Source organism: Cryptomeria japonica, chromosome 7 (assembly GCF_030272615.1).
Source record: "Cryptomeria japonica chromosome 7, Sugi_1.0, whole genome shotgun sequence".
Taxonomy (NCBI): Eukaryota; Viridiplantae; Streptophyta; class Pinopsida; order Cupressales; family Cupressaceae; genus Cryptomeria; species Cryptomeria japonica.
The window spans coordinates 596,401,136-596,473,224 of record NC_081411.1 but is presented as its reverse complement, the minus strand read 5'-3'; positions in this window follow the sequence as shown (position 1 = coordinate 596,473,224).

Genomic DNA, 72,089 nt, shown 5'->3' with positions numbered 1-72,089 from the left:
TGGTGCCTGTCAGTAAACCAGATCGCAGCATCAGAATATGTACAGATTTTAGAGACATTAATAAAGCTTGTCCAAAGGATGACTTCCCATTACCAAATATCAACTTGATTGTCAATCTCACAGCAGGTCATGAAATGTTATCATTAATGGATGGATTCTCTAGTTATAATCAAATAAGGATCAAGCTCGAGGATCAACACAAAACATCATTCACTTGTCCTTGGGGAATTTTCTACTGGAATGTCATGCCCTTCGGGCTAAAAAATGCAGGTGCTACATATCAAAGAGCCATGACTACTATCTTTCATGATCTCATGCATGTAACCATGGAAGATTATGTCAATGACCTCTTGGGAAAATCTATAGATAGAAATACACATTTGGACATACTTTCAGTTGTCTTTGATCGATTGGAAAAATACAAAGTAAGATTAAACCCCAAGAAATGTGTTTTTGGAGTAACCTCTGGGAAGCTCCTAGGATTCATTGTATCCAAAAGAGGAATCAAAGTTGATCCAGCAAAATTCAAAGCCATCTTGGAAATGCAACCACCAAGAAATATCAGTCAACTTCGGTCCTTACAAGGCAGACTCCAGTCCATATGAAGATTCATAGCACAACTTGTAGATAAGTGTAATCCTTTCCAACACTTGCTACATAAAAAAATCAAATTCAAATGGGATGATAACTGTCAACACGCTTTCCAAATGCTCAAAGATTATCTTCTAAATCCACCAGTTCTGATGCCACCAGTTCCAGATCAACCTCTGTTACTATACATATCAGCTACTTCAACAGCACTGGGGGCACTCTTAGCACAACAAATTGCTGAGGGCAAGGAAAAAGCAGTATACTATATCAGTCGCACATTTGTGGGATATGAACTAAACTACACACCAATTGAGTGTGCATGTCTCATCGTGGTCTTTGTTTTGCAGAAATTACAACATTACATGCTCACTCATAAGACTAAGTTGGTTGCAAGGATAGACCCATTGAAATACCTTCTCAATAAAGCAACACTTACTGGGCGCTGGCCAAATGGGTAATGATCCTGAGTGAATTTGACATCGAGTATGTGGATAGAAAAGCAATAAAAGGACAAGCCATTGCAGATCAATTAGCAGATGCTCCCACGATAGATGATGTTCCTCTAAGTTCAGAATTTCTAGATGAATCCATTTTAACAATGTCACATGTAAAATGATGGCAACTGTACTTCGACGGCTCATACACATAGCATGGGGCAGGAGCCAGCATCCTCTTTATAACTCCTCAAGGGGATTCTATACCAAAATCATACCGCTTATCATTTCCTTGCACTAACAATATAGCGGAATATGAGGCATTAATAACAGGATTACGAATTGCAGTTCAGTGGAAGATCTAGGAACTTCATGTTTTTGGGGACTCTCAACTTGTCATCCATCAAGCAACTAATGATTACCAAAAAAAAGATGAAAAATTAATGCCTTATAAACAAATGGTGGATGACCTAAAACAACACTTCACAAAGATAGACTTTGAGTAGATACCAAGAGAGTAGAATCGCGCCGTAGATGCCATGGCTACAATTACTTCACTGATTGATCTACCTCCAAACGAGGCCCGTTATGAGTTCTTGGTGGATAACCTTTTGGTTCCTTCATATGAGATCATGCCTACTGAGATGATATGTGTTGTCAGTCCTAAGTCCCAGTTATATGGTTCCATCTTTACATACCTTCGTGACAATACCCTACCTCCTGATCTATCAAATAACCAACGTCGCACTTTCATTCGCCAATCCTCTCGATATGTCATTTTAGCTAATATCCTATACTGGCGAGGTCTACATGGAACTCTTCTTAGATGTTTAGAAAGCGACAAAGCTCAAATTGCATTACTTGAAGTGCATGAAGGGATATGTGGTCTGCATGCTAGTGGTCCTACCTTGGCCAAGAAACTCATCAGGACAAGATATTACTGGCCCAACATGGAAAAAGACTCATATCAGTTTGTCAAGAAATGTAAGCAATGTCAAATTCATGGAGACCTCATACATGCGCTAGCACAAGAACTTCAACCAATTGCATCTCCTTGGCCCTTTTGTTAGTGGGGACTCGATCTCATAGGTAAGATTCACCCTCCTTCTTCCAATGGTCATAAATTCATTATCACTGCCACAGAGTATTTCTCAAAATGGATTGAAGTCGTGCCTCTCACACAAGTCATAGGAAAACAGATTGCTACATTCATCCTCAACTATATCATTTGCTGATACAGTATTCCTGTTTCCATTATCACTGATAATGGGCATCCCTTCAAAAATCAGGATGTTCGTGAACTCTATGACTGCTTCCATATTTATCATCGTTTCTCCACACCATATTATCCTGAAGATAATGGCCATGCTGAGGCATCTAATAAAACAATCCTTAAAATCATCAAAAAGACAGTCGATGACGCTGGCCGTAATTGGCATATCCAACTTAATCCGGCACTTTGGGCCTATCGCACAAGTGTTCGCACACCTACAGGAGCTACACCCTATTCACTTGTCTACGGTGCTGAAGCCATCTTGCCTATTGAGGTCGAGCTACCCTCTTTACGGGTCTCTTTGCAAAACATCATCAGTGATGAATACTATTGGGTCTCTCTCTTACAAGAGCTGGGACTACTAGATGAACGAAGACAAACTGCTTTTAATCATCTCAAGGCTTACCAACAATGAATGAGTCGCAACTACAATCACAAGGTTAAGCCTCGCACATTTGAGGTAGGTGATTTGGTTCTCAGAGAAAACCCCAAAAATAAGCAAGATAGAGAGAAGAAGGGCAAGTTCGAACCAAATTGGCTTGGTCCTTACATCATTACAGCAGCATATGGATCTGGGGCATATCAGCTCTCAACTACAGAAGGTGAACCTTTGGAGGATCCTATCAACAGCATGCACCTTCGCAAGTTCTACACATAGCTCTTTGGAATATCCTAATTCAAAAAATACAAAAAAATCGAAAAATTTAAAAATACAAAAAAAATTATAAAACAAAAAAAAAATCGTTACTTGGTGAAAACCTGGCAAACAGGCGCCTTGTGACACAAAAAACATTGAAAAAATTGAAAATAGTAAAGAGAAATAATTTCATCCAATGGTGAAAACCACTTCAGTGGCGCCCTGGGCAAGTACTGTTAGGGTTTCAAGCAGATCCGAAGCAAATACGAACTAACAATTATATGCAGATTTAAATACAAAAGATAAAAAAATAAAACAGGACATAGATAACATAGAGATTTAACATGGTTCACCCAGAATGGGTTACGTCCACCATACACAGCCGTCCAATCTTTCTTATTATCCAGCAAAAATAGTACATCAACCTTCCAATGCCTTAAGCATCCCAGCCGCTTATAACATGCGTTTTTAGGGCAACAAACAAAGTCGGCCTTTTTTTAGGGTTTTATTACAATGTCGGTTTTCATCAACAAAAAACGGCAAAAAAAAAATTTCTCGGGGGCTGCCGCCTCCGAACCCCCGCTTTCTCGGGGGCTACCGCCCCCGAACCCCTGCCTGGGGCCCAGCCCGACCCCGAACCCCGGCGAGGATACGTGTTGAGTGTACAGTACTTTGCTGATCAGTCGCCACATTTCAACAATCTCCCACTTGGAGACTGATCAGGCTCCACACCGAACAATCTCACACTTGGAGACTGATCAGGCTCCACACCGAACAATCTCCCACTTGGAGACTGATACTACACGACACCACTGTACATGCAACATCCGCTGGATAAAACACTAGGACTTGACTAGTGTAAATTCCACAATTATCAATCAAGAAGACCAACAGAAACTGATGAAGAAATCAGCTTCTCCTGTGGAACTGCCTTTGTGAACATATCGGTAGGATTCTCACTTGTGTGAATCTTCTCAAGCCGTAACTGACCCTCCTCCAAAATAGTCCGGATGAAGTGGTACCTGAGCTGAATGTGCTTTGTCCTTGAATGAAAAGCAGAGTTCTTCGCAAAATGAATGGCACTCTGGCTATCAGTATATAATGGGCTATCCTCTTGTGTCTGACCCAATTCCTTCAGAAAACATTGCAACCAAATCATCTCTTTGTTGGCTTCTGTAGTAGCAACATACTCAGCTTCAGTGGTTGAAAGTGCAACAACCTTTTGTAGCCTAGAAATCCAACTGACTGCAGTTCCCCCTATAGTAAAAACATACCCTGTAGTACTCCTCCGTGAATCAATATCACCCGCCAGATCAGAGTCAACAAATCCACTTAGAGCAGCATTAGATCCTTTGAAACATAATGCCTTCGTAGTAGTTCCTTTCAAATACCGAAGAATCCATTTCACAGCATTCCAATGTTCCATACCCGGATTACTCATAAACCTGCTCACAACTCCCACTGCATGTGCAATATCTGGCCTTGTGCATACCATTGCATACATCAGACTGCCAACAGCTGATGAATACGGGATGTTAGACATTTTATTAACCTCTTCCTGTGCCTTTGGACACATCTCCTTAGTCAATTTGAAATGACTAGCCAAAGGTGTACTAACTGCTTTTACATCCTGCATGTTAAATATTTTCAACACCTTCTTTATATACTCACTTTGGGACAAATTCAAGGTTCTATTTTTCTTGTCTCGTGTAATCCTCATACCGAGAATTTGCTTAGCTGCACCCAAATCCTTCATAGCAAATGACCTGGCTAATTTCTGTTTAAGATTATTTATATGTTGCATGTTAAACCCAGCAACAAGCATGTCATCAACATAAAGCAACAGGATAATATAACTGCCATTATCAAATCTCTTAAAATATACACAATGATCAGAATGATATCTATGATAACCGTGTTCAGCCATGAAACTATTAAATTTTAAATACCATTGTCAGTGTGCTTGCTTTAGGCCATACAGACTTTTCTTCAACCTGCACACCAAGTTCTCCTTACCTTTGACCTCATATCCCTGTGGTTGCAACATGTAAATTTCTTCCTCCAAATCTCCATTGGAGAAAAGCTATTTTGACATCTAATTGTTCAAGATGTAAATCATCTGCAGCCACAAGACTAAGTACAGTTCTAATTGAAGTCATTTTTACAACTGGAGAAAATATTTCATCATAATCTATACCCTTTTTCTGTGCAAAACTTTTTACCACAAGTCAAGCTTTATATCTTTTCTGACCTCCTTCCTCCTCCTTCAGCCGATAAACCCATTTGTTAGGCAAGGCTCTTTTTTCTGCAGGTAAAGGGACTAAGTCCCAAGTCTTATTTTTCATCAAGGAGTCCATCTCCTCTTTCATGCCTAGTTGCCACTGTTGTTTGGCATCCACCTGCATTGCTTCTTCATATTCTTCTGGTTCACCAGAATCTGTTAATAAAATAGAATACAAAGAAGGAGAAAATCTTTCACGGGGTCTACTTGTCCTCGTAGAACGTCTAACACTTGCAGGAGTTTGTGGGACAATCTGTTGTTGCTGAGCATCAGGTACCCGTGGCATTTCATTTTCAGGAATCTCATCCAACACCACATATTCTTGTTTGTCCTGTTCATGCTTCTTTTCCTGCATTTGTTCTTTATACATAACCTTCTCATTGAATATAACATCTCTACTTCTAATTATTTTCTTATTTTCAAGATCCCATAACCGATAGCCATATTCATCTATCCCATATCCAATGAAGGTACATTTTTGAGATTTAGCATCAAGCTTGGTTCTGTTTTCTTTATCAACATGGACAAAAGCTTCGCAACCAAAAGTTTTTAGAAAAGAATAATTTACCTTTTCACCAGTCCATGCCTCCTCTAGAATACCACCATCCAAAGGGGTTGAAGGTCCTCTATTTATCAAATAGATAGCAATATGTACAGCATCTGCCCAAAAATGTAAGGGCAATCCAGCATGCAATCTCATGCTCCTCGCACGTTCCATGATGGTCCTATTCATTCTCTCTAACACACCATTTTCCTGTGGAGTTCCTGGAACTGTCTTCTGCTTTCGAATCTCATTTAAGGAACAGTAATCTTCAAATTCTTTGCTGCAATACTCACCTCCATTATCCGATCTGAGACACTTCAACCTTTTTCCTGTCTCATTCTCAACCAGAGCTTTCCATTTCTTAAAAGTTTCAAAAACATCTGATTTTTGTTTTAGGAAATATACCCATTTTTTTCTGGTTGATTCATCAATAAAAATAACATAATAACAAGAGCCACCAAGAGATGATACCTGAGCCGGTCCCCATACATCTGAATGTACAAGCTCTAACTTCTCACTCTTCTTCTCTTTCCCAACCTTGAGAAATCTGACTCTTTTCTGTTTACCATAAACATAGTTCTCACAGAACTCTAAATCAATCTTCTTTAGTCCTAGCAATAGATTTTTGGAGTGAAGGATTTTCATCCCTTTCTCACTCATGTGCCCAAGCCTATGGTGCCACATTATCGAATCTGTTCTTGCAACATTTATTGTTGTTGTCCCTGCAGTAACTTTATCTGTAGCAGCTAAGGTAGAGTAAGTGTTACTAATACACAGATATAATGTGCCTACCTTCACACCTTTAGCTACTACTAATGATCCTTTAGTGACCTTCCACATACTATCTGAGAAGGTAACTATGCAACCTTCACTACCTAGTTGCCCTGCAGAAATTAAATTTCTTCTTAAATTAGGAACATGTCTTACCTCCTGTAGAAACCAGTCATTACCATTCTGCAACTTGATCTTTATCTTTCCTTTTCCAACAATTTGACAAGGCTCATCATCACCCAAATATACCTATCCAAAATCACCTTGAACATGATCTAGAAAATATTTTCTATGTGGTGTAGCATGAAATGAAGCCCCAGAATCTATTACCCAGGAATCATTAACATTATCCAAACATAAGATTAAAGCATCTTGTAAAGTATTACTTGCAATATTAGCTTCCTTACTGTCATTTTCATTTTTGTCTCCTTCTTTGTTTTTCCGAGACCAACAGTCTTTCTTTAGATGACCAGGCTTTCCGCAGTACCAGCAATCTTTCTTTCCTCTAGATTGAGAGCGTCCTTTCTTTGACTTCCCTCGTGACTTCTTATTCCCAGGGCCTTTTCCTCTTTCCTTTAATCTTCCTCTGTTCTCCACATTCAAAACACTACCCGATGATGTTGGAGTCTCACCTATGCTTTTCCTTCGCATTTCCTCGCTTAGGATAACACCAATAATATCATCAAATACCAAAGTATTTTTACCAGAGACAAAGTTACTTATAGCCATAACCAAGCTATTCCAGCTTTCTGGCAAAGAACATAAAATCAAGAGAGCCCTAACCTCTTCTACAAAGGTAATTTTTACCGAAGACAATTGACTGGTAATTGTATTAAATTCATTTAAGTGCTCCGCTATAGATCCTCCCTCACTCATTTTCAAATTAAACAAACGCTTCATAAGAAATACCTTATTCGAAGCTGAGGGTTTCTCATACAACTTAGCCAATGTTGCCATCAAATCTACAGTCATTTTTGCTTCTGTTATATTGAATGCTACAGACGCCGCAAGGCACATTCAAATGGATCCCAGTGCCTTTCTATCTAAAATGTCCCACTCTTCATCTGATATTGTGGTCGGTTTCTTTGCCTTTCCTTCCAATGGCCGCCACAAATCCTTTTGATACAGGTAATCCTCCATCTGCATTTTCCATAACTGATAATTCTGGCCGTTAAACTTTTCAACCTTGAATTTGGAATCCTCCATTGCTCCCACTCAAATCTGAAAGTCCTGCCAATTTACAGAAAACCTCGCTCTGATACCAATTGTTAGGGTTTCAAGCAGATCCGAAGCAAATATGAACTAACAATTATATGCAGATTTAAATACAAAAGATAAAGAAATAAAACAGGACACAGATGACACAGAGATTTAACGTGGTTCACCCAGAATGGGTTACGTCCACCATACACAGCCGTCCAATCTTTCTTATTATCCAGCAAAAATAGTATATCAACCTTCCAATGCCTTGAGCATCCCAGCCGCTTATAACATGTGTTTTTAGGGCAACAAACAAAGTCGGCCTTTTTTTAGGGTTTTATTACAATGTCGGTTTTCATCAACAAAAAACAGCAAAAAAAAAATTTCTCGGGGGCTGCCGCCCCCGAACCCCCGCTTTCTCGGGGGCTACCGCCCCCAAACCCCTGCCCGAGGCCTAGCCCATCCCTAGACCCCGGCGAGGATACGTGCTGAGTGTACAGTACTTTGCTGATCAATCGCCACATTTCAACAAGTACCATGGTGAAAAATAGGTCACTAGCACCATGTGTAGAGACAATGCTCCTCCCTCCTTTAGTGATGCAGAGCTTTTACAGCTTTAGCTTGAATGAACCCAGTTTTTATTTCACGGTGGAATCCTAATTTTCTTTCAACAGTGAACTCTGTTCAATGTAATCACCTATTCAGAGAAAAAACTTTTCCTCCTTGCAAGAATTACAAACAACCGTTAGCAGATTACAAAGATATTTCGATTTACAAAATTAAATTCTAAATGTTCCTGTTCTCTTTTGCTTAGTAGAATTGATACTTCAGATTTCACTTCTCATAATTGGGTTTCTTGTGAATTCCAACAGTCTACAACAGTTTATTATATCTGTTTCCACAAATTGATTTGCCTTCCTCTGGTTTCGACTAGTTTGACTGATGAATTTAGATTTCTAACTCTTGATTCTTTGCATTCTTACCTTTTCAGGTAGAGGTTGCAGATTGGTTCATTTCTTTTAGTTTGCACATCAAAGTAAGAATTAAGATGTGTTCTGGCTTCCCTTTGATACCCAATGGGTTTGGTTTCAAACCCAGGTAACAAAAAAAAAATTCCAAGCCTCACCTATCTCCGGCGCTGTTAATCATCACAGAGATCATCGACCCAACTGATCAGATTGGAGTCGGTTCGTTCTGGCTATTCAACAGTGGGTTTGTTGGCGAGTCAAATTTGTTTGAACTCACAATTCATTGTATGCAATGCTTAACCAGTTAACATCTTTAATTTTTCCCGATTCCTCTGTTTGGCATGTAAACAATTTGTGGCATGACTAATACTCGATTAGAACTCCCCAAGATTCACGGCTCCACAAATTAGATATCGCTACTACAGTTACATTCACTCCAAATTTTATCTTTGTTATAGTCTTTACTTCCTATCTGTACTTTGGTTTTAGACCGAAACCATTTAAACTGTGATTAACCAATTTTCAACTATTTCTTGTACCCGTACACAGCTAGGGCACGTTTATTGGAATTGTAGTTTTCCTTGACGATGACAACAGAATAATTCTGACAGAGTTCGGAACACGGTTGTATTAAAAGACAAACTCGATTTTTACATTCACCGCCGGGCGTTTCGTTGTCACGACTATGTTAATACACCAGTCGAGGGCATCAGTTTTGTCTTTTGACAGTTTATTGATCTCATTGTTTGCTTCTCTCTGTTTTGGCATGTCCCTGGAAGCGCTGTCTTAAACTTGGCTAAAAATGCTGAGTAAAATTTAAACAATTATTTGATGCCCCAACCTGTCGTCCACCCATCGGTATTGGTAAAACCGTGGTGTGATTACAAGTTAGGGTCTGAATCCATTTAATCAGAAGTAAGATTGTTCAACAGAACCAGATGAAAAATTGCAGAAAATTTAGAACTAAGTTTGTTCGTGTTTATAGAGCGATGTTAACTGAATTCACAGAACAAGATTCAATGCATCGAAAAGAAGAAAGTTCAATAACTATTGAATTCTTAAACAAACTCAATGTGCCACAGTAAAGATCAACATACTCAGAATTTTGTTTCTTATTTCTTGAAATTGCGCTTCCCAGATCGATGTCCCAATTTGCCAATTGGGCAAAACAAATAAGAGCCAAGAGCCCAACGGTTCTGCAATTACCAAAGACAAATAACCGGGCCAAACCGAATAACAGCATATTGAAAATTAACAAAGCGGTAACAACCACAAACACAAACTAAGAAAACTTAACCAAAAGAAAACTTAAAATGCACTTAATCCTTGTGAACTAAGGGCCCTCAGTTTATAGACACACTGAGAGACACCCTGACCACACATAAGGAAACCACAATTAATGGTGGCATATTACAAATAAACAAAAATCAACAAAACTTAACAAAACTAGAACATTAACTGCCGTGGTTGCCCTGCACCACTTAGGATTCTCTTTCATCACTTCACTTTGCACACACTCACAACCTATTTGTTCATAATAAACTTACTCATTCCCATCATGGCTTGTTATTGATCTACCTAAGATTGGTTAGCCATTCCTAATAAACCTCCCTTTTCACCTCCCTTTCCATCCATAATAAATCAGATCCTATCTATGGCTAAGGCAAATCCTACGTCTAGTGGTGGGTGTGGAACTGAAAACATCACATGTTTCGAGGAGTACAGTTTCTTCCAGCTTCCTTCAGTCTATCCACGCACAATCCGCAATAAAGTAACATTTGCATCATAGATCCACAATAAAGTTTCATCTTCTCCACAATAAAGTATCAGTTTCATGGATTCAGTCAGTTTCAGATGAGACACAGTAACAACAATGGGCTTCAACAAAATCAAATCTTTCAATAGACTAAGACAACATATGGTTCAGTGCTATCTATCCATTTTGTGAAAGTAAACATTGTGACCACAATCAAATAAGACTTATACAAGTGATAAGAGACACTAAACTTGAGGACTACAATGGATGTTGGTGTCGAGTCTTGGTTTTCTTTTGATTTTATCTTTTGGTGACATGTCTTTTAGCTTTTCTAGGATGTCTCTGACTAGAGATTCTATCTCCAGGATGTCTTTGACTAGAAAGGCGAGGATGTGGTATCGTCACCTATTTTTCTTTGTTGTCTGTGGATTGTCTCTTAGTAATGCTATGACTTGTCCAAGGATATGAGGACACTGTGAGTCTAGTATGAACTAGGGCATTCCTTGTTTGTGACTGTCTTATCTCCATGCAAATAGGTACAATGACTTTCGGGGTCGAACATATGCCTCGATTGTCATAACCTACTTGCCATACTAAAGCTCAATGATGATAACGCACAAGAAGCTCTTTCGCTTTCATATCTTCTATCTTTCATCCCCCTTTCTTGATTGACTTCCATCGTCCTTCTCGAGTTCACGTAGCCTTCTATCACATGACTGAGTATAATGACACACCAAAAACATTTGCATTTCATGTAGTTGCACCTGCATTACCACATATTAGCATTTCATACATACATATAGATATCACAACTACATCACATCCTGCACACAACACCTGTTAGCACAATAATCATATTCATCTACATTACATACATTCACATTTGCATCATGCATACACATATAAAACATAAAAGAACAAATATTGCATTTCATCATGTACATATTTGCATCCATATCATAACCATCACATAGAAACATACATCACATAAGAACATCTCATCACATAGGTACATATATATATATATATATATATATAACGTGTCATGATACAATGATGTCAAAAAATCATATGGCTACAAAGCACCCGCAGGTGTCTACATCATTATACAAAAATGGTACAATACTAATACATAGGGAGCCCTCTACGGCTATGATGAACTCCCTCCCTCGGAGCCACCTAGCCTCGATGGAATCTGAGTATATATATATATATATATATATATATATATATATATATATATATATATATATATATATATATATATATATATATATATATATATATATATATATATATATATATAACGTGTCATGATACAATGATGTCAAAAAATCATATGGCTACAAAGCACCCGCAGGTGTCTACATCATTATACAAAAATGGTACAATACTGATACATAGGGAGCCCTCTACGGCTATGATGAACTCCCTCCCTCGGAGCCACCTGGCCTCGATGGAATCTGAGCCCCTGAAAGACCCGCCCCAAGATCATCCCTCCTGTCCCCTCTATCTGGTGGTGGTGGAGGACCCATAACCCCACCACCCGATGCCTGTCTCCTCCGACTCCCTCCCGTAGCTGTCGCTGTATGCGATGGTCTATGGAAGCTCCTTGTCTGATGATCCGCTGGCACTGCACCATAATAGAGATCCCGCCAGTAGGCAATCTCCTCCCCTGCCCGTAGGACATAGGCATATTTGGCCCCTGTGTCCTCTGCTGCCTGTCTCCCAACCCTCAGTGTTGTCTCAGCCTCTGTGTAACGCTGAATGGCTTGGTATCACTCCCGCTCAGTATCTCAGAGCCACCTCATGAGCCTATCCCTCTCCCTCTCCAACTCCTGGATCTCATTTGTCTGTCCCTAGCAGATCTCTCTCAGCTCCATCAGCTCATCCTCCTCTGCATCAGCCCCCTGTGGCTCTGCTTGTGGCTCCCCTTGTACAGGTGCCTGCCCCTCTGCCTATGCCTGTACAGGTACCTGTACTGGTGCTTGTACTAGTACCTATCCCTGTATCTATCCCTATCCCTGTACCTGCACCTGTCTAGGACCCTGTGCTGCTGGTACCTGTAGCGGCAATCCACCGCGACCCCTCACCACCTGAGCCTGCCTATCCGCGGTGCCACCCTCCCTCCGCACTGCCACCCTCCTCTCTCCAACTGCTCCCCTCCTCCTCCGTCAGCCTCTGCCCCCATCAGCTCCACCATCATCATCATCCCCACCACCATATCCATCTAATGGCTCTCCCGGATCCATCAGGCGTGGGAATGGATGCTCTGCCCAGTATGCTGTGTACTCAGCATCCATGTCGGCATCCTCAATCTCTGGCCACATGTCCCAGGGAAGGGGCATCATCTCTACCAGCTGTGTAACAGCCTGATCATATGATAACAGGGGTCGAAACTACGCCTGATCTCTCACAGTCCATGCATACATGCCTAAACCCCGTGGCATCCGCTGAATCCTGCCAAATTGCTTACCAACCCTGTCCACTAGCTGCCTCTCTAGCACATAGGGTGCCCGCCCAATCAGGTACCTACTCCGGAAGGTGTATGGAAGCTCACCTGTATCATCCTCCCACTGCTCGCATCCCAAGTATGGCCTCCATATGACCATGTCAATGTCATCTATCACTCGCCGCTAGTGTTCTAACCTGCCAATCCGTGGCTGCGATGTGATCATGTCATTTAGGTGCACAAAACTGCATCCATGACCTTTTCCCCTAAACTGTATCGGCCTCATCACTGGCAGATACTCATAAGCCCACACCTGTAACAATGTCACCCCGCAGCCCAATCCCACTGATCCATGGTATACAAACTGATGTAGCTCATAGTAGAGGTGTGCCAGCACACATGGTTCCCAGGCGTATCTGGTGTGCTGTGTCACCAGTGTCTCCAGTGCTCCTCCCCAGCCCACAACCAACCCCCGTGTCGCTCTATCCAGACACAGGAACCCACTGATTGCTCCTCCTACCACTACCGGCAGCGCTAGCCCTATAGCAGTCATCGTATCCCAAGCCACATGTCCAGCCCTCATCTCCAGTCCTGGGTCCTAGAACACTCATCTCAGGGCCTCCTTGTCTCCATCTCAATCATATGGGATCAACTCCCCATCGATCGGTATCCTCAAGATCCTATATACATCCTTGAGGGTGACTGTCATCTCCCCCATCGGCAAATGAAAAGTACATGTCTCGGAGTGCCATCTCTCCGCCAGCACAGTCAACAATCCCATGTTCGCCTGAAACTCAGGCACATACAGAACATGTCTCAGACCCATAGCCTCAATAGCCACTCGGTCCTCGAAGGTCAGCTCAGGTCGCAATCTTTGTGTCAATGGGAATCTCTCCCGTGACTCTAGCATAGGCAAATACTTCTGCAGTCAAGCAAATCAATCATGTCAGTCATAGTGGCATTCACTATTCATCACAAAATGCTACTTTTTATCTGAATGCATATGGCTATCTATCCTAGTGACACTCACTGTTCATCACAAAGTGTTTCTTCTATCCTAGTAGTACTCCTTGTTCATCACAAAGTACTACGTGTGTGGCACTCCTTGTTCATCACAAAGTGCTTCTCACATTTGCACTCACTATTCATCACAAAGTGCTGCTCACATTTGCACTCATTGTTCATCACAAAGTGCTGCTCCTATTTTAGTACTCCATGTTCATCACAAAGTACTCTACCTTGGTACTCTCTGTTCATCACAAAGTGCCTTGATCTATCCTAGTCTTCCCTAGAGGACCTGTTTGAGTGTATCCTCTCAGCAACTTATCCAATCGACAGCGTATGTTCATCACAGAACTATCGATTTGACCTAGAAGACACAAATTCACATTTTTTTGGACACAAACGCACTTACCTGACATAAACATGCTTAAAGACTGCACAGACGCGCCTGAAAAACACAGATGTGCCTGACCCACACAGACGTGCCTATGCTCTGCACAAACGCGCCTGGGCGACACAGACGTGCCTTTTTGGCATAGACGCACCTACACAGCATAGACGCGGCCGCATTCGGCACAGACGTGTTTTCCATCACAGACGGGCCTGGATGTTTTTGACATTTTTGGACCCTAACCTAGAGCGCATTTATTACCCCATCTAGCATGCATTAATGACAATAATAAATGCAACAAAGTACGAGGCGGTTTTGTGGTACTTACTGGCTCTCCTGCCTCTGCTGGCCTCTGGAATCGGCGAACGTGGTCGAATCTGTGAACAAAGGCCATCGCTGCTGACTGTTGCTGCTCTATTCTCACTCTACACTCTAATCTCTTGGAGGTGTAGATGACAATGAGGATGTATTTCCCTCGTGGTCTATCTTATAGACTGCCCTAGCCCTCGTTTCCCAAGTCAGTCTTCATTATCCTGTGACTTTGTCACTTTATCTGGTCAGTCCATTCTAGCCTCTCTTTCTTATCGAGAGATTGTCTGCAATCTTTTTAGACATTTTCATCCAATCTCTCAAGGGGGCATATCATTCCCATCTTGGGGCAACTCTGTATCAGTTCATCTTATCTTCTTTGAAACAACGCGACAAGCGGCATTGTCTCAAAGAGGGGCAAAATGTAGACACCTAAAATTGTCATGTCTAATTAAATAAATCTTTTATTTATTTAATTATCTAAGCTTAATTCTTCTATTAATTAAATAAATCTTTATTTATTTAATTAATTCATTTATCCTCTTCTAGCCTTATTTCTCATTTAAATAAATACATTTATTTATTTAAATTATCTTTTTCCTAAATTAATTAAATATCTTATTTATTTAATTGATCTCACTTACTCTATTAATTAAATAAATCTTTATTTATTTAATTAATTCATTAACCTTTTCTACCCATGACACATGTCACTCATCTCTTAATTCATACACTACCTACCCCTTTCATTATTTTATTATTTCTTTTACCTACCCTCTAATCATAGCCGACCTCCTTTTACACCTCTCAATCTTATCCCTCTGTTCCTTATAGTGTCTTCTATATAAGGAGATGCTTCCTTCATTATCAAACCCTAATCAATCATTCTAATCAATCATTTTAATGACTTGACTACACTACGATCCTACTTGCAACCACATTCCGTTCTTTGTTGAGCTCTTGTGCACATAAAATCTGAGAGCAAATATATCAAGCAAGATCAATGGAGATAGGAAGAATGGAGATCCAAACCCTATTGGACATGTGATGGTATAATCTTTGTGATTTCGTTTGATTTGCATTGTCTTAGGTAATCTTCATATGTTATGGTGGATCTTTGTTGTTGTTGGGCTAGGGTTTTGTAGTTGAATTCATTTAGCCTTTCAATATCGTTATTATTGTATCCATTTTCACCATATACAAGTATATCTTATAATTTTTTTTGAGTTCAAAGTACTATTCTATTTTAACATGTTACAAAATTTATACCTTAAGCATCAAAGTTGTAGTTGCAATAACTGCGGGAGGAATATCAGATGGTGTATTAACACCCGTTGCTACATCCTGGAATGCATGTTGTTTGTATCAATTTAAATCGATCTATAAATGAAAATTCATTTGCAATTAAAAATTTTAAGTGACTGATAAATAAAATGTTATGAATTCAAATAAACACACCTGTTTCTGCAGCTGACTAGCAAACAACATGTCCATCAATTGATTCATCAACGCTATATCCTAAGTGATGTGGCTCTAACATATACTCCTACAAATCGTGCATAGATGGGACATTGAACCATTTGCACTAGCCTTGACATCCATCCCTATGCATATGCCTGAGCAAGTGGGACACATGTGCTCACTTGGCTGACCAATGCCAGCTACCTCATCTAATGGATCTTCATTCGGGCCAAGAGGGTGTGCTAACTATGTCCCATGTTGGATGATTGCATCAGTCAATGTTGTGGCCACCTGAAGAGTCTATATCTCCATTGACTCTTTCAGGTCTACTGGGACCGTTGCATGCACCTTGGGTTTGGGTGCTAGGGGGCGACGACTCTACGGGTCTAATACCCTATGAGCTCTAGGTCTATCTTGGGTAGAGTCGCCACCTCTACCATGGAACTCTCTCATATCAAAATAATTAGGCCGCTCATTGAGGACAAACTCACAATATACTTTCCTCAAAAAATATAATGAAACCTCAAAATTATTACAAGGTGGTTTCTCAAAGACCATCCACCACCTATTCCAAAAAAGATTCTTCATCTGCACATTAGTACACCAATGTATGGGAAACTTCTTTGCATTAAGAGGTAAAGACCCACCGATTCTAGGATCAACAAAAAGAGTACATATTTGTGCTTTACTTATGTTTTTTATTTTTCACTCCATCATATGATAACCCATCAGCATAAAAAGTGTGACACCTATCCCTATAATTTTCCCATTTTGTAATCTGACTTGAAACTACAGTGGAGCCACTAGCCAATGTTTCTAGGCTAGTGGCAAGGGATAAATGATGCTCAAGCTCAGATGTTTTCAATCTATTAATCAGTCTAGTCATTTTAGCAGTGTTTTTCCCCAACTGATTAAGGAATTCCTCATGTGTAGTTGTTGTACGGTCTAAAGGAGGAGGTGAAGGTGTTTGTTGTGGGTTTTGAGGTGCGTCTTGTTGTCATTCTAGATTTTCAAAATTTGATATTGGTAACACATTTTTTTTTAAACTAATCAAAATCAACGAATTTAAATTGAAAACATAAATAAAATTTATCAAATGTGCAAGAAAAAAAATCATAACTAACCTTTTTCCATAGCGATTAGGTGTGAAGAAATTGAGCCCGTGCGCGGTTTGTAGGGTAAAAACACGTCTAAACTCCTCGACCGCGAGGTAAAAAAAACATAGTCGATGGTTTAAAAAACCAATTTATTAGCAAGGACCACGTACGCGGTCCTTTAGGAATTTCAACTGTGTATGGGGTCATAGTTCCTAAAGGACCATGTACACGGTCTTATTTCTAAAAGGACCTCGTACGCAGTTTTGGCCCTTTAGGCTTGGCCACAATGAACCTAACTGCGTACGAGGTATTTTGAAATTTTAAAATTGCGAACGCGGTATCTATTTTTTCAAAAAAAAATTGGTGTGTGTCCACTTTTTTGCACACCATCTTGGTGCACACGCCCATAATATGTCAGGGTAAAATCTAAGTTCCTTAGATACCACAAACCAAACTCTTTTGTGCCTTTCAAATATCTGAAAATCCTCTTTACTACCACAACATGTGATTCTTTTAGTTCTTGTTGAAATTTGTTTGCCAAGCATACTGCATACATGATATCTAGCCTAGTAGCACTCAAATATAATAGTCATCCAATCATTGACCTATATTGACTTACGTCTTCCTTAGGGGATTTATCATCTTTGGTTAACTTGCATCTGGTGGTCATAGGTGTACTTACCGGTTTGGAGTTCTCCAACCCAAACTTCTTTAACAACTCTTTAATATAATTAAACTGAGAAATGAAAATTACTTTATTATTTTGATTGACTTGCAAACCAAGGAAGAAATTTAACTCACCAATCATGGATATCTCAAACTCCTTCTGCATCTCATTAGCAAATCTTCTATAGATACCCTCATTTCCTCCAAAGATTATATCATCAACATACACTACAACAACTAGGATTTTACCTGAATCAGTCTTGAAATATAAATTGTTATCAACCGAACCTTTTTGAAATCCTTGATCAATTAGGTACTTTTTCTAGCCTTCCATACCAAGATCTAGGGGCTTGTTTCAGTCCATACAAGGCCTTCTTCAATCTGCAAACAATATTTGGATCATCTTTCAACCTGAAACCTTCCGATTGTTCAATATAGACTTATTTCAATTCTCCATTCAAGAATGTAGATTTCACATCCATATGATAAACCTTGAAATCCTTAAATGTTGCAAATGCCAAGAACATCTTTATTGCTTCCATCTGAGCAACCGGGGCATAAGTTTCATCAAAAATGTCTTCAATATGAGTATAACCTTTGCAAACCAACCTTGCTTTGTTTCTTACAAACTTTCCATCTTCATCCAATTTGATCTGGAATACCCACTTAGTTCCAATCATATTCTTGTCTTCCGGTCTGTTAACTAATTCCCATGTTTGATCTTTCTCAATCTGATCCAACTCTTCTTTTATTTCCTTCATCCAATTCTGATCATTGCAAGCTTCTTCTACTAATTTTGGCTTAGTTTCATATAGTAAACATAACAAAGCTTGTTCTTGAACTACTTTTTTTCTTGTGATGATACCTTTACTCTTATCTCCAATAATCTAATCTTCTGAACATATCTTGGGGTTTTGGATGTAGATGTCAGAGCATCTTGAACATTCTTTTCTTCACTTCTGGTTTTCTCTTCCTTTTTTTTGTCACCAGACTCATTTGATTCTATCCTGCCAATAGCTCAGAGTCTTTTGAAGTACTTTCATCAACTTTCACATTTGCAATTTCAACAATCTTATTTATCCTCTTGTTGTAACACCGGTATGCCTTTTTCTTTATTGAATAGACTAAGAATATGTCTTCATCTTCTCTACTATTGAACTTTCCAAGATTATCCTCATCTCTTCGGATATAGAACTTGCTTGCAAATACTTTAAAATATTGCACTGTTAGAGTTCCACCACACCAAATTTCATAGGATGTCTTCCCAAATTTTTTGTAGTATAGAATTATGTTAAGATTGGACATTGCTATGTGAATTGCCTCTCTCCAATAGACTTCCATTAATTTTTCTCCTTTCAACATTGTTCTAGCTGCCTCTTGTATAGTTCGGTTCATTCTTTCTACTACACCATTCTGTTGTGGTGTTTGGGGGGCAAATAATTGTCTTTTAATGCCATGTTTCTCATAGAAATTGTTAAACTCATCAAAAATAAATTATCCTCCTCTATCAGACCTTAAAATTTTTATTTTCCTATCAACTTCATTCTCAACTTTTGCCTTGAATATCTTGAATTTCTCTAATGCCTCAGACTTCTCTCTTAAATATGCAACCCAAGTCATTTTATAATAATCATCAATTAGTAACACGAAATACATCTCACCTTACAAGCTCCTTATTCTAGTTGGACTACATAGATCTATGTGTATCAAATCCAATAATCTAGTGGATAAATACTCTTTTCCTCTGAATGTGCTCTTTGTCTACTTTCCTACTTGAAATTCCTTACAGATGTTGTTATCCGGTTTGGTCAATCTCGGTAAATCTCTCACTACACTTCTTGAATTGTGTAGAGTTGAAAATATCACCCTCATCACCTTTAGTGGCAATTGTGACATGTGTCACCTCCCCCATGTTTCTTGGAGGACAGGTCCACCAACTTGTCCTTTTGTGCACCAAAGAAGTCCATGTCAACTTCCCTAGAGGCGTTATCAATTCTACCAACCTGACAGGTTCGTGGATGCAGACACGACGTGGAGACATCTGCGTGATGCGCTACCATCCCGCCAACCTGCCAGCTAGCAGGTGGCTATTAGGACATTACGACCCATGCTAGGAAGGAATCGTAACACCTCCCTGCATGACCACCGACATCCAAATTTGTCCCTTAGCCTATATCTTGAATCTTGGGACATTTCCAAGGGATCTTTTTGACAAATTGAAGACTTTCTCTTGGAGACACAACCACCATTGTTGCAGCACCATCAAGCTACCAAGTTTACCAAGCATACCAACACTTGCCAAGCACTAGGGGAGTAATCTAACTCTATCTTGTATTTCCAACATCTGACTTATTTTCCAATTATCAAATAGCATAGCATTGTCTTTGTATTGGCTCTTACACTCTTCTTTATCATCTTCCTTTCTCGTGGCTTTTTGCATTGTCCGTGGAGGTGCAAGCACCAAAACGGGGGTCTAACATATGCAGGCTCCAAAACACAACTCCCAACATTTTCTCTCTTGCATGTGTAGGCATAGTTTCGTGAAGAGGAGATTGTCTTGCGGGAGGCTTCATAGCGTGGATCGACTGTGAGATTTTCCTCACTTTTTAGTATATTTCCCTTATTCTATTTCATAATCTATGTTTTTTTCATATTTCAATATTGTTTAGCTAATATGCAATTTTTTTCAACACGTACTAAGGTTTCTACTTGGACTCTGTACTTCATTCGTACAGGACGACAACATGTCGCATTGGCGTCATTGATCTACATGCTCATCCTATGGACAGAGGCTGTGTAGAGCCATCTAGAGACATCTCTCAGGCATCTGACATTCCTTGCATGATTATGTTATCCCCTGGCTCAATGTTGCACCTGTTCGAAGAGGTAATCGAAAGGACAATTTTTCCTTAAGGATTCATTGACATCCTTGAGGTGACAAATTCCCTCAATTACATTTTGGTGAACCTGATGTGAAGGGGGATTCGTGTGTGTTTTCTTTTTCTAGTATACCTTAGTTGCTTTATTTCTTTTCCTTTTCCAAACTTAGCATAGTTGTTTTACTTTTCATTGCACTCATTTAAAAACTCAAAAATCTAAAAATAATTTTAAAAAAAGAGTAAAAAAGTAAACACCTTTTTCGCTTTCACATTTTCATCAAAACAAGACAGTCCTACATCTTCTTCCAAAGACTTGCATAGGTGTCCTTGTTCCATGATTTGGTTGTCGATCAACTTATGAGCTTTATGACCCAGACTGCAACAGGAGTCATAGTTAGGAGGTCATCCAGGAGGAGCTTCCCTCTTGATCATTACAATCCTCCTCTACTCAGTACCATGCAGGGTGGACAGTCATCCGATCCCAATGAGTTCTTGACCTCTCACAGTCTAAAGTCTATTCTAATTGGAGGCCTTCTCCTTATAATTCATAGCCTAACTCTCCTAGGAGTTTTTCTTCTTCTTCCCCTCCTATTGGTTATGATTATGTCATCTCTATCAATTTTGAATAAATAAATTCTATACAGAAGAATTTGAGAGATTTTGAGGGATTCTTGAATTGAGAGAATGTCCTCCCCCAGGCCAAGAATGTCATTAGCACATTGAGAGATATGTTGATATTCGATCAAGAGAGGCCTAGAGATGCTGAGGGCCCTATCCATGATTTTTAAAATCCATGTGCCCCTAGCCAAGGTACCCCCTGTGGACACCCAGTTTTATCCATTTGGGTCCCAGGTCGGTGTTAGCAACCCAAGGATGGGATCCCACATGGTGGATTCCACCATCCTGAGTATCAGTGTCTCCTTTGTTCCTTTAGGTTACATGGGCATGGCTGGTGATTCAACTATTACAGTTGTCTCTACCAGTACCTCATCAATTGGTATATCATCTGGCAAAGGAGGTGGTGCAACTCCACCACCTCTTCCTCCACCCACAAACCTGATTCTGAATACTATACTGCAAAATATGGCCAGCTTCAGTTGCAACTCACTTCTCTGGATTCTTCTTCCGACCAATCATCTGCACCTGCGTACTATAGGAAGAGCCCTTTATAAATCACTATCCTAAATACCATCCTTCCAATGGTTGCCGAGTTGTTGAAGTTTGATACGTTCAATAGCAATGGTGACCCAAACACTCACATCGATTCATTTATGACCATGTGTAGTGACTATCATAATCTATACTTTGTTCTCCTTAAGTTGTTTGCTCATTCCCTCAAAGGGACTACGTTGGAGTGGTACAATTCTCTGCCTGACCACTCCATCTGCACCTTTGACCAGCTGATGGATCTCTTTTTCAAGAGGTTTCAGGCTAACATAGTCAGCAAGGTCACTACATCTGACCTTGTTCATTGTAAGCAGAAACCAAAAGAGAAGGTGACGGATTTTATCTCATGATATCAGGTGATCTCAACTAAGATCCCCTTTGCCCTATTCGATAATGACTTGCAGTGTATGTTCATAGGAAACTTGCAACTAACATTGAGGTAGAAGTTGTCCTTGAATCCTTATCATAACTTTGCCAACATGTGCTTTGCCTTGACCAATTATCAACACACTATGATGCAGTTTAGAGATTCTTCTTCGAACCCTCGTGGTGGGTCCTTTCATAGCATGTCCTCAGATGGGTCTCGGAGGAATAAGTTTGTGGCTAATGTAGAGACTACTTCTCCAATAGCTACCTCTCAATCTTTGCAAAACCAAGTCTTCACAAAATTGAATCTCTTATTTGAGTATCATGTAGCGGTTGTTGCGAGACAACCTGATCGCCTTACCTGAGCCTAAATCTCTATCAGATAGCCGACCCTACCCCCACTGGTTCAATGGGTCGAAGTATTGTCATTACCATTGTGTGCCTAGTCATGACACTGAGAGATGTTATCATCTTAGACACATTTTCCAAGACCACATCGACAGTGGGGCTATTAAAGTTGATGCAAGGAAACACAAGTCGAACAAATCTATGGATAAAACCAACAACAATTTGCAGATCTATACCAACCCATTTCCTTTGCACTCAACAAATGTGATTTATGCATCTGATCCAGCCTTGGATGGTGGTCCATATGTCAATATGGTGACCATCACCCCTATCGTCCCCCTTCCCAAAAGGGAAAGGTCTCTAACGTTCTTATCTCATTCACATGGCTCGATGCCCAATATTGCAGAGAACCTTCTCCTCTCTATATCCCTGCTCGATTGAATGGTCAAACTGTCAAAGGTGTGATGGTTGACCCCTCCAGGAGAGTCGATTTTATCATGGAGGAGACACTCTTCATGAATGGATGGCATAGGTTGGTTTATGACGAGTGTCTCACTACCTTGCAGCCCCACCATGGATTCTCTATCAACCCATTGGGCAACATCACCTTGATGGTCATGGTAGGTCCCAAAGCAGTGTCCTCAATTTTTACCATCATCCCTGAGTTCAATCTCTTCTAAGATAGACTCAGGATACCTTGGTTGATTGCCATGAAGGTGGTTCCTTCTGTAGTTCACAAGTGCTTAAAGTTTCCTTAGGAGGGCGCAATGCATGTCATCCAGGACACTGGCTATCGACCTTTGATTGCTCATGGGGACTTCTCTTTGGACTACTTTTGGCCTACTCTGGTGGGACTCATGCTCCCCCGTGGTGACCTTTTATACCATGCTTATTATAAATATAAGATGGGGGAGTCAGCTTCTACGTCTATGTACCCTGTCATACCTTTTTTGCCTCTTGCATAAACTTTTGTACCCGAGACCCCGATCTTGGAATGGGTTGTGCCACCCTTCCCTCCATCATAGGGGGCCAAGGCTAAACCTACTCTTGTAGCAAGACCTCCTTGTCCACCTAGGACCACGCAGAACCTAGTGGTGTCCTCTGTTCCTGCAACTACACCTAGTGCATCCAATGAAAATAAACCTTCACTACCAAAATCCATGGCCAGCCCAGCCTTTGAGCTTTCTATCATGGTTGATATTCCTAGGCCATCTCACTATGCGAAGGGGAATTGCTTGTCTCAATCTCCTTCATCTCCGCTTATACCTACATCATAGACCATGTCGACATCTCCTATCCCTCCACCTACTCCTAGAGCGAAGCAAGGTTGGACGCCCATCACTGAGAATGTGGAACCTGTTCAAGATGTCCCTCTTGTTTCATCAATTAGGCCTTCTCCTATCCATGAGCTAATCTCAGAGGCCTCTCTTATGGAACACGATGCTCCTGACTCCTCTATAGCTCTGGTTGGTGGTCCCAACCTCCATCAAAATCAACATAAATTTTTGCGATGGGCCTAAGCTCGAGAGTGTGATGTTGTCTTATAGTGCTCTAGTATCATTCCGACACCCTACACTTTTATTTCGGAGCCCGTCTCTTCGGTGGCTTCCCCTTCTGCATCAGTTTCAGTTTCACTTCCAGCTGCTTCTGGGACCTTTGATGAACCTCCCCCTAACCAGGTGCGGGTTTTCATTGTTCCCTCCTTGGAGCCACCTCTTATCACTTCTTTGTTGGACATACCTCCCTTATCTCAACCCCTTGACATGCAACATACGCAAGTGGTGCCTAGTATGACTTTGTCTACCCTGCTTGCTTTGCAACTGCTCCAACATCCCAATTTTCTCAGGGGCCTTCAGCCTGCTATGGTTGATAGTGGTTGATAGGAGACCTGACACTCCTATCCCATCTAAATGCAAGCTTGAGCAGGGCCCTGTCCCAAAATTTTGACAATGCAAATCTTTGCAGGTGTGTTCCTCCACCCTTCCTCTGCTTGCCTTAGTGCCTGTTGGTTTGCATGTTTTTTATTATATGATCAAGAAGGCTCTGCCTTCTCTTGATTTTGTCTCTACCCCTCTTCCAGAGGCTAGTAGTCATGTTCTTGTTTCATCTTCTCCAAGTGCATCATCTGCTTCCTCCTTTAAGGGATGCATGTTTGATTCATTGGAGGAGATCCTGACACTATCTATGATCTTCACAAGGTCGTTGACCCTCTCTTCCTCCGAGCTTGCAGACGCTATTCTTGATATGACTTCATCCCTTGATCTCGCTGTGAGTGAGGTGTCGGGCACTGCTCTGGCTATCGTTTCTCTCTGAGCTCTTCCCCCTTATTCTCCTTATGATCTAGATTGGGAGGAGGAGGCTCTCCTTGAGGATGATGATCTTCTATAGTACGATCGTTAGCACTTTTATTTTTCCTCTACATATTCTTGCATGTGTGTGATTGTGCTCCCCCATTCTTTCTTTATCTATTTGTTCCCTTCCGAAAGACCTAGGTACTTGGATATAGGAGGTTGACTTTTTTTATCCATTGTGCTCTCTTGGAGGACCCGAGTTACTCCGCAAGTACTCGAATATAGGGGATAATCTATCATGCACATTCCTCTATTTGTTTACCTCCTTCTTCTATTTGTTGTATCTTGATTTTTGACATTCAGGGACGATGCAAAGCATTGGGGGCATTCTTTGCTTTCTTCCATATTGACCCAAATTATTTTCTCCTTGTCTTCATGTGTCTTTCTTCAGCTCCGATAAACTTGGTCCTATGATGATACACCCATCTCGTAGTGATACTATATATCTTTTTGATACTGCTATGGGTTTTGATGCCAAACTATCAAATCCCCCTATCCTCTTGCATTGCATCTTTTTTATGTTGTGGACATTTATGTGTCACTATCTCTTGGTGGAATTCCATGGGAATATCTTGTTATGTTGACATGCCACAACTCCTCTTCTTCTTAGAATGGCATGTCTTCCATGCATATCATTCTAAGGGGGGGGCATCATATCTACATTTTCTCTTTTAGTTTTGGTATCAATTCTTTTTGCAAAGGTACTTTTTCGTGCTTGCCTAGGTGGGGGCCAAACCACTTGATCTATTCCAAAGATTGCCTACATGGGGACCAAACCATCTTTCCAATCTGCATCACCTTTCTTGCCTTGGTAGAAGCCAATCTACTATGTTCCAATTCCAATTTCCTTATCGCATGGTGATCTAGCGCCTCACTACCCATGTCGACATATCATTTTTCCCTATCATATGTTTATCCATATCAGCGTTCCAACTTGCTCTATCATATGGTTATCCATATTGGCACTCCAACTTGCGCTATCATATGGTTATCCATATCGACATTCCAACTTGCCCTATCATATGGTTATCCATATCGGCATTCCAATTTTCCCTATCATATGGTCATCCATACCGGCTTATCACTCCCTATCATATGGCTCTCAACATGGCACATCATGCTAACCATATCAACATATCTTGTACCAATAGTGGTCGCCCTATCTTGTATCTTTTTTGTCATCAAGGACTTTCCTCCACGATGATGCTTATTCTTGTTGCACTTTGTTCCAACTTCTTTATCAAATCTTATCATCCATTAGGATAGACTGTAGCTAGCATGTTGTTGATGTTCCAAATACCAATTTGTATTCCAAAATTCTAGCATTATATCGTCAGGGGAAACCTCGTCTGATCAACAAGCATCTACTTTCCTATTGTGATATTTTCTCCTCTTCACCTTTTCTATCTTTCCTACTTTAACTTCGCATCTCTTAACGAAGACATGCTTGCTAAAGTGAGGGCAAAATGTAGAGTAAAAAATATCCCCCTCATCACCTTTAGTGGCAATTGCGACATGTGGTGCCTCCCCCACGCTGCTTGGAGGATAGGTCTTCCAACTTGTCCGTTTTTCCACCAAATAAGTCCATGTCAGCTTCCCCAAAGGCATCATCAATTCTGTTATCCTAACAAGTTCATGGAGACATCTGCGGGATGTGCTACCATCCCACCAACTTGCCAGCTAGTAGGTGACTGTTGGGACATTACGACCCATGCCAAGAAGGAATCATAATGCCTCCATGCATGACCACCAACATCCAGATTTGTCCCTTAGCCTATATCTTGGATCTTGAGACATTTCTAAGGGATCTTTTGACAGATTGAAGACTTTCTTTTGGAGATTGAAGCTCTTGGAGATACCACCACCATTATTGCAGCATCATCAAGCTACCAAGTTTACCAAGCATACCAACACTTGCCAAGCACTAGGGGAGCAATCTAACTCTATCTTGCATTTCCAACATCTCATTTATTTTCCAATTACCAAATAGCATAGTATTGTCTTTGTATTGGCTCAAGTGCACTCTTCTTTATCATCTTCCTTTCCCATGGCTTTTTGGGTTGTCTATGGAGGTGGAAACACCAAAATGGGGGTTTGACTTAGGTAGGCTCCAAAACACAACCCCCAACATTTTCTCTCTTGCATGTGTGTAGGCACAACTTCGTGGAGAGGAGATTATCTTGTGGGAGGCTTCATAGCATGCACCAGTTGTGATATTTTCCTCACCTTTTAATATATTTTCGTTATTCTATTTTGTAATCTTATTTTTTGCAAATTTCAATATTGTTTAGCTAATCTGCAAGTTTTGTCAACACATCCTAAGCTTTCTACTTGGACTCTGTAATTCCATCCATACAAGATGACAACGCGTCGGGCTAGCATCCCTGATCTATGCGCTCGTCCTATGGACAAAGGCTCTACAGAGCCATCCGAAGGCATCTCTTAGGCATCTGACATTCCTTGCATGATTTTGTTATCCCTTGGCTCAGCATTGCACCTGTTCAAAGAGGTAATCAGAAGGACAATTTATCCTTAAGGATTCATCATCCTTAAGGTGAAAAATTCCCTGCATTACAAATTGATTTTCACAAGGTTATCAAAGTTGATATGACACATCCTTTGATGCCATAGCCATCTATCATCAAGTTGAAATAACAAATAATGTCTTGTAGCTCCTTCTAGCTGATACATATCTCCATTTTTCCTTCTTCCAGCCACAATAATTGTTTTGGACTCCTTCTGGATCTCACATCCATTATCCTGAAAAACAACATTATATTCATTTTCACACATCTGTCCAACACTCAAAATATTGTGATGTAAACCCTTCACATAGTAGACATTGCCAGTGTTATGCTTTCCATCAAAAGTAATTGAACCAATCCCAACAATTTGTGTTGTCTGATCATCTCCGACCCTAATAGAAGCTCCATCATATTTTTCAAGTTTTATGAACTTACTCTTATCAGCAGTCATATAATTTGAGCATCCAATGTCAATCAGCCATTCATTCTTATCTCTTCTAGCATGAAATGCAATAGCAACAGTCTTAGAAATATCAAACCTAGGTGCATCCTTTTCTACCAAAAACAAATAATCACCTTCTTCATAATCTGATTCATCAACTAAAATGCTAGCATCATCCTTAACATAATAGGCTTTATTATTGAACATTTCTTCGTTTTCCCTAAACTTTTGACTTGTTCCCTTTTCCAGACATCTAGTACATCTATATGATCGATCTTTCAACATCTACAATATTTAAAGGGTAACATACCTTTGTACTTGTCGATGCCTTTCTTCAATTTCCTCACAAAATTTGCTTCCATCTCTTCAGATGCTTTTAAAGTTTCCTCTGATTTGTCTTTGTTCTTTTGAAACTTTCTCACTTCAGATGGAGTCAAGGTACCAAATAGATTCTCTCTAGTGAAATTCTTCAGATCATAGATTTCTTCAATAGCTAAGGTCTTATCACTATAACTCACCAGTAGTCATACATATTTTGTCAATAATATCTTCATCATTCAAAGTGCCTTTGAGTTCTCTACTTTCATTCACTGCACTATCAACCTTGTCAAAGTAGCTTACTATATCTTCTCCTTCTTCCATCTTCAAGTTTGCATACCTTTGCTTAGCCGTTAGCCACTTAATCAACTTAACTCTCTCATTTCCTTCATAGATATCTTTTAGCTTCTACCAAATGTCATAAGAAGTATTCAAGGAAATAACTATTATCAATTCATTAATTTTGATAATGCACTAAAGATAACATACCTTGCCTTTTCATTTTCTTCATAGCATTGAATCTCATCCGAAGTAGTAAGACCTTTTACCAGTTGTACATACTTAGTCTCCACCACCTTCCAAGTGTTGTAACCCAGAGAAACTAGATAATCTCTCATATTTACTTTCCAGAAACTATAATCATATCCTTCAAAGATAGGAATAGATAATTTGTGTGTCATCATATCAAGATCTATCTCAAGAAATTAAGCTCTATATCAAGGAACCATAGCTCTAATACCAATTGTTAAATATCCGTGAAACTGAGAGTGGGGGGGAGTGAATCAATTGATAATTAAAATCTTCTTTAAAAACTTTATTCATGGATCCAAAACAACTAGTAGAATTAATTAAGACAAATAAAACATGAAAGCATATATCAGACACAAAGAACACCAGAATTTACGTGGAAAACTCAAGAAAGGAAAAACCACAAAGAATGTTAATTCTCAATATAAGAACATCAATTAAGGTGATTTTTACAAAGGATAGCTCACTACCAAGAACTATCATTGCAGGAGGGCTCACTACCCAGAAAGGCTCATTGTTGAATGGCTCATTACCGAAGAGAGAAAGATAGAAAAGAAAATCCACTATTGAAACATAGTCTACACTGTCGGAACTGCTTCCGATAAGTATCTGAACACACTTCACAACAACAATTGGATTCTTTCAATCTCACATATCTTCAACACATTTATCCATTCACAAAATGCAACACTAACTTATCTAGATCATACACATTTATATACGGTCTCTGAAAAAACATAATCCTCTAAGTTAACCAAGATAGAGATCTAAAATAAGTCACCACTAAACATTCCGGTGGTGGCGAGGAATAAGAAGTGGACCACATCACAACATTCCTCATTGAACATATCAACACATTACATATATTACCAATGCCAGACCCAAAGCAAAAATGTCATTGCACATCCTCGACTTCTGAATCAACACCTCGACTTCTGGATCAAACCATACCTAAAAATAGCACTGAGTAAAATTAGCAACATATCTTCCAAGAAGCCAAATCTTTTTGGAAAACACCAAATGACCATCGACATCACATACATACACTACTACTCAATATGCCACATCTAGACCTAACCAGACCATAGGATTTTGCATCAATGACAACATATAACATAATGCTAACACATTTCCCCTATGAAGAGATGAAATGAGGTATCCACATACCACCTCTCCATATGAGTTCCATCAACATGGCAAGGTGGAACCAAATCTCTAGCATCTAATAAATCCACTAGAGTCTCATGCAGCATAGTAGTGCATGCTTGAAAGCTATTACTCGATCCCTGTGGCTCGTCAGTAGAGATAGTACAACCCCACCTAGAAGCTCACATACAATAGGTAACTCCTATAAAAATAGAATTATGTCACAAAAAAATCTACTTCTAACTAATTTGGCATTCAATATAAGCATTTTTTTTATATTCTACTTCTTGAGAAAAAAATATTTTAAGTCTATGGATGCTTGCATGCCTTATGGATGTTGGTAGACTGGAAGGATGCTAGCATGTTCCTTGAATGCCCATGCATCTTAACGATGGAATCACTCTCTTAGGATGCTAGTACATGGAGAGGACACCAGTATGGTAGTTGGAACATTAGCACACTTATTATATGCATGCACATGTCAAATTATTCTAACCTAATAATTAGCTATGAAATTGACTCAGAAAGGGAAAAAATTTACATACCTCATCTAATGGATCCTTTCTCTCCACAACAACCCTAAGCTCATCCATGTGTTAAAGCCATAACTCATATTGGTGGGGATTTTTTGCTAAATATTTTTAGTGAGATTAACAAAAATCCTCATCATGAATAATGAAAAATGAGCTATAAGGGTTCCAATTTTTTAGTATATAGACACATTTTGGCCATATTTGTGGCAAAATTAGCTTAGACTCTTGTACCTTATTGTTTATGAGGGGACATATATTTACTTCTTTGTCATATTTTTCCTCAAATTTATCAAAATCTCTTAAACACTCTTCTCGCCATGGTATTTTTCTCTATTTTTGGAAAACTAACATTTCTTTCATTTTGAAGAATTTGGAATTCATGGAAGATGTAGTTTTTTGCCAAGCTCAAACACTAAGGGCATCATCAAAGTTTGCTTGGTCAACTTCAATTTTATCTATAATATCCTTTTTAAGGTAATTAACATTTTTTTTATAATTAATAACTTTCATCTTTCAACTACTTTAATGAAGTTAATTTTTTGAACAATCAAATCACTAAAGTGGGGACAAAATGTAGTGTGAAAAATTGAATCTAGTGCCAATTTCAACAAAAATAGTGAAATCTTTTCAATATTGCAACTTTCCACTAAACAAAATTAACACTTTTTGCAACATTTGAAAAATTGTTACTACAATTAACTGGATTGGATTCTTCCAAAATAAAGATAGGTTATTGTAGGGAGACCTCATGTGACCTTGTAGGTTTAAATGATACATTTATAAGTGATAGAGATTGCAAGAAACAACTTGTCAAAGTTTGATAGTTTTCTGCTTTCAGGGCAATTAAAGGAAAGTGTTGGTAGAGTATGGCCTAAAACATTCTGACAAGATGGGGAGTGAAATAGGAGCATTCCTAGTATAAACCAACCCACTTGGATGCATTGGTATTGATAGTCTATGCCCACAATGAAAATAGTGAAATCTTTGCAATAGTGTAAGTTTCCACTAAATAAAATTGACACTTTTTGCAACATTTGAAAAGTTGTCGTCAAGATCAACTGAATTGGATACTTCCAAAACTGACATAGGTTATTGTAAGGGAACCTCATGTCACCCCGTAGGTTCAAATAGAAATTTCCTAAGTTCCACAAAATTTGAAAACATCCTATCAAAGTTCAACATTTTTTTAGACTTAGGGCTCTTGTATGAATACATGAGATGAATGTGATTAACCTGGATAACGTAGACTAAAAAATCTATACTATGTGTAATGCAATTAATTGATAATGAAATTATAAATGAATGTAAATAAATAAATGAGATGAATTTTACTAACTTGGACAACACAAACTAACAAGTATGTATTATGTGTAATGTAATCAACTAATATTGAAATTATAAATGAATGTAATGAAATTGATAATGCAATGAACCTTAAGGAATAAGTGAGATGATTTTCATCAATCTGGATACCATATACTAAAATCATGTCATGTCTATCACAATTTAATTTTTCACACAACGGTATTATATGGAATAATGTAAATAAGTTGATAGGATAGGATTAGGACAAAGTTTTTAATTATTGTATATGTTGTCTTTCCATGTATCTTAATGCAATTAATTCTTCTATGGCTCCTAAAAGAAACCAGTTGAGCCTAAACAGTCTTCCAAATAGCTTGTTGACCTTCATTCTAAGTAATGTTCCTTCCAAGAAAATAGTTTTTTGTTATGTGGTCTCTAAAAGGTGGAAATTTCTTAGGACCTTATTACCCAACCTTAAATTTTCATCATGTGATTTCTCCTCTTCCTTCACATGTAGTTGCATTGTTGATGCTATTTTTTAGCATCATTCTAGTCCCCTTGAACTTTTATAGTTTAGCAACTTCTTCTCCTCCTTTTATATGATTAGTGACAATATTTGTGACTAGATTCGTTGTGCAACTTTAAAAGATGTGAGAAAGATCAGTATTGAAGAGAGCTCATGTATTCATGAGGTTCCTATATCCATTTTTTTATGCCACAACCTCAAGTTCCTACCAATGCGAAATATAATAGATGTGACTCTAAATGGTAAATGAATCCAAATAAAAATGAGGATGAAAATAAATACAAAATTTAACAAGTCTATATTAAGCCTTGGTGTAATCATAGTTGTGCTCCATCTCTCTTAGGTGTCTTGTTGCCTCTACAAACTTGAGGATGATCATAGACTTGGTAAGTAATTTGTTTAGTCACAACCTTAGTAACTAATGTGTTTGATTATGTAATAAAATTTTACAAAGAGAAAAGGATGTAGAACATGAAATTAGATCCAATTTTGATCACTTGTCATCTGTCATTACTAAGCATCCAAGTTATGATTAATAACATTACAAAAATGGTCATAAAATTTAGTTGAATTGTCTAAGAAAACCAAATTTAATACTTAGAATTGAGATGGAATACCAATTGTGATTCATAAGTGTAATATCATTGATTCATAACATGCTATTATTCATAACTTGACCATTCTAAACTGAATATACATTCAAATTTTAAGTTTCAAAGTAGGAAGACATGCACACAAAGATCAAATTAGAAAGATTATCAACTTTTATATATCAAATTATAGAATAATTGTGTGTGTACATATAAAAAAATGGCATACATGCCAACTCAATAAAAGATATACAATAATGTGGCATATGTCATCTCGAGATCTATATAGAAGAAAATTGTTGAATAGTTGCATGTATAGGTCCTTCAATGACCACAACTAACACTATATGTCTCTCCAAATTCTATAGTTGTGGTGGATCATCAAAATTGAGCATATTCAAAGTATTATGTGGCTCTAAAGATGTCTACACAATAACAATCCAAACAATAAACTAGATTAATTATATCAATAATAATTTGCAATTGTCAAATTAACACCAAAATAACTATATTCAACTATAAAATCTCTACAATTTAATTGTTCTCCACCTTCTTGCGATTTACAATTCTCTGACTTATCTGACACAACATATTCATTAGTTTCTAGAAGTGTCTTGTCTAATAGAGAGGGTAATGATTTGCATGGAGATGATAGCACGTATGTTCCTCCCCCCTTTGAATTTGAAATTAAAGAGGAGGATGAGTGGGAAAAAGTGGCCCCAAGTAAAGCTATGCAGAAGTAGTAAAACCAATACCTCTGATTAATAAATGGTGATCCATTGCTTAAGTTAGAATATATGGGGACTAGAGTCTCTAGATAGGAAATACATTATCAAGAATCTATGTCGCTAGACTAAGGATTTGGACTTCTTGTTCCTTCAATAAGTTAAAGCTATGGGATTTTAGTTGGAAAATAATCTTAGGTTTATATGGAAAGATGCTAAAGCTATGTTCACTAATCATGAAAAAGGGAGGGGGGGGATTGAAATACTTATCAGATACTGATGGAGTAATAATTTGCAAAATTATAGTATCTCCCCTTGTAATATATGTCTTTGGGTTAAGATTAGGAAGGATGAGACAAAGTTTGGCATTTTTTTGGTGTATGCATCAAATGAGCATAAATAAATAATAGAACTATGGAAGCTAATGGCTTCTAACCTTTCTAATATCCCATGGATTATGACTGGAGACTGAACAATATGACAAAGAATGAGGATGACAAGAAGGGGAGGAATAAATGGGGTTAGAAAGGAAATGAAAAGTTGTTCTGGTTAAGGTTGATGAAGGTACTTAAGAAATATAATCCTCTTGAAGGAAATAAAAAAGACAATAAAAGCATATGGTTTACATGGTGTGATAACCAAGGGGATGGGAAAAGAGTATATATGTAGGTTGGATAGGATGTATGTCCATAAAGACTTTTTTTTTTAAGGTAACCCTAATTCTAATTGTGTCCAAGTAATCCCAATGGCTCTTTTAGATCGGCATCCTATAAAAGTTAATATTGTCATTAAGGATACAGAAATGGTTAAGAAAGATATGAAGGGTGGACTATTTAAGCTGAATGTGGACCTCCTTAAATAATAAGACATCTTATGGGATCTATACTCTTAGAAGCCTTACTAAGCTCTAATCACAATGAGGGACCTATATGATGATTTATAATATGTATAAAATCCTAAGAACTGTAGGGAAAATAAATATGATTATCAACATAAAAGATGAATGTATACTTCGAGAAGATTTGGCCGATATTGAAGAAAAGATATAGAATAATCCAAAAAATTATGAGTTGAATTACAAACTTAAGTTTACTCAACATGCACTAAGGAAATATCAGACCAAGAAGTTCCAGGAGGCTAGAGTAAGGGCAAGGATGAATTGGTTGAAGGAAGGTGATAGGTGATAGAGGTTCAAAATTCTTCTTCAACAGCTAAAAATTAAACAAGAAAGAGAAACAATATGTCCTATCTAAGATAAAAACCAATGGCTCCATGATAACAAAGGCATCACAAAAGTCTTTTATGATTTTTATAGAGCACTCTTTTCTATTGATGACAAAAAATTAGAATGCCAAGATGCCCAAATAATATGTATAAGGATGATTCCAAGGAAACTCTCACCTAGTATGATGGAGCAAGTAGGTAAGGAGATATCTAAAATTGAGATCAAGAATGTCATTCTCTCATTTAACAATGGGAAGTCTCATGTATTTGATAGAATCCCAATTGAATTTTATAAAGCTAATAGAGCATGGGTGATAGATGACCTTTTTGAGGTTTACAATGATGCAATCAGGGTTGGTAGTTTGGATAAGAAAATAAATAAACGAATAAAAAAATTACTACTTAAAGAATGGGACAAAAGAATCATTAGAAATTAGAGACTGATAACCATCTTGAATGTATCCTACAAGATTTTGGCTATGATGCTTGTTAGAAGGCTTATTGATATTATGTCTTGCATTATTTGCCCAATCTAGACTAGCTTTATTAAAGGTAGATATATTCTTGAAAACTTATTGACCAATTGGAAAGGTCTAAATTGGGCTAGAAGGGTTGGGAAGGATGTGGATATCCTTATTCTAGTCTTTGAGAAGGCCTGTGGTAGGGTAGAATGGTCATTTATTTTTGCAGTGCTTTAAGTAATTGGTTTTCCTAACTCCTTTTATAGAATGGTGAAAATTTTATTTATGGATGCAAATGCTCATGTGGAGATTAATGATGAATTGTCGGAAGCCTTTTCATTGGGTAGGTATATTAGGCAATGGTGCCCTTTAGCACCTGCCTTATTTTTTATAGCCTCTAAATCTTTGCAATATATCCTAAGATCTGAGTTATTAGGACCTAGCTTACAATGGATCAAATTGCTTAATGAGTTGTGACTAATGAACATCCAATTTTCTAATGATACAACCCTATTTCTTATTATGGATAGAGATAATATGGTAAATCTTAGAAATAAGTTGGAATTTTTTTGTCATGAATCTGGGACAAAACTATTTGAAGCCAAATCCATCTAAACCAGTTAAGTGGTTTTGGTTGGTGATGGGGTGGACCTAACAAAATTGTTATGTACCTTTGTATACCTTTCTAAATCTCTCCCACCCTACATAATATGTGGAATTATATATTTAATTAAATTGAAAGGAAGCTAAATAGTTGGGATAAAACTTAGTTATCCCTAGTTGGTAGGGTCCAAATTTTCCAGAAAGTCCTCTCTACTTATTCTATCTACTATGCCTCTATTTGGTTCTTTGCTAGTTATCAAATGAATAATTTTCAAAAGGTAATCAGGAGATATTTATTGTCAGATGGAAAAGAGAAAAAAAAAGTATACATTCATATAGAAATGGTGTTGCATGAATAAGGAAGAAGGGGGTTTGGGGTTGAAAATTTTGAAATTTCAAAGTATTGCACTAGACAAAAAGTAGATTGTGAAAGACATAGAGAAAAATGAACCATGAAAAATATTAGTCACATAGAACATTCAAGAAGCTTACCCAAAAATTGCAAGAAGGTAGAATAACATCCACATTGTTGACAACCTTTTCTCTAACATTACCATTATACCTTCAAGGTCTATGGTCTTCCACATCATATGGAGGACCTAGGAGAGATGTAAAGGTAAGTTAAAGGGTAATGGAGCTATTCAAAATAGCCAAGGCATTATTTGTGAATACATATCTTAACACTGGAAAATATTGAACAAAGATAAACCCCTAGCACTACTACAAGGATGCTCTACTAGGAAATGGAATAAACTTGGAATATCTACTTTTAATGACATATTTTGCAATTGAAAGCTAAAAGATTGGGATACATGACAAAACGAATTGAATCTATCTAATAATAATAAAAGAACATTTGCAGTTTTAAAAAAGGGACTAATACAGTTGAAGAAACTTGTGCAAATGAAGATTGAGAGTGAATGCCTCTCCAATCTCAAGTGGTCTGATGGTTCTCCTTTTTTGAAGCTTAAGGAAATGTGTATGTATAAAATCTTATTCCAGTCCAATAGTGTTATTGAACATGTTAATAGGGTTTGGAACCTTGAACTTATAAGCTAGTCTAGTATGTTTGATCCTAAGAAATGTTTTGGATGGTAATTTGCTATTCATATATTACCTTTTGATAACACATCTTTTATATTTCTCTTGTGTAGCTATCTAGAGGATTATATGAATCTTTTTTTCAACAGTAAATATGATGCCCTTATCCGGTCTTTGTTTATGGGTAACTTTGTCGGTTGGAATGTTTGCGAGATGAAGTCTAGGTCTAAAATTATGTCTAGTTATATTAAAGGGCTTAAAAAGAGGCCTAATATGTTCTCATTTTGTCTTTCTACTCAAATCTTATGGTTATTGTGGAAAAAACATAATGAACATCTTTACCAAGGCAAGGATAGAATTCTTATTGGGTCTGATTGTAGACTCATAACTTTAATGATAATTAAACATGTCACTCTAACACTCAAATTTCCAACCAATTGATTCATGAAGGTATTAGAATAAGGATCTTCTCTATTATTTAATGATGATATTAAGGAAGCATATTATTGGCCTCAAGATCCGAGATAGGTGGATAGGAAGTTTTAAGAGGAATGCATTGACTTTTAGAATGTTTACATCAAAGAACATCAATATCAGCTTAGGAGGGTTGCAGGAGTCAAAGATATGGAGATGTCACGTCGAAATTTTGACACTACAAGTTCGGAAAGGATTTCCCCTTTCCTAGGCATCTATGCATCATTTAAGGAAAGTAGGGTACAATGAAGAGACAAAAGCAAAAAGAATGGAAAATAAGTGGCAGATGGTGAGGAACAACAAGGTGAAGATGATGAATAGCAAGGTGAGGATGATGAACAACAAGGTGGAGATAATGAACATGTGGATGAAGATTAGGAACAACGAGGAGATGATGAACATCTGGATGAAGATGAGGAACAGTAGGGAGATGATGAGGAACAACATGATGGTGAAGAGAAGCAAGATGATGTTGAAGAAGAGGAACATGACGTAAATGTTGATGATAACTAATATATATGTTGTTACATGCTTCTTTTTATTATATGTATACATTTTATAATGTCATATGAAGTGGACCTTATGATATACTATTCTAGGCCTTTATATCTTGGTATCTCAATAAAATGATATTTTTTTCTTGAGCTTGGATAGGCTATATTGAGTGATCTTCCTGATCACTACTTGTTGTATCCAATATTGTTCTACTCTTTGGATTAATATATTTGGTATACAATATACAGTTTAATAAAAATTGAATGCTAGGCTACCTCATGCCTTTATGATTTCGCTAAAAGGATTTCTAAAAATGAGGGTCCCCTTTGATGATCAGGAGTCCTACCATATCATTGAGGTAGAGGATCTATGTCATGCCAAATCATAAATAGGGCTATACCAGGTAACATAAAATTGATACAAGTTAATATTTATTGTTGACAAAGAAACATTAACTAAACATATACCTGAGCCTCTAATGGTTCTCCTGTTGTCATAGGGAGGTTGTCATTGATGAAATAGGAATGACCATTTCTTGTATAAAAAATGACAAGATTATAATACAATGACTATACATGTACATAAAATTATGATATCCAAAAATGAAAAAGAAAAAAACAAAACAAAACAAAACATATACTTGTTGCCTCTCTTCTTCCAATGTATCAAGTGTAACCATTGATGTTCTAAACCCCATTAGTTGTTGTATATATAAAACCAAAAAAATATAAGATAAGTACATGTATAATCATAATACATTAAAAAAATCAACATCTAAATTACACTACGATAACTCATATAAGCTCTTTAAAATATTATTTCAATTAAAACTATGTTCAATTACCTTTCCTTGGTTAGTTGATCTCAAGGAATAAATTGCCATGAGTTCTACCTCAGCCACACTTGGTGTATGATATAAGAGTAAGATAAGGACAATATATAATATAAAAATATTATTTAAATACTCACTTTAAACAATATGCATATTCAATAAAAAAATTTAAGTTTGCATATGTCCAAAAAAAGAATACCCAATAAATTTCTAAGCCAAATAAAATGGTCGTAATGGTAGCACCATGGACCTATGAAATCTTGTCCATCGTCAACGCCTATTAAACCCCACATAAATATACATGATTAAATCAATATATTTTTTAAGGTGGCTAAGATTGAGAGGAAGGTGGGCGAACAATCTGTAACTTGAGAAAGTAAATTTGAAGGTCGATCTTCGCATGAGCCTTGACATGAGCGAAGGTGGCCTTTAGGGACTATCTTGTACTCACAATTATTGCAACTTCCCTCACACATGGCTTCTTTTTCATTTATGGGCAATGGGAAAATTTCTTCTACTCATAATTCCTCATCAGCGGTGGATGAGAAGAGAGGTGGTTCATTCCTACAAGCGGTCGTGAGAGATAGAGTCGTCCCTTAAGGAGTCTGCTTTGAAATCGTGTTGTCTTCTGCAAATGGAGAGGACTCGGGAGGAACCAGAGGAGGTAAGCCATCTTCCAATGCCTCCCTTATCATTATTCCTAATTCAAAAATGAATGCAGTGTTATTTAAGGAGTGTAATAGGCTTGGGGATGTTGTCGTATTCTTGGTTGTAGTCGACCCTTCCAAACTCCCCTCTAGAAGCTTTATGAATAATTGGTTGCAAACTATTTGGGTTAATAAATTAGGGCTTCAATTTCAATTTTGTCGCATGGTACAGAGGGGTCCCTTCAATATTTTTTCAGAGATTCTAAAAGCCAAAAGGAAGTTCTTAAGAAAGAATTCTGGTCTATAGGAAAAGGGTGTTTCAGAGCTATTGGGTGGGAACCCAAATCTATCCATGAGGAAATCCTCACCCTCTCATGCCCTAGATGGGTCTCAGTCAAAATTGTTCCCCCCATTATGTGGAAATGGCTTCCCAAACCCCTTGAATCAATTGGCAACATTGTTAGAATGGATAATTCCTCCACTCTACTCCTGCATATGGATGTCAGACTTCAGATCTCCATTAAACCAGGTAAAGATATCCCAAATGAAATTAAATTCAAACTGGAAGATGAAGTCTTTGTGTGCCCTATAGAACTTTTGGGTAGAATCAATGCATGTTTTCTTTGTAAAAAGGAAGGGCATATTTGTAGCTCTTGTAAAGCGGAAAATCGAACCCTAGGTGTTCCCCCACTCCAAGGAGAGAGAAAGGAGGTCACTAGGATTGACGGTTTTCACTTAGGAGAGACTTTACATTCAAAAGAGGGGTTGAAACTCACAAGATCCAATCCCACACAATGCAAGATTGAATTCTAAATGAGTTTCAAGGGTTGAGATAGCAAGGATACCCTCTTTTGTAAAGAATGTAGATAGAAGGATTGAACTAGGAGTGTATGTGAAAGTAAGAAAGATTCACTTGTAGATGGAGATAGGGACACGGGATGAAGCTACGGACCTAAAATTAGCAGTAAAATGTGGGTGAACTCACAATACTGGTTCCCACTTTTTGACCAACTTTGACACTTATATGAATATTTTGAAAAAAACCTTCACTTTCCGACACCTATAACTTTTAAACCATTAAGAATTTGAAGATGATATAAACTAGTGATTTTTAACATCTTGTTTGTAGATTATAAATATGTTTTTTTCAAATTTGTTTTAATAAATTTTATTGATTTTTCCATCTCCCTCAAAAGGTAATTTTTTATAGCAAACAACATTTTTTAAGAGTGATGTGTATCCCAAAACGCATAATTTTTTTTTCTATAAATGATAAATACTTAATTCTTTTGAATTTTGGTTTGTAACATCAATACCCAGGGCATGCAGTTGGTTTGATAGTGATATGTTGAATATTTTTCATTTTATTAAGTTTTGAAGTTCGACTAATTATAATTTAGATATAGGTGTACGTTTGAACACATAACTTGTTCTATATATATCAAAATTGAATTTTCTTTTTTTTTTTTAGAAAGAAAATATCTATGCCCTAACATCAATACCTAGGGCATAGATATTTTTCAGATTTTTTTTGAATTAGTTTACTATTTTTCCCAATGCATTGAACAAAGAAGTTCATGTTTGGTAAAAAACCTACATTCATAAGAAATAAAATAAAATTATATTAATGAAATTAAATATATTAAAAGTTATACTATTTGGAAAGCTTATAATAAGGACTAAATACTTTTTTTTTTTTTAAATTAAATGAATTAATTTGACCCCCCAAAAGCTAATGTAAAATTGGTTTTTTATCAGCATTTGATAGATGCAAAGGAGACTCCATTGCAAGTATGATTTAGAAGTAGAGAGGTTCTATCCAAGAAATTTTGATCTAAGAGCCTTTGATTTAACTCTCTTCAATTAATTACTTAAAATGGGACCTCTTAAAGCTTAAATCATTATATTTTCTAAAAAATGTATGATTTCAGCAAAAATTAGGATGTACCAAAAAGTGGGAACCAGCTTTGTGAGTTCACCCATGTCGAGACGATGTTGTCCTGCAAGTTTGAGCGAAAGTTGACGAGACGATGGCGTCCGGAGTGCACACGGTCCTCCGAAAAATCCGCGAAACGAAGGGGGATCTGTTCGTCTCTACACAAGGATTCCAGATCTTCAATTACAACCACGTACCTGCAACCTACACACAAAAAAGAGAGGACGATTGGGGGGTTAGGGATTAGGGGTTTGCCTTCAGGTCAAACCCTAGTTTTGGAATTAACCAAGAAATGAGAATGTTGTAAATGTAAGTGTTTGTAATGTAATCAAGTATTGATATCTTGTTGTAAGAATGTTTGTATTCTTACATGTGAAGGTGTAATGATGTTGTATGTTGTATGTTGTAGGTGATCTCCTCTTCAATGGTTAAATCCTTGTCTTGAATGCAACACCTAGCCTTGAATGGAGACCTAGAATGCTCAATTGCTTGAAGGAATGCTTGAATGCTTGAATGTTTGTCTATCGCTTCCACCTCTTGCACACATATGTTTCTCACCCCCTCCAAATGGGAGGGGAAATATAGTTTATATACTTGTCAATTAGGGTTAGGAGACTGATTTTTCCGACCTTAGGCCGAAGTAGGAACATTATTTTCCAAATTGCAAACTTGAAGACCCGATGCCCAACAAGAGACCAGGCCCAAAATAGGACCAGGGACTAGGGCACTGGGCACCATGGTCCTGAGGGACCAGGGTGCTGGGCACCATGGTCCCACCTCCCGGGACAGCAGGGTGCAAGGAGGATCAAGCCAAGGTGCAGAAAGATGCAGTTTTTGATGTCGTAAACAGGTTTTGGGGTCTCCATTCAGGTTCAACGTTGTGCCGCCATCGTGAAGACCCAAATGCAGTCGAAATTGCAAGTGTCACAATTTTACGATGCTACATTTAGCCCCCACTTTAGCGGGAGTACAAGCGTACGCCCATACTTCCGGTAAAGTATAAGGAAACAACATTGAAAGACTTTCACCACGTTAAGGAGGCAAGATACACCAAGCCCCCAATGGACTAAGGATCTTACGACTTCGATTGACAAAGTAAAAGGGAAGATCACGAGGGAGAACCATGACTGTCGGTAGTAAGGTTCCCTCACTATGAGTCATGCAAGAAAAATACCAAAAATTTTCAAGGCAAAGCTAAGTTCGCCAAGAAATTTTCAAGTATCCTGAAGAGATATGAACGGAGTGTATGCCCCCTACGTTAAAGCAATCGCACATGCCTCATCGGGGGTGATTGCTTTAAGGTAGTGATACACATAAGAAATGAGAAGGGAAAGGAGCATGCTATCAAAAAGATTTAGCCCCCAAGTGTGAGATAAACCCAAGGATAATAGACACAAAACACAAAGCACGAGGTGACTTCACTTTCCTTGGGGTCAGTATGCTGTATGATAATTCATGTATATCATATGTATGTATGCATAATTGTTCTTCATTCCCCAATCAAGGAAGGTCGCCTAGAAAAAGGGAACACATGTGTCTTTTGAGTCAACATGAGAGAGACCAAAAGAGATCTCAATGCTTTGCATCGTCCTCAAGTAGACAACACTAAGGACAACAAATAGAAGAATGGGAATAACACATAGAAGAAGTAACAAAAGAGATCAAGAGAGGAGGAGAGAGTCTACTATGCTAATGAAACTAGTCTAGCACGTCATCCACCCCCCAATCTTGCTGATCAATATTTCGGGAAGGCAGGAAACACGCTAGAGGAGGAACATCCAACACAGCAGATGGAGCTATCACAAGATCCAAACAAGGGCTACATTCATGTTCCAAGCCACGTTGTTCTTGTATAGGAGCTAGGATAAGTTCTTTAGAAAATTCATTAGATAAATGGTTATCAATATCAACATATTCATATTCACTATCAGAATCAAGAGGAGTAACATTTTCATCTATATCATCATCAAGATTTATAAAAATAGGATCTTTAACTCGCACAGGATCAAAACCATCATGCATCTTATGTTTAGGAGATTTTGACTCAATTTTTGGCTGAGGAGAAAATGGAATAATACTAGCTGAAGGTGTCTTTGGGGATTGCAAAGTTTGAGAAGCAGCTGCACGAGCTCTAAGATGATGCTTTCGTCGGCGTTTACGCACAGAACGATTTTGTCTAGTCTTAGTAGGAATTTGAGAAGATTGAGGAGGAGGAATGTTCTCATCCTTATCACTTGGGTGTTTAGGTTGTGGTCTCTTAGGTTGGATGATAGGAGAAGAGGAAGGTCTCTTCTCTCTATAAGAGGAAGGAGGAGGAACTGCTCTATATAAAGGAGGAATATCTGGTTTAGGAAGGAGACCAAGTCCATCATGACGAGGAGGCATAGGTCTACCTTTAGACATAGTCACATCCATAGGGATGGGTTGGGAATCTTCTTGAGGAAAGACATTAGTTTTATCTTTCAAAGGAAGAACTTCCTTCTCAAGAATGATAGGAATATCAAGTTTGGGTGTTCTAGGTTCACTAAGAGATAGGATCATATCTTTTTTCCACTTTTGATAAGATTTGAAAAGATGATCACTTCGCGATGGAAGAGATTGAAATTGTTTAGGCCAAAAATAATCAATAGGAATGCTAGAAGTTCTTTCAGCTGGTTTAAAGAGACTATGATTGACAGTAACAACTTCACCATTATGGGGAAATTTCAAACACTTGTGAATAGGAGAAGCAATAGCTTTCATGGAAGATAGCCAAGGATAGCCTAGTTTCACACGAAATTGTTCGGATGATGGGATAATAGCAAAGCTCACATCAAGGGATTTGTTATGGACCTCAATAGGTAATGTAATAGAACCAATTGTAGGAGAAGAAAATGCATCAAATAGTTTCACAACCACATTTGTTTTGTCATAGATCACTTGATTCAATTGCAAAGTAAAAAGAAATTCTTCAATAATGACATTAACCATGCAAGAAGGATCAATAAGCACTCCACGGCAAGGTGTATTCTTGACTTTTGCAACTATATATAAAGGACCATCAGGTGCCCTGATAGTTTCACTAGAATCAAATGTGATGGAAGTCTCTTTAGGGATTTTCTGCTACTCTACAAAGTTAACCACATTCGGAGTCATAGACATAAGACCATCAGGTGAGAAAGAGGAATCGTTAGTCTCAATCACATTAGAGGTATGAGAAGGTAATGGATCAATAAAAATCTTAAGATTTTGGTTAGGAAGAGCTACAGATGTGTTGCCTTTATCATTCACACCTGAAACAGAGATAGTATTATTATCAATCAAATCTTGAATTTTACCCTTTAAAGCAAAACATTTTTCAGTATCATGCCCAAGTTGACGATGAAATTGACAAAAAGATTTGTTATCAAAATAGGGTGAATTCATCTTTGCAAGATCTATTTTCTTTATAGGAGGGAGAGTAAGCACATTTCGTTCCAATAACTTATTCATAATACTATGCAATGATTCATTCAAAGGAGTAAACTCTCTTTCTTTCTTGAAAAACTTAGAAATAAGATACACACCTGATGCTGCATTCACATTGTTGTTGGTGATGTTTTCATTGAACTTGATGAACCCTCTGTTCAGTTTAAACTTCCCAAATGGTTGTTGACTACTATCACCCTTATCACTCGGAGCCATAGGATTTTCTTGTTCCATTTGACTCACAGTCAGTTGATAATTGTGAAGAGTTGCACACAACTGTTGGAAGGAAGTAAACTCAGAAAATAGAAGTTTTTCTCTAATATCTTTTTGTAAATTAGAAATAAAGATTCTTTGAATATCATTGTCAGGTACTGGAAAAGAAATTTGAGCACACAAATGCTTATATCTACCAATGAAATCAGTCACTTTTTCTTTAAAACCTTGTTTACAATGCATTAAATCAATCAAAGTAACTTTAGGACCTATATTATTTTGAAATTGTTGAATAAAAAAATTTTCAAGTTGTTGGAAAGAAGTAATAGAATAGGAAGGCAATGAGCAATACCATTGTAGAGCCTTATCTCTTAATGTTCTAGTAAACAGTTTTGCAAGCAACCTTTGGTCATGAGCAAAATTGGTACATATTGTTTGAAAGGTCTTAACATGTGTTAGAGGATCACCTTTACCATTATAAAGCTCCAATTGCAGGATTTCAACATGCTTAGGAGGGATAGCTCGAACAATGTCAAGAGAAAGTGGGCTCGCAACATCAAATGTGGGCACACTAAACTTAGATTGATTCATAGAGGCAATTTGTTGCTATAAAGAAGAGACAGTTTGTGCAAGATTGTTAATGGTCGCTTCAGTCGAAGAGTTCATATTAGACATGTTAGATTGTGATGGAGGTATTATATTATTGAAAGAAGGTATTGATTGAGAGTAAGGTAGCGGGACACTATGATGGTTAGTCATAGGAGATGATTGGAAAGAAGGAACACTACAAGGAGGAATGGAATGGTTAAATGAATTGCCCCCTTGCGTCATGTTCATTTGTGGAGATGTAATAGGGACACTCATTGAAGGAATGAATGAAGAAGTTGGATTGAATGAAGGAAGAGGGTTTATTGAAGAAGAAGGATTGCCCGCGTGACTGGTGATCATAGGTGAAATGTTTTGTATTGAAGTAGTCATTATGTTTGATGTAAAAGTAGGTATACTAGCAATAGAAGTTGTCAAAGGAATAGAATGATTGACTTGAGTAGGAGGTTGTGTATAACCTAAAGTTTCGGCACAACTCTTCATAGGCATCACATTCGAATCCATGATGTGTGCAATACTATGCAAAATATCAATTCCATTCTTATCACTTTGAACCATACATTTTAGACCCTCAATTAATGGAAGAGCTTCACTATCGGGGTATTCTTGAGACATCCATTGCTGAAAATCATCAAATTGGTTATCCAATTTTGAAAGTTGTTCTACAGAAACCTCATGGAGAGATTCTTCATCATTAAGAGGATTAGAGGAATTACCCATGTCCTCGTTAAAAAGGCCATTCAAATTAGGTTCCATCTCCTCGGTAATTAAACCTTGGAAAGACTTAATTCTAAGGCTTCATCTAACGGGAATAGTGTAAGTAGGGCTTATTGTTGTAAAACTCATGCACTAGAGAGAGAGAGACGATTTTGAATTTTGAAAATAAAGTTGGCAAAATTGAACAATGAGATAATGATTATCCAATTTGAGCTTTGTGAAAGAAGAGGGAAACACAACTTCCAAGAAAGGTAGGCACAATTGAAAATTAGGGCCAAGGGGGTAGCACTTAATTTTAATTGTTATCTTGAAAATTGAAATCTTGAATTTTGAATTTATTTTTGAATTTAGAGGTAGAAAATTTCAATAAAATCAGCCAATCTCCTAGATTTAAGTTGTTAAATGCAATCATGACAATCTCCCGGAATTTCGGAAAAAATGTCGGGGACCGTGGCGAACGGAGTGCACACGGTCCTCGCAACGTTTTTCAAAATTTTCAGGGATGAAAGTTATGATGATTTTAAAGCTAATCTGAAAAAATTGAGTGATTTTACGATCTGTAGATAGGCCAAATTAAAGTTGCAATCTCAAAATTGAACCCTACCAAGATTGTTGAAAAATACAAAATTTGAATTTTGAAAAAGAGAGGGAAACTAAAATTTTGAATTTTATGATTTTAGAGGGAATACTAAAAGCAATGCAAGCTTTGAAATTTAAAAGTTGACTCAATTTCATGCAAAATTCAATTTTGAAAGCAGAAATCAAAGTTGTTGCAATTAAACACTTAATTTCAAAAGTCACAAACTACAAAAATTTGAATAAAGCACTGAAACTTTGAATGAATGCCAACACACTTTTTAGATTTAGGACAGTAAGAAACACAATTTTAACACAAAATTTCAATTTCAACAATTTTTGAATGATTAAAAGCCTTAATCCAAGCAATCACTAGACCAACTTTGACTTTAATTTTGAAAGTGTTAGAATTGATGAAATCAGCCAAGATTCTGGATTCTAGCAGAAAAATACAGTAAGATCTAGCTCCCAAAATTTCGGAAAATATGTCGGGGACGATGGTGCTCGGGGTGCACACTGTCCTCACAACTTTTTTCAAAATTTTCAGGGATGAGAGATATTACGATTTTGTTGCGGAATCCAAAGTTACAGCCGATTTGGAGGTGTTTTGATCAGTGAAATCATTGGTCAAAGGTTGAATCAAGAGGGTTTTAAAAATTAGGGTTTTGACACTTAACCACTTAATTTTCAGAATTAAAGCACAAATATGAATTAACAATTTGCAATAGAAGGGTAGATCTAAAACAAGCATTAACAATTAAACATTTCACAAGCTCAATTACTAAAAAGAAAATTTAGGGTTTTTATGCAATTAACCTCTAAAATTTGCAAAAGATCAAACATGGAAATGTAATTAAGGAAGCAAATTTTTCAGCTCTAACCATGAATAATCAGAATTAGGATGTTCATGTCGGGTTCACCAAAATGTAAAGCGAAAAATCGAACCCTAGGTGTTCCCCCACTCCAAGGAGAGAGAAAGGAGGTCACTAGAATTGACAGTTTTCACTTAAGAGAGACTTTACATTCAAAAGAGGGGTTGAAACTCACAAGATCCAATCGTACACAATGCAAGATTGAATTCTAAATGAGTTTCAAGGGTTGAGACAGCAAGGATACCCTCTTTTGTAAAGAATGTAGATAGAAGGATTGAACTAGGAGTGTATGTAAAAGTAAGAAATATTCGCTTGTAGATGGAGATAGGGACACGGGATGAAGCTGCTGACCTGAAATTAGCAGTAAAATGTCAAGACGATGCTATCCTGCAAGTTTGAGCAAAAGTTGACAGGACGATGGTGCCCAGAGTGCACACGGTCATCCAAAAAATCCACGAAACGAAGGGGGATCTGTTCGTCTCTGCACAAGGATTCTAGATCTTCAGTTACAGCCGCATACCTGCAACCTACACACAAAAAAGAGAGGATGATTAGGGGGTTAGGGATTAGGGGTTTGCCTTCAGGTCAAACCCCAGTTTTGGAATTAACCAAGAAATGAGAATGTTGTAAATTTAAGTGTTTGTAATGTAATCAAGTATTGATACCTTGTTGTAAGAATGTTTGTATTCTTACATGCGAAGGTGTAATGATGTTGTATGTTGTATGTTGTAGGTGATCTCCTCTTCAATGGTTGAATGCAACACCTAGCCTTGAATGGAGACCTAGAATGCTCAATTGCTTGAAGGAATGCTTGAATGCTTGAATGTTTGTCTATCGCTTCCGCCTCTTGCACACATATGTTTCTCACCCCCTCTCCAAATGGGAGGGGAAATGTAGTTTATATACTTGTCAATTAGGGTTAGGAGACTAATTTTTCTGACCTTAGGCCAACCTAGGAACATTATTTTCCAAATTGCAAACTTGAAGACCCGATGCCCAACAAGAGACTGGGCCCAAAATAGGACCAGGGACTAGGGCACTGGGCGCCATGGTCCTGAGGGACCAGGGCGCTGGGCACCATGGTCCTGAAGGACCAGGGCACTAGGTGCCATGGTCCCACTTCCTGGGATAGTAGGGTGCAAGGAGGATCAGGCCAAGGTGCAGAAAGATGTAGTTTTTGATGTCATAAACAGGTTTCGGGGTCTCCATTCAGGTTCAACGTTGCGCCGCCATCGTGAAGACCCAAATGCAGTCAAAATTGCAAGTGTCACAATTTTACGATGCTACACATACTAGGGAATTTTATGATCGCTACGAGAAACTTAAGCAAGCTATGCCTAAGGCATATGAGGGGCATAGGCCCATCTTGGAAGACTTTTGGGCCAACTTGCAGGACAGTTTTGAAGTCAGGGAGAAGAATTATAATATGTTGTCTGTGCCGCAGGTTAAAGACTTTGGTATCGAGACTAACCTCCCTAAAGACCTGAGGGATGATGGAGAGTTACTCGATCCAATTTATAAAGAATCAGGAATAGACAAGAGGCCCCTCTCCCCAGTGAAATGGTCTGCAAGTGAAGATACAGATATGGAGAAGGTCTCCCAAGTAATCATCAATAGGACTAAGCAATGGTTAAGCCAGAGGGTCAGACCTAGTGCATCAAAAACAAAACAAAAGGAATCCACCTTAGGGGTGCAGCAATCAAGAGGCCATAAAGAGTATGCTCAAAAAATGAGGTTAGCTTCAAGACAGAATACCTCCACTAACCCAGGTGAGGGGGACAAGCCTCAGGAAAGCACTGAGGACTTGCTAAAGAAACTCTAAGAAAAGATGAAGGAGTCTGAACTACTAAAGAAGGCTGCAGACTAGGGGTGACCGATGGGCTAGGTGTCATTCCACTTGCTAGAGTTCTCCCACCAAGGACTACTATAGGCCACACTAGAGGAGAAGATACTCAAGAATAGGAAGAGAACCTAGAAGCCACCAAGGAGGTACCTACTCAGCTACCCTCCGTAGGTACAACAAGTCCTTCGGGCACCACTGCTCCCGCACCACCATTTGTTAATGTATCCACAGGGCAGCCTGGAGTGCAAGGTTTTACATCCACTACTGAGAAAGTGAAAATTAGAAACATCGGGTCTGACTCTGACCAGGAGGAAGAGGATCTTGACCAACAACAACCTCTAGGTAGTGAGCCAGAAGGAGGTGAAGCAAAGGATATCCTAAATGAAAGGTTGATTCTAACTCCTCAAGACCAAGAAGACTTGCTTAAGGATATAGAAGTCGTGCAAGTAGAGATGGAGCTAGGGAATGAAGAAATGGCATTCAATGAGGAAGTTAGTGGTAAGCTAGGAGAGTTACATAAACAACAAGCTCTCCAAGCTAACTTAACCCACCAAATTTCATCATTCCAGGTTCCTCGCCAAATGGGAGCTGAAGCAGAGGAGCGGGTAGAGGAGCAGGCAGAGGTGCATGTTATAACTGTTGAGATTGTATCACATCAAGGTGACAAAGTTGAAGATATACCTGAATGGTTAGAGTTTACCTTTGAGAAGAAAAAGAGAAAAGCAGAGCTTCCCAAGATTACTCTACAACAAGCAATCACCAAGGAACCACCAAAGATTAAGAAGTTGAAGATGATTCACCACATGTCAAAAACTAGTTCCGATGAAGTGATTGCAGATGTGGTAGTTCCATTGTAGGTCGGGGGACAAGCTTCTCCCAAATACCAAGTATCACAGGTAAACCTAGGTAAGCAGACCAAGTGGGGAGAGTTAGATACCTTGGAACTAGCCACAAGCGTTGTCATAGGGCGCATAGAAAAGGAGCATAGTTCAAATGTAGAACTTAAAGCACAGCTTGGGTAGTATAAACATCTCTTGGTAGAAATGTGCAAACCTTTGGACTCATGTAGGACAGATGACTTGCCTTCAACCTCATCCTTGCCAGAAGGAGATGTAAAGGCACTATTGGAGGTGAGATGAGTAGTTGCAGCCGCTAAGTCTTGGACTCAAATGAATGCAGCCAAAATTAGGTTATTTCTATAGGACATGATGGAAATATACCGTAAAGTGGTACACGAAGGTGGAGCTTTGGCAACCTGTTCCACACACTGGGAACAGAAGGAGAACACCTTTAATAAATAGCTCCAAATTTTGAAAAAGATACTATGATTAGGAGAGGAGCTGATAATAAAAGAAGACCTCTTAGGAGGAGATATTTATGAGAATTTGCAGTCCTACATATAGATTTTGGAGATGAAGGTAGAGATGTATCAGCCGTATGTCAAGGAGATGACTAATATTCGGGACCCTCTTCTTAGAGAGATCTTGGCATATGAATATTTTGTAACAAACATACTAGGTCCTTTTGGCCTCAGAATGGTCGATACTGGAATAATGGACCAATAGCAAGTTTTGAATCAATGGGATGCATATGAGGCACAAAACTTAGGATGTGTTGCCTAGTTCGATGTTGCCCTTATGGATAGATACACACAGCTGATTACTCAGTGTCAGGAGGTGGTGGATATGGTAAAGGAGTTAGAGGAACAAGGAGTACATGTAGAGGAGACTTTGAAGAAGTATAAATTTAGAATTAAGCATGTAGTCAATCCGCCAGTCCAAGCAGTTGCATGCATAATTGAAAATTATAAGGCATTTACCAAGAAATTTAAAAAAAAAAGCTAGGCACACAATTGCTAAAGATAGCAAAGCTTTTTCTTGATTTTGAAACTGCTCTTCTTACTCAAAGTTCCAATTTTGAAAATCTTGCATGGTTAGGAAAACATGGCTCACCCAGCATGGTCTTCGTAGTGCTCATGCAACGTCCACTTCATAGTTGTTAAGTGGATTGTCAAGGAAGAAACTTGCAAGTTAACTGCGACTCCTAATTTTAGTTCTTAGTTTAGGGTAGAGTTATTTCCTAAATAATAGGGTGAAAAACTTCTATAAATTGATAAGTTGAATTCATTTGTAAGGGTCCCCAAATTGATGATTTGTGGCCCACTTAAAGATTTTTTAGAGATTTTTGCAGATTGTTAAGAAGTTTGAGTTATTTTTGCTATACATTCATGGAGATTAATAGGAAAAGCAGCTTGTAGATTGCCTGATTTACATCTATATTCTACCAAATTATTTTGTGTAATTGGTAACGTCTATTATTTTGAGTTAGCAACGTGGTAATCTTTTTGTCTATTATGATATGAACCATATTGTGCACATCAGTGGTGTATGGGAATTATTGTAATAGGCCATATTGTTGATGATTCTATGTCCACATATTTGTGAAATTGATGATTTTGCAGGTTTTATGGAAGTCCGTTGTTGAATGCTAACTTGGATAATATCTGATAATTGCTCAAATTGTAGGGAACTAATTGAATAGTTTATTGAGTTGTCATTGTATTGATCTTTATTGTTATTTTCTTATTTCCCTTATGCTTGGCATTTTATTTCCCCAGAGATTCTTAAATCATAAAATACAAAAAAGAGGAAGTGCAATTGTTCGTAAACCAACGAGATTTAGTTCTAACCAGCAGGCCCCTTTACAAGTATAACCACATCAGCCATTGAGTTATCCATCACCGTCGAGACCCGACTACAGAGACCTTGGGGTAGTGAGTTTTTCCAAACCCGTTACTTTTCAGGAGAGGTGGTGAGTGTTTGCATAAACTACCTGACTGTTGGTGGGTGTGTCAAAACACACGTCAACACTACTACCTTGTGTTCCAGCTTGACATTGCCATTTTCATCACAAATCACAGTGCTATACATTTTCTTGATTTCATCATCTCCTAATTCCTCTATACGACAATGTATGTATATTCTAGGATTTTCAACATATACTACTCCTTTAGGAATTTGAGAGAATGTACCTATGTTATCATTTTTCTTAGCTATTTCAGGAATGAGCTTGAAAATGGGTCTAGGGTGCTTGATAACCTCAGTTATAGTAGGGTTTGCTATAAATTCAGGAATAGAGGAGGATGTCATGTTTATAAATACCTCAATCTACCTTAGGGATGATTTCTTGGATGAACTTCTTCTCTTCTTCGCTAAGAATGCCTTCACTCGAGAATTTTCGCACTCTCAAAGATTTGAATGCTCGGTGAATGAAAAAGGAGCCAAAACACTTGCTTTATAATGTTCTTTTCTCCAACTACCGCATTTAATGCTTGTGGGTTAAGTCACAACTTAACTTATCTTCTGGTAAAGAAATAATTCAACTTCTCACCATCAACTGAGGGTATAATAGCATATTTCTCAGTTTGGTGCTAAACCCCCAAAGGATTTTCCTTTAGTTAGATGAAGAGTCTCCTACCGGTGGAGTGATACTCTATTCTACCGGTGGATGAGTATTCCCATCAACATTCTGATCTAAATTTCTAATCCATTATTTTGAGAATTCTTGTTTTACCTCTTCAACCTTTTCTTTACCCTTCAAACTAGGACCTTTGTTATTTGTCGGTGGGGTCTTGCTTCTACAAAATTTTGCAATATGTCCAATTTTGTTACAAGCATAACAAGTCACATTGTTTTTCTGAATAGCTTTCCCATATCCTATGCCAATATGTGTTTTGCATTGATTAGATAAGTGTCCAAATCTTCCACAAACATAACATCTTACATTCATTCTGCAATTTTCTGAAATATGACCAACTTTGTTGCATTTAGAACATTGATCGGTGGGTGTATTAGTGTTTTGATAATTTCTAGACCTACACTGATTTTCTCTATGACCATACTTGTTACAGTTAAATCATTTCCCATTGAATTTGTAAGCATTAAGTTGTCTTACCGGTTTGCTATGATCATGATTGTTTGCAGTACCAAAGCTTTCACCAGTTTCAAAGCCAAGGCCATTTGTATCATTAGGTTTCTGATTCTTTAGCATGTCAACAAGTTCCTCTAAACTTTTCTTGAATTTCTCCATGTGTTGATTTGCAGCAGTCAGTTCATTTTCCAAGATTCCCTTTTGTCTTATGAGTTCAGTTCTGTCATTTTGTGTGTGCATCAAATCTGTCTTTAACATATCATTTTCATGACTGAGTCTTGTGTTTTCATTTCCAGTATCATTTAGTCTTCTAGCCAAGTCTTCTTCATTCTTCTTTCTATCTTCAATTTCTTTACAAAATCTCATAGTCATATCTTGCATCTCACTCTTCATTGTATACTTATCTTGTCTCAGTTGGTTCACCAAATCATTAAGAGTTTCCTTTTCATCTTCCTCATTCTGCATCTTCTCACAAAGTTCTCTTCTCTTATTCCTTGCTATAGTGAAATTTTCTTGAAGTCCTCGAATAATATCCTAAGGAACCTTCAGATCATCCTCAAGTTTGATATTCTTTACTTTTTCTATATCATAGTCAGAAACAGTTGTTTCCAATTGCTTTCTCAAGTTTTTCATCTCTACCGGTGACAAGATCTTCCTCAAGCTGTTAGGCTTTTGAAAATAGAGGACCAAGCTCTGATACCAATTGTTAGGATTCCCAAAGATACTAAGAGGGGGGGTGAATCAGTATATGACCGGTATATGAGTTTTCTTAACTTATAACATGAAAAGCATATTAAAACTATGTACTGGTAAACCAAAAATAATGCAACAAATAAGAATAACAACCACAACATGAAAATCACACCATATCACAATATTTTAACAAGGAAACCCGGTGTGGGAAAAACCTCGGTGGGATTTGTGACCCACAATATTCACTTACTGGCCAATAAGAGAATATTATTGCTTACAATAAGGGTCTGCACATGCAGGAAGGCCAAGTGCCTAGAGCTCACTGCTCAATTACAAAACAAGTCACACTGACTTACAAAAATGGATTATACTAATCCAATGTCTTGTACTGCTTTAGATCAGCATCTGCTATGCCAGATTCAGTACCGGTTTAAGCTCTGCAATATACATAAACTCTTAACCTAATAATTCACACTTTAGGTCTACTATATTCCTTACATCTATTGCATATTAAATGATCTACAATGATCTCATACATATATGAGTCAAATTACAATCCGCCATGTCGGCTTACAAAAGATTTTACAATTAATTACAAAATATATTTATACAAAATTGTTGTCGGCCAAGATGTTGGTAATCTTCCTTTTCGGTGTTGGTGATATGTATGTCGGTGTAGAGTCTGTCAGTGTCAGTGCTTGTGTCTGTCTGCCGGTATCACATGATTGTAAGGTTGTCATCAATGACAATACCTTCAATCACCTACAATTTCTCATTGGAGTGTGCATTTGCCAACAGTGCTCACTTCGTCCGATGTCTTCTCATGGGGCTTTAATAGCTGGTTTATCTTCTCTTGTCAAACATAGGATGGCCAAATGGAGTCCTCCCCCCTAATTCACCATCAAGTTAAATTTTGATGGGGATTCTAAGGGTAATCAAGGGAAATCTAGAATTGGAGTGGTGATTTTTTATCATACTTCTAAGATTATTAAAGTTGTGGGAAAGTATATTGGTCTGAGCTCTAATAATGTAGCAGAATTTCAGGCATTATCTTTTGGTCTTGAGCTTGCCCTCTCTTTGAATATTAAAGACATTTTTATTGAAGGAGACTCAATGTTGGTTTTCCAGGTGGTCTCTACCAAAAAATGTATCTCTTGGCATTTACAGTATTTGTTAGAGCGCATTCTTGTGCAATTGGAGTGTTTTTCCACCTTCACTATCTCTCATTGTTATAGGGAGATTAATGTTATTGCGTTTTTTTGGCCAATAGGGTTTTTGTCGATGATTTGTATGCCAGTGTCAGTGCTTGTGTCTATCTGCCGGTATCACATGATTGTAAGGTTGTCATCAATGACAATACCTTCAATCACCTACAATTTCTCATTGGAGTGTGCATTTGCCAATAGTGCTCACTTTGTCTAATGCCTTCTCATGGGGCTTTAACAGCTGGTTCATCTTCTCTTCTCAAACATAGCATGGCCAAATAGAGTCCTCCCCCCCAATTCACCTTCAAGTTAAATTTTGATGGGGCTTCTAAGGGTAATCAGGGGAAATCTGGAATTGGAGTGGTGATTTTTTATCATACTTCTAAGATTATTAAAGTTGTGGGAAAGTATATTGGTTTGAGCTCTAATAATGTAGCAGACTTTTAGGCATTATCTTTTGGTCTTGAGCTTTCCCTCTCTTTGAATATTAAATACATTGTTATTTAAGGAGACTCAATGTTGATTTTCCAGGTGATCTCTGCCAAAAAATGTATCTCTTGGCATTTACAGTATTTGTTAGAGTGCATTCTTGTGAAATTGGAGTGTTTTTCCACCTTCACTATCTCATTGTTATAGGGATATTAATGTTATTGCAGTTTTTTTGGCCAATAGGGTTGTTGCTGAGGGTGCTAAGTTTTTAGAGGTTCTTCCATCAAACATTCCAGACTCTTGCATTAGGATTCTCTCTTAGTGAGAGTTGGGTCTTACCTTGTAGCCTTCCTCATTTTCCTTGTTGGATGTGGTTTTTCTTTCACATATTTTAGTAGTGAGGGTGTTGCCTTGCCTTATGACAACATCTTTGTTGATGGTATTTTTGGTAAGTATCTCCTCATGGAACTTGGAGGATGGGGTGGCTGCTCTTGCTGGTTTTCTATCTCTCATTCCTTGTCTTTTCTTAGAGAGAATCGGTTCTTTTGTTATAGTCTTCTTCCTTCTCCCTGTTGGGTGTGGTTTTTCTTTCGTATATGGCTACAAAGAGGATGTTGTCTTGCCTTATGGCAACATCTTTGTTGTTGGTATATTCAATAAGTATCTCCTCATGGAGCATGGAGGATGAAGTGACTACTCTTTCTTGGCTGGTATCTTTTCTTTTGCATTTGTTTAGTGCCTTGGATTAATTTACCCCCCTGTTGGGTTTATGTGAGTTTGGTGACTACATGGCAGCAGTAGATTCATCCATTCTTGATTAATTCATGCTTTGTTTGGATGTCTTGATTTTTTTTCCTAGGTTCAAATTGAATATGTTATATGTTTAGTTGCCGAGAGATTTGGGTGCATATTATTTTTATGTCTCTGTTGTAGTGTGGAAATGAGATTCGTAATAATGGCTTCTCTGAGCTGGATGGTGTTCGTATAATTTCTTGGTTTCTTTCTAATCATTTTCACGCTATGTGTTGAGGTGCGGGCATGATGGTAGTACGGCTGGTGCTTTGGTAATGTGATGGAGTTGTGCTTCTTCTTTATATTTGTGCCTCATCATTGGTCGGTCATCACCCTATGATCTCCACTTTGGTCATTATGATTGTTCACTTCCCTTGTGAGATACCTATTTCATGATTTGGTGTGCTTATCATTCTTTCGAAGTGAGTGGGGATTGTGCTTCTTCTTTATGATTGTGCCTCATCATTGGTCAGTCATCACCCTATGATCTCCTGCTTTTTTCTGGTCATTATGATCGCTCACTTCTCTTGCAAGCTGCATGTTTCATGATTTGGTGTTCTTACCATTCTTTTGATGTTTTTTCATGGCTCGGGGTGGGTTGTTTCCATTTCTTTTATTTATATTTGTGGATGGTTGTTGTTCTTCTTGTATCCATTGTTTCTTTGGTATTGGTATTCCCTGAGAGAAAATTCTTTGTTTTCTTTGGAGAGGAGTTGTTAAAATTGGTGGTTGGTGGTTGTTCTTGAGGAATTGGAAAATGCAGATAGACTGGTGTTTAAGATGGGCTCTCATTCTTCTGCTATTTATTTGGTTGTTGATGTGGATTACCCTATGGTTGGGTCTTATTCTGCTTCCTCGGGGTCTTCAACATCCTTCCCTTCTCCTTATTTGGATTATTATATGTTTTCTCACCATTTTTGTTTTGGCAGGTGCACTTATTATAGGTTCTCTTTTGGTTGTTGGTTTCATTCTAATCAGAGGATTGGAGACTTGTTCTTCTTAGACTAGGTTGATTCAGTTTTGATTGGTCATGGATTTGGGCACTTTATTCATTCTTATAAGTTCTCTTCTATATACCTTTTAAGGAAGCTTCCTTTATATCTAATGCGGCTGGTTATGTAATTGGGAAGGATTTCTTGGGGCTTATGGGATTTTTGTAATTGGTAGATAGGCTTATGTTTTCTTGAGCAATACTAACGGGTTTTCTTACTGGTTCTTTTCCTTCAGTGCTCTTTGAACCAGACACATGTATATATATATATATATATATATATATATATATATATATTAGTGGTCTCATCCACTTTTATCAAAAAATAATAATAATAACTATTAATAATTATAAAAGAGAAAATAGACATTTTTTTGAATAACTTAATGAACAATATTTAAATTTATGACTTTAAAAAGTATTAAAAAATAGAATTAGTTCAAAAAATATATGAAATATAATTATGAAGAATACATATAATAATTAGTTTTATTTTTAATAGAAATATTTGTATTTAATTTTTTATTTTGATTTAATTTAAACTTAATCAAATTCTTATAATTGATTTTATTATTTATATTTTCATATAAAAAAGAACTATTAAAATTTATGTCTATTTAGAAAAAATTATTTTATTTACAATATTATAAATAATAAAAAATCAAAAAACTATTTAATATAGACATTTAAGTTTCTAAAATACAAATAAATCCAAAAAAAACCTTTAAAATGTATCATACCTAAAAATTTGCTTCTATAACACCAAAAATTTTAAACCAATCATAGTGTAGACAAATAGTTTTTACAATATTTTAAATTTAAAAATATAAATCTCAACTTTACAAAAACCAAGTTTTTTTTAAAGGAGTAATAATAATCACTTTTGACCGGTGCATAGTAACTGACTAATTAGGCTTCAACGAATGCAATAGCATTGCCTACGATAAGTACTAATAAGTTCTCTAGTTTTTATTCTTTTAATTTTTAAGTATGCTAGTTCATCTAAAACCCAACTAAGGATTTGACCTCATTTTCTTATCAACAAGACCTATATTGGGTGAGGTGAGACTATATGATGATTGTTAATTCTCTAGTAGGTCAATTATGTGAGTTGAAGATATTACACTACCACTTTAGATTAAAAAAAAAAAAATTGAACATTGGTGCCTAAATTTTATCTTTTAGATAATATTAAGGAAAAAAATTCAATTATAACTAACTCCAAAATCTCTAATTTTCTAAGTTCCATAATTTCATCATTATATTTTTAATAGATCAAATAGAAAAGTACCAAAGATACAATACTTAAGTCACAATATTACTAAAAAGTCTATACATTTTAATTCTAACTCAAACCTACTATTCATAAAAAAAATTACTTGTAAATTTTGATAAACATTAACCTGTAGCATCATAAATTGTAACTAGTACAATTTACACAACATCATAAATTATAACTCAAACTTATATATATGCTAGTTGAATTTTCATTATAACCTATAGCATCATAAATTGTAATTGGTACAATTTACACCTCATTTTTATGCTCCTACTTTAGTATGTCCCATTTTGGCCCCATTTTACTCCAACCTTGATGTAACCTATTGACATTGTTAAGTGGGCCCCCATCCTGAGGTTGCCTATTCCTAATTTCCCATCTGTTGGTCCTATTTTTAGAGGACCAAGGCGCTCCAAAATGCCTTGGTCCCCCTTAAAGTGGGCCCAATTTGATATGGGGAAAGCACTCCCCTTCCTTGATGGAATTTGGTCCATGTGGCTACACTTGACCATTGGAGATCGGCCTAATTGGTAATTTATCTAGGGAACCCTATATAAAGACATTCTATGGATTCATTTAAGATCTAAGACTCCATCCACTACTTATCCATAATATTTGTGCATCTATCAAGCATTCATCATCAACAATTTTCGGAGATTCAAGGCAACATTTCATCCTTCAAGCATTATGGAGAAAAGTTACATCAATCTTCATGCAAGCATGTGTGTTTGATTAGGGTTTTCATGTTCATGTGTTTGTCATGCCATTACATTCAAACAAGATTACATCATCAATCTTTTTATCAACTATTGCAGATATGAGGTATATCTCATAGTATCTACATTATTCTACTCAATATTAATTCATAAATTGAGGTTTGACCTAAGGTAAATCCATATCCACAACACTTTCTTCTCTATTTTCTATGTAGTGAATTAACTTAGGAGCTATACTCAGAGATATTGATAGTTGATGGTGATGAACAAGTTTATTTTTCAATGGAACAAAACTCAAGGGACCAAGGCAAATTTGTACTACATGGTCCCGAAAAATTAGGCTGAACTTCTAGGTACAAATTCTAAACATCTTATTTTCCCCAGATCCTAGTCTGTGGCTTTGTGGGATATCTGTAACAATCTGTTTTCCTTGTCTCTCTAATTATTCCTTGTTTTTCCCTAGTTTTACAATTCACATCCAATTTTCAACTAGAAAAAGGGTAACAAACAAATAACCAATGAATCTAATCATAATTTCAGACCTTTTCTCATTAGGATTGTGGCTACATCTATTGGATTCACCCCTTGTTCAATATATTGATTCCTTAAGTAAAATTAGTGGTTTTATTATCTTAATTAATGAAACCCTAATTTTCCATCCATTACATTTTGGTGAACCTGACTCTTCTTACACTTGCATATTTCTGATTTTGAGTTTTAGATCTATTTTTTCAGATTTAGATACATTTATTTCATAGTTTATTTAAAATAAAATTACAAAAAAAAGATATTGTTTTATACAATTTGTGTGTTTCCATGCTTTATTACATTAGATCATTTCATTGCAATAGTTAGTATTTCTTTTCAAAAATGTTATATTACTCTTTAAAAGACTATTGTTCCTTTGATAATTCATTTGCTTATGATGACTATCCTTTTGAAGAAGTATATAGTAGAGAATAACTTGAGGAGGCTCTTGATGGTTTCCTTTATCCTAATCCCTCACCTTCTAAACCCTCCTTTTGCCAAAGGTTAATTGACATAATGTTCATGTCATTTAGTAGTGATGACTTTGAGAAGGATGGATGAAACTCTTGATGATTTCACCCTTACCTCTAAATTATCCTCTAAGTCTCCAAAAAATCACAAGGATACTATCATGAATGACAATCTACTTTATGAACCTTTACCTTCTATCAATCCTATTTATGAAGAAGCTTTTGTGATAAAAGAAGTTGATGTGGTTGGCAATCCTTTTTATCAAGCTTTACCTTCTAGAGAAGAATACCTAATGAACCATGATAATTCCTCTCCTAAATCTTCTATTGTTCATGAGGATAATTTGGTGCAAGAAGATATTATTAAAACTTCTTTTACAACTCTTCCTCTTAAGGATAGAGTTTATAAATTTGATGCTAATCTTTCTCCTAAAAATGGCCTCTCCCATGATAGTATGTTAGAGCAAGAGGATGATATCATAAACACCTTCCTTAATGTTACTTTACCTTCCATATATAGTACCTCTCCTAGAGATGAAGCATTGATGGGTAGTGCTAACCCTTCTCCCCAAGTTTGTCCTACCCATAAAGATGTTCATGATGTTCCATTTTATGCATACAATGACAATTTAGCTAGTTATTATTTACCCTCTCCCAAATTAAATGCTACCAATGAAGGAACATTGGTGCAATAATAGGTTATGAGCACTTCTTTCAAAGATCTCCCCCATAAGGATGAATCTTTGAAGAATGATGTGTATTCTAAAATGTACCTCCCCCATGAAGATCATTTGGTGCAAGCAGATAATATTGTAGCACCTTTCCTAGTGATGTCATACCCTCTTCTCATTTCAATGAATTTCCCACCAGAGATGAAGCATTAATGAATAAAGTTTGTCCATCTCCTAAAGATTGTATTACCAATAAAGATACCTTAGAGGAAGAGGATGAAATCATTAGGAATTTCCTTGATGCTCTCCCTTTTAAAGATGTATCCTTGGAGAACAAAGAGCTTAATCAAGTCATTATCATTCATGTTTCCAGTTATGAAAGCCTCAGCCCAAAAAACCTCCCAATATCCTTATAGTTTAAAAATACATATGTGAAAGAGGTGATATGGAAAGGCAACTAGCAAAAAAATATGGTATTAAAGTTCCTAATTTTAGAAACAAGCAAGATTCCAATGTTCTTCCCACTTCCCTTCCTTCCCCCTTCATCCTAAGAAACATGTTGATAAGGAACCTAATAGTGTTGAGAAACTCCATGATTTCTTAGCTAAGATCTCCATTTGTGATTTGATTCAAACTTCACCTTCATACCATAAGTTGAGCCAAGAAGCCTTACAAATGGTGGTTCCTCATCCTTCTTCTAAACCAAATGATATTGCATTCTCGCAAGATGAATTTCCTTCTATAGAGATTAAAAATAGATATGATCTCCTTGTTGGTGTTTTCAACTGATTACTCCAAAATCTCTCTATGAGAGGCCAAACACAAACTTCAAGGCCTTGGATCAGTGGACCAATTGACAAAGTAATGACCAGGGATAAGGAACTAGTCACACTCTCTGTAGTTTAGGCTTTGTTAAACCAAAGTGAGTATCCCTTACAACAACACCTTTGAATATTTTCAGGCTTATGTAATGCTATAACATATATGTTCTTAAACTATTATGTGAGTCAGTAAACTCTAAACCTTATAGGATGTGATCTTCATCCTTACACAATTCTGATTGCAATGAGAACTAACTATCCTATATACTTGAAAATAAAAACTGATAAAATAAAAGTTACTATATTGTTTGATAAAACTTTCTCCTTTCCATAATTAGCAACACAATAGTATGACCAGTGCCTTGTCAATTAAGGTAGATACTAGATGAACCATTATTACATTACAAAATATGTATATTCTTCACTATCTCTTTGCCTAATATGATTGATACCTGATATCAGTCATAGAATTAAATGAATTTCACAACTATATCTCCATACTTTCTCTCTACATAGAATCTGTTTGAATAAAGATAGAAAATTTAATCCCCTACTTTAGAAAAATCTGAAATTCATTCAAACTCATCAACACAGTGAAGAGATTTGAACCCAAAACCCTTGATTCTATTGATTCATATAAGATTTTGGATAAAAAGTATAGAGAAACAACTTAGAAATCATTGAATTGGATTTCAAGATGTTTTATATCTACTGAATATGTGCACATTATCCTTTGCAAAATTTACTACAAGTAGGACATGTAACTGAATCACAACACTGCATTGCAAAACTTATGAAGATTGTTGCATACTATTCACCCTTGGTGAAAAATAAACATACGGGCTTCTCTGAGAACTAATTGGATTATCTATTTTGTCTTGAGGAAGAAGAAGCTCTAGAATAAGGCCTCGATTATCCTCTTATTAAAAACATGAGGATGCAATGAGCTTCAGAACTTTTACAATATCAAAATTTAGGTAACTGACTGACAGGAAAAAGATAAACAACTTTTGGGCTTCCTAACATAGACAAACATTATTTTCCTTTTCTCTGCAAGTGGTAGGTGTTGGAGATGATCTGGAATCATCCTTTTCCTTTATCAAGCTCCCTTATCAGGTTGAAAAGAATGATAACCCTGCATACCTATTTAATGTACAGTGACAGACAAGAGCTTACAAATTCTTCTCAAAGATATGTAATTAATAGTGGGACAAAGATCGAGATCTTTAGACAGAAGAAAAGATTAGCAATTTAACCAAGAAATTTACCATCAGAAGTCTCCTACATTTGAGATTGTACAATTACATCCTCTAAGAACTTTCTCTTTCCCAAACTAGAGGATTAACAAATGCAGTAAGAACACCGTGACAATCCTTATCATATAAATCCTAATTGTGATAGAAAAGGAATTACAAAGATATTCAAAGCATATCCAAAGCACTATAAATGTGTAATTGAGAAGAGACAGTGTCGATATAGCCGAAGAAATCTGGATCATCGAGCAATTGAATTCATTTTTTGCAGGCACATAGGCTAGTGTGATGACGAAAAATAGTCATTACAATTCATATTTGAACATTGGGGACCCTATAGCAAAATCTCAGTCAATCGGCAACGAACAAAAATTTGGCACATAGGAACTTTTTTTTTTTTATTCACTGTCGCTTCTTCAAAAGTTTCTCCTTCTACTCGACTTAGAAGATGGGAACATATGACCCACACCCTTATTACATGGCTCAACCATCCATGTGTCCATGTTCTTGTTGGTTCAAGTATTTGTCATCATCCCTTGTGGGTCCTTCATGTTGACATCATCGATAAATTGTCGATCATGGGGTAGCTTCCATCAGAGAATCGAGCTATCGATCTCTTTAAGAACCATGGAACAAAATAATGTGTGTGCAAAAAGATCCTAAAAGTGTGATTGGCCAACATGAAACTTTTGAGGGGCCCACTGACACAACACTATCAGGGATCAGAGATCAGGTGAAATAAATCTTGATGACAATGGAACTTATGAGTTACACTTACATCAAGTAGTGATAAGACAATAAAGCAAGGGTAGGGCCCCTTTTAGACATAAGGGAGACTTGACGCCTAAAATAAAGTTGATCAGCCAATCGGGCATTTTTCAGAACTAAAGCATATGAAAGGCAACCCAAAATGAAAAGGAACTTTGAGACCAAAAGGGATATTCTGATTTAGTAAAAATGATGGGTAACAAAGACCAGGGCTTAGGGTTTATGGGCTTTAGACCAAAAACATTATAACAGAAATTAACCTTAAACCTATGTTGGCATATGCACACTCCAATGAGACATTGTATGTGATTGAAGGTTTTGTCATTGATGGCAACCTTGCAATCCTATGGCACCGGCAAAGGCATTATACCGGCATCAGCAAATCATACTCTACACCGGCACTCACGACACCAGCACCGGCATAGAGGCCAATAGGATTTTGGTATATTATATTTTGTTTATTATTGTAAAAACTTGTAAGCCGACTTGGCAAATTGTAAAATGACTCTTATATATAAAAGAGATCATTATAGACATTTGTAATGAGAGATGTAAGCGATAAGGAAAAATATTAGGTAGACCTATTATGCGAAATATAGGCTAAGAGTTTATATAAGAAGCAGAGCAGCAACCGGTACTGGATCAGGCATTATAGATGCTATTGTAAAGCAGTACAAGATATTGGTTTGTATAATCCTCATTGTAAGTCAGTGAGACTTCCCATTGAGCAGTGAGCTCTAGGAAGTTGGCCTTCCTACATGTGCAGGAACCTATTGTAAGTAATATTCTCTTATTGGCCAGTGAGTGAATATTGTGGGTCACAAATCCCACCGAGGTTTTTCCCACACCGGGTTTCCTCGTTAAATCCTTGTGTTATGGTGTTCTTTTCATGTGGATGTTCTTGATTCTGTTTATTGCATTATTTCTTGCATACCAGTACACTGTTATAATATGTTCTACATGTTTTAAGTTAAGAAATTATATTCACCGATTAGATACTAATTCACCCCCCCCCCCTCTCAGTATCTGTGGGATTCCTAACAATTGGTATCAGAGTTTGGTCCTCTATTTTCAGAAGCCTAATAGCTTGAGGAAGATCTTGACACCGGTAAAGATGGAAAATCTGATGAAGCAACTTGAAGGAGCTCTTTCAGACTATGATGCAGAGAAATTGAAAAATATCAAACTAGAAGATGATTTAAGGGCAGCTCAGGATATCATTCAGGCACTTCAAGAGAATCTTACTGTTGCAAGAAATAAGAGAAGAGAACTTTGTGAAAAATTGCAAAATGAGAATGATGAAAAGGAATCACTTAATGATATGATAGGCAAGCTGAAACAAGAGAACATGACAACAAAGAACGAGATGCAGGATATGACTATGAGATTTTGCAAAGAGATTGAGGATAGGAAGAAGAATGAAGAAGAATTGACCAGAAGACTAAGTGATGCAGCAAATGAGAACACAAGACTTAGCTATGAAAATGACATGTTGAAGACAGATCTGATGCATACTCAGAATGACTCAAATGAACTAATGAGACAAAAAGAAGTCTTAGAAACAGAACTAGAAACTGCAAATCAACACAAAGAAAAATTCAAGAAAAGCTCAGAGGAACTTGGCACCTTGCTAAAGAATCAAAAACCTAAAGGTGACACTTCTGGAATTGGCTTTGAAGTTGGTGAAAGCTCCGGTACTACAAATACTCAGGATCACAGCAAACCGGTAAGACAACCTAATACTTATAAATTCAATGGAAAATGCTTTAACTGTAATAAGTATGGTCATAGAGAAAATGAATGTAGATCTAGAAATTATCAAAATATCAACACACCCACTGGTCAATGTTCTAAATGCAACAAAGTTGGTCACAACTCTGAAAACTACAGAATGAATGTGAGATGTTATGTTTGTGGAAGATTTGGACATATATCTAATCAATGCAGAACACAAACCGGCATAGGTTATGGGAAGGCTATTCAGAAGAATAATGTAACTTGTTATGCATGTAACAAGATTGGGCATATTGCTAAATTTTGTAGAAGTAAAGGAACACCGGTAGACAATAAAAGTTCTAGCTTGAAAGGTAAAGAAAAAGTTGAAGAGGTTAAGCAATAATTCTCAAAAAAATAGATTAGAAAAGTTGATCTAAATATTGGGAATACTCCTCCACTGGAAGGACAGAGTGATGCTTCACCGGAAGGACAGAGTGATGCTTCACCGGCAGGACAGAGCAGTGTTCCACCGGCAGGAAGTTCTTCATCTAATTGAAGAAAGTTTCCTTGAGGGTTTGGCAATCTAATGACACATATGCTATTATTCCCTTGGTTGGAGATAAGAAGTTGGAAATTACTTCTTACCGGCAGACAATGTTAAGTGAACGCTTAACCGGCATGCATTTAATGTGGTAGATGGCAAAAAGACACTATAAAATTGAGGTTTTGGCTCCATTTCATTTCACTGAGATTTCAACCCTATGAAGAGCGCAAAGATTCCGAGCTAAGGCATTTCGAGCAAGAAGCAAGAACAATCCAAGCAATCATCCATCCTAAAGGTAGTAAAAGGTATTTTATCATGGCATCCACCTCTGCAATTGAATATATATCAAACCCTACTGTTGTTGAAGTTATAAAAATACCTAGGCCTGTATTTTAGTTAGTTCTCAAGGTAGAAAAGAAAGATGATACCTTAGGTCCTTTTTCTCAAATTCCTAAGGGAGTTGTCTATGCTGAAGACCCCAGAATGTACATCCACTACAACATTGAGGAACTAGGAGATGAAGAGATTAAAAACATGTTTAAAATTGTGATATGTGATAAATCCGGCAATATAAAAGATGAACACAAGATCATTGAAACCCTAGGATTTATAGAGATCCTTAGCATTCCTGAATTCCCCAAAGATGTGATTAGGATAGTCTTAAGCAGGGTACATGGTGAATTTTTCTGGTTAGATGCAATCCACAAAATCACTAAGGAAGCTGTGAAAGCTATCATAGGGTTACCGACCACCAGTAAAAGGCCAGATAAAACCAATAAGGTATCCAATGACCTAGTTACAAACCTAACTGGTGCAACATTCAACAAGAGGTTCCTAAGAGTTAATGATCTAACAGACATTAATGTGAGATTTATCAGCATGATATTAGGGTATAAAGCTACTCATGCAAATAGACTCAATTAAGTTTCAAGTTTATGCATTAAGAGTGCTTGTGATATGGTCATAGATAATGCAAAGATTGATATATGTGAGTGGTTAAAGGATGAATTAATTGACAACCTTGGAAAGATTAAGAAGGACAAGAAAGGAACTTTCAGGTTTGGAAATATGTTAGTATGTTTGATGCTACATATAACCAAATAGGTTCCCAGTATAGGCTACAAAGAACTTGGATATGATATACCAGTAGGTAAATAGTTAACAGAACTATTCAATAACATGGGAGAAGACAAGGAAAACAATATTCATGACTTCTTTCAAGCATTAAAGGCCAAAATGAAGAAAAGAATCAGGTTATCACAAAAGATTGTCGACAAATACAAAGATGAAATATGCTTTGTAATCAAGAAGGATGAAATCTGGATGGAAGCAGTCATCCCTAGGACAGTTTGGGTAACCGAGATGGGCTATGAAATAAATGATCATATAATTGAAACATATGCTAAAGCACTTCTAGAAGCCCCCAGAGAACCTAAGGAAGAAATATTTGTAGTGCAGAAACTATTGAAAGCCAAATACAATCAAAAACAAAGAGCAAAAGGTAGAGACTCAGACTCAGATTGAGACAATGCAACAAACAGAGAAACAAACAGAGCAAAAGGCTCCGGAACAGGAACAACAGCAATAGGAATAGGAACATAAGGAAACAGTGCCACCGGCAACTGGAGAAGTAGAAAAAACATTGCTTAAAGAAATGCAGACACAAATAGACCTACCAGAGGTCAATACAAGCTTGGTTACTTCCACTGGTAGTACTCAAAATGTTGGTTCATCATTAGGCTACAAATCAACTAATGTGACTGAGGTACTATTAGATTCAATCAAAAAGATAACAGACTGTAGCTCATAAGCTTATAAGGCAATTGATGATACCATACCAATTTTGAAGGTAATTGCTCCTAACTGTAATATAGACAATAAAGATTCTTTAGGACAACTTGATACACTGTGTAAATATATCACAGAAAACATTGAGAAAATAAAGGAAGAGTCATTGAAGGATAAAGTAGAAATTGAAAAGAAGAAATTCTTTGATGAGGAAATAAAGAAGTGTAATAGAGATTTTGACACACTTCTACTGAAATTGTGTAATTTATTGAAAGAGTACAAAAATCTGTACAAAGACACCTGTAAGACAAACTTTTTGATTGTAGATATAGAGAAGAAGATGAGCAAAGTACAGGCTGAGATCAATAAACTTGCAGATAATTTTGTTAACTCACCGGATACACTATCAATTTTTGAGGAGAAGATAACAAATTTTGAAGAAGAATTACTTAAATTGGAAAGAGAGAAAGAGAGAATTGTGAATAAGGAAAAGCATCTGAGATTAAAACTGAGTCCAAGATTGGACTATCTAGCATCACTGTGGAAGGAAGTATCTGAGGCACTAATACAGGGATAGAAAACACCGGCAGAGCATTTGCAGCATCTCACCAATACAGTGAAGAGAACAGAGACAACAATAAAGGATAGCAAGAAGTTTAAGGATAGTATAAACTTGATTTTGGGAGATCTTTTTCAAATTGTAACCACCCAGTTACAAGGTTGAAACTACAAACTCTACTGACATCTTGACAACCTTTGTCATTGATGCCAAAGGGGGAGTAGTGGGATGAGAAAATTTCACAGGAATCATATGCTCAAGGGGAGCACACACATTTTTGGACTTCACATTTTTGGATACATTTTTGAAATTTCTCATGAGTGTTGCCATCAATGCCAAAGGGGGAGATTGTTGGCATATGCACACTCCAATGAGACATTGTATGTGATTGAAGGTTTTGTCATTGATGGCAACCTTGCAATTCTATGGCACTGGAAAAGGCATTATACCAGCATCAGCAGATAACACTCTACACCGGCACTCAAGACACTGGCACTAGCATAGAAGAAAGGAAGTATATCGGCACAGAGGCTGATAGAATTTTGGTATATTATATTTTGTTTATTATTGTAAAAACTTGTAAGCCAACTTGGCAAATTGTAAAATGACTCTTATATATATAAGAGATCATTATAGACATTTGTAATGAGATATGTAAGTGATAAGGAAAAATATTAGGTAGACCTATTATGCGAAATATAGGCTAAGGGTTTATGTAAGAAGCAGAGCAGAAATCGGTACTAGATCAGGCATTATAGATGCTATTGTAAAGCAGTACAAGATATTGGATTTGTATAATTCTCATTGTAAGTCAGTGAGACTTCCCATTGAGCAGTGAGCTCTAGGCAGTTGGCCTTCCTACATGTGCAGGCCCCTATTGTAAGTAATATTCTCTTATTGGCTAGTGAGTGAATATTGTGGGTCACAAATCCCACCAAGGTTTTTCCCACACCGGGTTTCCTCATTAAATCCTTGTGTTATGGTGTGCTTTTCATGTGGATGTTCTTGATTCTGTTTATTGCATTATTTCTTGCATACCGGTACACTATTATAATATGTTCTGCATGTTTTAAGTTAAGAAATTCTATTCACCGGTTAGATACTAATTCACCCCCCCCTCTCAGTATCTGTGGGATTCCTAACAACCTATGGTGAACAAAAAATTTCAAAAGCATCCCAACACCCCTTATTATTAGTCCTTGCATTTATGAAAAAAACATAAGAGGTACCTTAATTGACAATGGGTCAACACTTGGAATTTATTGTCTTGACTTATTAGATAAGATAAATTTGCATCATTCTTCTAGTCAATCCAATCCTCTTTGTGTTTGTGTCTTCAATAATGTTCCTAGAAAATCACTTGGTATAGCTATATTAATTATTAAAGTAGGACCCATGACTTTGGATACTCCTATTTATGTCATGCCCAACCATCTTAATTATAACCTTCTTCTAGGTAGACCATGGATTCATGCTATGAAAGAAGTCCCTTCTACTCTTCATCACACAATCAAATTCATATATAACAATAAACTTCACACAATCAAGGCTGATTCTAATCCTTATAATCTCATTCATGATGAAGTGGGATGCATTTTCTCTTTTAATACCATGATTCCTTCAACAACACCATCTCTTATCAATGATGCTTCCTTAGAAAAGAATTGGGTTACATTATACTTTGCACCTTCCTTCAATGGGTATAAAATACCTTAATCTAAGAATGAAGCCTTGAAGGAGACTTGTGTGTCATTTATCCAAAATTCTTCTAAATAAATTCCCACCTCTCCTTCCAATACATGTCTTGATGATGATGGGGGTTCTTTAGACTTTGAAAATAAGAATGAACCCTCTCCTCTAGACATCTCAACACATATATTTGATTTTACACAGGGATACAATGAAAATGGTTAAGGATGTGTACAACAAAGTTTTGTTGGTAAGGTGAAATCTACACCATGCTTTTCGAAGGAAGGTATAGGCTTCCAAAGTCCTCCTTGTCAGCATCCCCTCCCCCATTTTCTAATAAATCTATGTCTTCTTACAACTTCTCATCATAAAAAGAGAGTAATTTGTATGATCTTCTTAAAGCCACCTTGATTATTGTCCCTCTAAAAAATCAAATAAAGAATCGTAAGAAACATCAACACAATCCTTATTTTTGCAAGTATCATCAAATCCATGGCCATTCCACTAATGAATATCATGATTTAGTAGATAAAATTCAATAACTTATTGTAACTAGTATCATTCAAATATTTAATGATAATAAGTTTGACTCTCATCTTATTCCTTTTACATAACATTGCAGTTCCTATTATGTTTCTCCTCATTATGTGACATTGCTACCTTATTTCTTAGGGGGCTCATTGTCATTCATGGTGGTACAATTTTAGGTGCAATCATACTTAATTAGCAACATAATAGCATTGTTATTCTTGTCTCTGTGTTTGGGGCCAAGAATAACCTTTCAATCATTCTTCCTTTCTAAGGATCCACTTTTCCTTTGTTGAGTGTTGTTTGCTTATGATATGATGCTCTTCCTTGTGTGAAGTTTGTTTTCTCAAGGATTCTCTCTTATGTAATAGGTGTATATCCTTGTGTACAACCTCTTCTCCACTTGGCAATTTATGTCTATTATAAATAAACCTCACACTTTGGGTCAAAAGTGTGTTATCTTTAATCAAGAATTGCTTTTGCCTAGCAATAGAAAGGTATGAATTCTTGTTCTCCTTCCTTTCTTTTGGTCAGTGATTTTATTTTTCTTTAAAATATCATCTTTGAGGTACATGTCTTTGAGAAAAAATATCTTCCCCCTTCTCCTCCAAAGGATTTTGTTTACACTTGATGCAAGATATCTCTTTTACAACTATCTTTTCCTTGCTTCTAAGAGTCCTACCTTTTTATCTTGGATTTATGTACATTGTTGCCTAATGGATATATCTTTGGTGTTGAAGGAGTGTGTCCTTGTTTCTATCTACCTTATGATATCAACATACAACTATGTTTCCATCTTAAGGGGTGGGGGTAAATATGCAGCCTCCTAGTTGCATTTTTAGGTATCAACTATCAATTTGAGATCATTACATCCTCATTCTTAATCCTCGTGTTTATTTATGGGATTGTTGCATCTTCATGATTCATCCTCATTTTATGCATTATTTGTCTTATACAAGATGCTTCATTCCCGAAACTAGACACATCATTTTTCAATTGCACATCTTATACAGGTTGTTGCATTCTCAAAAATAGACCCTAGTCTTAGATGAGATGCATAACTCCTAAAACTAGACAACATTTTATCAAGATGATTAGAATTAGCATAACACAGCTTGCTAGACTATTTTGACTCTCCTTCTTTACATAA